The sequence below is a fragment of the Scomber japonicus genome, chromosome 14, assembly GCF_027409825.1.
Source record: "Scomber japonicus isolate fScoJap1 chromosome 14, fScoJap1.pri, whole genome shotgun sequence".
NCBI lineage: Eukaryota > Metazoa > Chordata > Actinopteri > Scombriformes > Scombridae > Scomber > Scomber japonicus.
This window is the reverse complement of record NC_070591.1, coordinates 17290662-17362750: the sequence shown is the minus strand read 5'-3', so window position 1 is coordinate 17362750 and position 72089 is coordinate 17290662. Positions and strand designations below refer to the sequence as shown.

The following is a 72089-nucleotide window of genomic DNA, read 5'->3' as shown; positions in this document are numbered from 1 at the left end:
TGCTAATGCAGGCATTTTATCTATGACAAAATGTCACACAATAATGTTATCATCAGCAAAAGAAAAGAAAACTTACTGACATATTAAAAGGCAGAAATTGCAATCTGCTGAATAAATGTGTGACCTCCATCTTAAGTTATGTCCTTCATTGGCTATTAGTCACTGAACTGTCTGACGGGACAACAAATACAATAAATGATAGCCCTGATTCCTCTTAATCTAATACATCTTTTGCGTAAAATGTACATCCACCCTTAAAATAGCTTGTCCTTCAGCCAGAGGAGGAGTTTGTTTCATCCCTTCGTATCGTTCATCATGAGTGGCTTTAAAACTGAAGTGAAAGCTTCTTTTATTAATCACAAAGAGCTCAAGTCAAGGCTTTGCACTCCGTCACTTGCATCCAATTTACAGCAGCGATAATTCATGCTATGCTACACATTTCTTGTAAAATGTCACTTTGTGTTTGTAATTAATTTCTAAATTAATAAGCAAAATCTCTGAGTTATGGCATCAGACCCTTTAAAAACCTTGGCCGCTAAACAATGCATCAAGGTGCCACCAGGAATGATCGAGATGATAAGAGGAATGTGACTCCAACAGTTGTAAGAGATGAACACTTCACAAATTTGGTGCGTTGTTTTATAGTAGAGTAACACAACAAGGGTGTGAGCAAACTGTATATGACTTGTCTTTCTCCTTTCTTGAAAACTACTCCTTCATGCTTTTACAAACTACTAACAAAACTTACCTTTACTCCTCTTCCCTGCATATTAGCACTGTCACTCACTCTCTGCTGTCTTAATCTCACTGCTGACCAGGGTGGCCTGCTCTATAGCCATGCTTCCAAGTAGGGAGCTGTGTGTTAGGTTACCTCCTATATAGGATATCATGTGTCCCTCATCTACTTCAAGTTATGGGCCCTTGATCAAAAGGAGACTAAGGAGTGGGGGGTCAAACTCAGAAGAAGAGACAGAGCCCACAGAACTCAGACATGAGGGCAAATACACCTGTCACATAGCAAACAACATCTCTACTGATACATCAGATCTATTCCATTAACTTCAAACTTAACTGCTGGGCTTTAAATATGAAACAATCAGTGGTGCTTTGGGTGAAAGGTTTGAGAGATGTTCATCAAAGGAACTATTAGAAAGTAATCTTTTAAGGCGTAAACTGTTTCATTTAGGGTTTTTCCTTCGGTACAAGTGGCCCATCTCCGCTCCTTCAGTGCCGTTGATGGCAACATCCATAACCTGTCCTCTGATATTTCATTCCCATACGGGTGCCATGAACCCAAGATGTAATCGATACACAGACACACAGGACTCCTGTGTTATTACAAGGGGGACAATGTCTGCTCAGCTTCCCGTGCCGTTACACAGTTCAGGCTTCCAATTAACCTGAGCGGATCCCCATGCCAATCACACAGGGCTTCTATCGACAAGCCGTATGAAAAGAATAATGTTGTTAGGATGATGTAGCTCACGGTAGGAGGGCTGCTTCTCCCCCCTCCCACTGCTGACAGGGATGAGTGTTGTAGTCATTTATCACCTCCTCTCTGGTCACTGAGGGGCCAAACAGGGCTGCACGCCTCTCACACCCTCCCTTTGCTACAATCTGAATAAGTCTGATTTCAATAACAAAGCCAAGAAATGTATCTGAATTTTACTGCGTGAGCAAGATCAGTCCTGAATTTTCAGTATCTAAGGCCAATTTTCAAATTGGTTTGATTACTGAATTGACTGATGGAGCCAGGTAGTGTCTCGGACAAACTCTTACTGGTTGAAGGCCCATTGTAGCTATTAGGGCCTCATTTGCACCAAATATGGAAATGTGGAAAAAACGTCAGTCCTCCCATTCATTTGAATGCACATGGCCACATTAGCAAAAAAACCCAGCGGACGTCTAGCTTTTGCTGAAATCGAACCTGATGGTGAGCTGCAGTAGCCAATCACATAAGCCGATGATCAGACCCAAGACGACCATGGGAAGAAGAGCGTTGTTTATTTGTTGACTTTGTTGTCGGGTTCCCAACGCATTTTTAAAAAGATGAGAAAGATAGGAAGAGAGAATGCGGTGAGCTGAGAGCACAAGCGAGAGTAAAGGAGTCATTAACTTCTGTTTGTTTTGAGTTCGTAAGATAGGGAACTGCGTGGCTGTACTGTATATTAAACAGGCTTAAAATGGAGTCACTGGCAGAAACAGTTTCTTGAATTGGTCCTTGTATAACAAATTAGAGGATGATTTATTGCATAATTTTGCCCTGCATTAGTCTTCATCCTTCTCATTCTTCTTGTCCTCTTACCTCATTTGTTTCCAAAATTTTGTATATTAAGAACATTTTAGTTATTGTTGTCAGTTGGTTGCAAAGTGTGAAAACTGTGTTTTCATGGTATATGAATGAAGAGCTAAAACATCATCCAGGTATGATAACAATATCATCCCAAACTTGTGAACATACTTGTTTATTTGTCAGCAGTGACATCTTTTATAAATCCTGTCTCAAAACAGATGTGCTGTAACTGTTGGACTGGGACGGGAGATCAATCCATTTATTTTTCCCATGTCTACTGAGAGACAACATACAAATTGAGACTGTATCTAAGTTAGAACAGCAGCCAAGTGTGGCCCACTAGGATTTCAGGATTGATTGAGAGTGTGTTTAGATGCTCAGGGCCAAACTCTAAAAGCATTGTTACATTGACAAGGCCGACGCAGAGAAAGAATGCCTCTCTACATTTACTATCCCTTTCTTGGGTATTGCTGCCATTGGCGACTTTGATATTGATTATTGTGAAACAAAAATCAGCTCAAGGAGCACAATCATTAAGACAGATGCAGTTGCACTCAATGCCAAACACACAAAGACCTGAAATTCAGGAGACTATGAGACATACTGTTACTGTCAGACTTTAGAAGATACAGTACCTGTCAGTTATTTATGCACTATAAGAGGAAACGATAAACAACAATTTCTTATTTCATACTACATAGAGTATCGAATACCATCCATCACTGTTATCAGCAAAAAAAATCCAAAACTGCTGATAAATTTGGAATTTCTTTTTTATTAAATAGAACACTTTAACATGTGCAAGAGACTGAATCAGTGATGGAGGATATCTTTAGATATTTTGCTTGAGTACTGTAATATCAAAAATACAGTGTTACAATAAAAAAATTAATGCATTGATCAGTAATTATGAATAAAATGTACTTACAGTTTCAAAAGTAAAAGTACTCTTGCTGCAGAAAAAGAAAACATTGGATTGTAAAGTACCTTGAGGGAAATGTGATGTTGGACTATACAAATATGAATACACTTGACTTTCATCTATAACTGTGCATCATATTCTTTTTGAACAGAAAATTACCTTAATACTGCAAATTTGTATTTCTTCAAATATAGTACTTAAGTAAAATCATCCACTGAACCAAATAGATATTACTTACATCAAAATTACAAGACAAAATGAGAAGAAGAAGAAATTTAATCACAGGAGTGATTCCAATAAACAGCAAATATGTTTTTTTTTTCACCTACAAAAATTAAAAAATTAAACAAAAAGTTTCAGATGACAGAAGATACAAAGTATATGTATACGTATAGACAACTGGTATACTGTTAATGGTTTGTCTTGTCAATAAGAACAAGATCCACCTTTGTTTGTGTTGTGTTGGACCTATTTTTATCATCTATCTTGCTGATCAACACTGTTGATCCTACAGGACAAATAATCTGTATTTGTTTTAGAATGAAGAGAACTGGAGATGAACAGTGTTCACTCACAGTGCAACTTGAATATATCTCCACCACATTACAGACAGCACTAAAATATATTATGATTTCAAAAACAGTGAGATAATACACTGGAAAGGATATTTATGATGTATATTAACGATATTTCAAATTTTACTCTAAACAGTGATCAATTTTTCTTGTTTAGCACCGACATAGCTCTGACTTGAGGATGTCATTGCAGATTTAATGTGGCCCCCATACCTTTAAAACTTTCCATTTGTTATGTTTGGTCATCCCATTAGTTGCCATTTATTATCATTAGTGTGATAGAAACCCCTTCCTCGCAGAAGCAGGAAAAAAAAGCCTCCACATTTTCACATTAGACAGAGCTTCACTGGTGCGTCAGATTAATGTTCCTTTCACAAAAACAGAAAAGGTAGGTGGAACATCAACTTCAGGAGCAGCACCATAACTATTACATTATGCTGTCTGTTTATTTGCTTATTTTGTTGATGGTTGGCTAATTCCTTTCCCTCATGATGGTTAGAAATATGGCTCCTCTTCGGCCTAAGTGCATTTTAAGAACCTGTAATTGATGCTTTGGTTGTGATAGCTTCAGTCATCAGTTAGGCTATATTTAGCCACAGGATAAATTAAGGAGCTAGTGGGCAAAAACAGATTAGAACAATTTCATGCCTCAGAATTCAGAGAATATCATCATTTTCATTTAATAAATGATTATTTATTGAGTGATTTGATTTATTTGATCAGGAATTATACAGCTTTTATTATTTGCATAATGAAAATTTTAATTTGGCCATGAATTGAAACATGTCAGGTTTACTTTGTTCTTATATTTACAGAGAGGAAATGGAAACACTAACCGAGACAATACAGAAAGAAAAAGGAAAAAAAACAACTAAATGATCAAAGTTTTTGTTTTTTTAAAAACATTTTGAAAACGTGACAACTAAACCGTATCCATCTTGTTGGAGAGGGCAGGTCTGGATATGCCTGCCTCAGGTACATGTCCCTGTCCTGCCCAGTGTGAGTGATAAGTAACAAGGCCCCCAGCGAGCAGGACAGGTGTGTCACTGATTCACTCTGTATTACACCAAACGTGATTAATGGTTTTCTTAATGTATTCATGGCAGTAATAGAAGTCCCTCACGACTAACCTTGCATAAAAATGCAAATGAATAGAGACAAACTGCGGAAAAACACAATGGGCAGGGCTAAGCCTGGAAGCCTTGGGAAGTGGGTGTGCATATTTCTTTATTTCAGGGAGAACAACTTGAAATTGTAGATTAGCCCTTGTTGTGCTGGAATAATTAAAGATCATGAGCCGTCATAGGAATAATTTGGGTTTTGTGAACAAAACCACCAGGAAAGAGAAACCTGTAGTATCAAACAACTGAATCAAACTTTTTTTTATTTATTTTTTTTTAACAAAAAACTCTATGATGCATAAAAACTGGAAAGTGGGCTATTGAGGTTATTTTGGACTAAATCGAATTCTGAATAATACTTTAAACACTTGACAAGATTGCTTGAAAAATACAACACTAAAGCATGCAGTTAATATTTAACATATTTTGATCTTTACCATGAAAAGGTCACATTGTTCCCTAAATCCACAGGAGCTGCCCAGTACAACCACAATATTCAACTGGTACCCACGGCTCTGCTGGGGCACATTGAATAATACACATTTTAAAAGTTTACTTGACTAAGTGAATCATGATTGCTGCTGCAGTCTGTTCTTCAGTAAGTTTTTTCCCCCTCTTTTATCATCATAAATAATGTTGATTAATTACCAAGTCAAAATCACTGAGGATAATCCATGTAGAATATATCACTGTCAGGAAAACTGTTGAATATTGCATTTACACCAGGAGCAATTTAATTACAGATGTCTTAACATATCAATTAGGACTCGGAGGGAACATAACAGTTAAAGGTAAGAATCTGAAAAATGACTTTCACGCTAGATTTTGAGGCTGTTTTTCCTCTTTTGTGTGTTAACTCCTTCTCACCTCTTTATTTTTGGCCTTATTTGTGTCATTAATTGTATTAAAGTACCGTCACTGCCACTGTTTGGGGTAAGGCAACTCATTACTTAAAGAATAGGCTTGATGACATTCTGTAAAGAAAAGATCCAAACTAACAATGAAACAAACACTTTTTCTTATCCAAAGTCTCATATAGCTTTTTATCTGCGTGATAGACCTCCTCTTATTGTCCAGAAACTACATCAGTAAGCCACACTGTTTCCCTGGTCAAATATAAAGCTTCTTCTACATATTCTCCCAGAATGCAAGAAACAGTTGCATCATTCCTAAAAAAATGCGTCAGTCACAGTGTCTAAAGGCTAAAACAGAGGGATTGTTTTGTAATAGGTCTGAGTTAAGCAATCTCTCTAAGCTCCAAAAAGCATGTTTTACTGCTTTATGAAACCATGACGCACTCATATCATCCTTTATGAAGCCCAACCAGCCCTCTAACATACAAGCCCATCAGAGCCAATCCCATCAGAGGGATGTGGGGCAGAGATGAAATTGGGCTCTTTAAGTCCCTGTACCGTAACATGCTAATGCAGGACAATGACTCGCTCATTGCCAGCTATTATAGGATGTACTGGAGCCCTAACATGAGGGCTGTGACAGAAATGATTGTGTGATACATGTAAGTGCAGACTGGGCCTCTTAGGAGATTGAGGATTCAACTTTTAGTGTCAGGTGTGGTGCTGTTGATGAACATCCTGAAGTTGGAAATTAAGATTGATGCCTCGCATTGCTGTTATTAATATATTGATGGTGCTGTCAAAAACATTACAAATAAGTTTTTTTTCCCTCTATATTGATACATTAGCCCAGGTAATTGATGAAAATCCTATAAAACTCCTTAATTTTTTTTCCTTACACGCTATTTGTCTACCATCTGCTCCACTTAGGGCTCCCCTGGGGACGGTCGTGATGGGTTGAAATCACTGCTGATGAGAGTCCTGAGTGCTCACCACTCACAGTGGAGTTTACTATCTTAAAGAGCATCAGAATCTGTGCAGAAAATTTTTATAATCAAACATCCAGCATAAAACAATAATTCAGTTTTAAAATCCAATACTCTCCATATATTTGGTTCTTAAATTCACATTAGCTGCAAACCAGTAGATACTCAAATCACTGCAAAGTATACATTCAATCAAAAATATGTATGCTTACAGGATGAGAGAAGAGTGCAAAGATGGAGGGGGGTGCGTTTAATCTCTCCGTCATCATGATGGGCGTTGATGTGAAATGAACTGTAGCCACTCTCCTTGACCAGTTCGCAGTGGTCAGTGGTCCACATCCAGGAGACTAGATTGGATTTATTGCTACTGGGCCAAAGGTAACAAATACATGCAATATAAAGGCGGAGATGGATGCCATTATCACTGGATGGATTTTGTGCCCATCATGAGGGGCAATCATATGGAATAGATTGATACTGCAAGCAATACCTTTATATTAGGCTTATATAATATATCTTAACTGGACAATTCACCTACAAGAAAGCAAAACAGGAAGTAGTTGAACTAAGCTATTTTGCAGACAAAGGAAGATGATATAGTCAAAAACTTCTTTTTTGTTTTTTTGTTTTCATAGTTTGCCTTTAAATGCAATAATCAAACAATCATACAGGTCAAACTCTAATTATTGTGATTATTTAAAAACCAGCCAGAGGCTTCAGTTGGCTGAAGGTGGAAATATCTTCATCTCATCAGCAGGGTCGGCAGAAGGTTCCTGGGAGTCCTCGAAGGGATGAAATGAGGTTATGAGAGGTCATGTAGAACAGCTCAGTGTGACAGTAAAGCAGAGGCCTCCACTGTGGATAAAGTCATGTGAAACAAAAGGAAACAAGGAGATGAAACACAAACACTAACCTATGTGGGCAAACTCCTGCAACACTAGTGACTTATGGCCTCATTCCACTGTCATCAATAGATAGAGAAAGAATTTGCCAAAATTGATGTTCATTAAACACTATGATGAGATACTTTCTTGATCTTTCTGGAAAGTGTGGCTCTGTGTGCTTTCTTTATTGTAGTCCTCTATTAGGAAAATAAAGAAAGCTCACATATATATTTTAAAGTGGTTGGTAATAGATTTTTAATGTTCATTTGTCTATTCCCTGAAGGCTTGGATCTTTGACATTTGAAATAATTGTTGTTCGAAGGATCATCACCAGGGGAGGGTTGTGAATAGTGTAGGGACGATTTGAGTAAATGACTCTGTCAGCCTGTTTATTTGTAACATGATTGCCTGAGGCGCTGCCGCAGGACAGCTATTAGAGGGTCTGGCCATAAAGAGATAGAAAGAAAAGCCCGGCGATCACCCAAAAGTTAGCACTTAATGTGACAACTTATCAGACAAAAGCTCCCCACAGAGAATGTAAAAATGAGAGAAACAGAGAGGTGGGGAGGGAGAAAGACAACACAGGCACAACTGCTGGATAATATAATAGTATGCTGAACAAGAAACTGTATTATAATGACAATTACCTTAAGTGGCTGCTATGTGAAAGATCAAATGTATATTCAGTGTCTCAAGCATCGGCCCATATGTTTTAGCATATTGCACAAAGCTGTCCAATCCATGTTGGCCTGAGGGGAGTCAGGGAGTAGAGGACGTCCAGCCCCGTATTTAATTAGATGACTCTAATATCTCTCGCCTGTAGCAAGGCCTCAAGTGTAAGTGGAGAGTTTTTTATGCCGTCTGCTAAATAAATACTGCAGGTCCCAGTGTGCTTGAGATCATGAGAGGATGCATGTCACTTCCAAGATGTAAACACAGCAGGAAGAAGCATAAAGAATTAGAGGCAATATGATGGAGGCAGGCAGAAGGAGGGAGATACGGTTGTGTTGTTTTAAGTATGTTTGAAGATGAACAAAGATATGACGTTTTCAATATTTGTTGCTGTAACATAATCATTATAATTTAAATGTTGTAATCAAATGAAAAAAGAAAAAAGAGAAAAAAAAGAAAGCAAGACATTGCATTTTATAATTGTGGTTGCATGAAATTATCCATATAATTATCCATAGAGAGCTAATTTGAAGAAACAACTGAAAATAAAAATTGTGATGCCACTGACAGAGAGGAAAATGAGCATTTGACCGAAAAATATAGCTAAATTAGTGTTTCTTTCTGGCAAAGAAAATGCTAAATTCCCTGTAGCCAAGAATTTTGTTGTCTGTTTGCTAGCAATAAAACATGCTGAAGCTGAATTTTGAGGCTTGTCCTTCTTCTCCAACAAATATACTTTGAGTCGCTAAATCCTATGTCCCTGCTGCCATGATCGAAACCACAACAAAATACTGCTGCATTTAAACAATTTTTTTTTTAAAGCAGCACAGGTCTCCACGACAACTGGGGTCTGACTCAAGAATGCTTGTAATCTCTTCTGGCAAGAACGGATCCTGCGGCTCAGGCCGGCTGTGGAGTGGACAGTCCTATTGTTGCTTAAAACCTCAAAGGAGAGAAGGAAGATAGGAGGGCAAGCAGGAGGCGGAAAGAAAAGACTAGGAGGAGAAGGGCTGTGGAAGCAGTTAAATATAGTGCTGGGATGGTTGGATTAGCGGTGTGGAGTTGACGGTGAGGAGCAGGTAGTGTCTTCCTTTAATCCTTCTCTTAAAACTCACCTTTTCTCCCTTATTCTGGAAAGAAAACATTATTATCCTAGCTGGTATCTGCCAACTTAAGAACATTTCCAATCCTATGATTGTTTGTTTGTTTCATTTGATTTCATCAGATACTTAATAATGAAAGAAATACTTTGATACTTTGTTCCTGTTGATTGCAGACATTAATAAGGTGTTTAAATATGAAGAGGACATGACTGTTCTTTCTGTCATTTTCCTGTGGATGAAATGGAAAGGAAGGGATAGTGTAAGTGTGTGTTTGTGTGTGTGTGTGTTTGGAGGGGGCCGAGGGGGAGGGATCAAGGTTTTTGAAGATTATGCTAAATCAGGGCCGGTTAGAAGAGGGGGTGGAGTAGAAAGCCAGACAAAGACTGAAGAGGATGCTGCCACTGGCATTTAAATGGGCAAGAGGGTGAGGAGTTGAGAAAAAGTGAAGAAAAAAACAAGAGCGAGAAAAAGCATAGAGTTTCTCTGCCATGGCAGACACTTTTTTCTGGCTCCTCAAACAGATGCTGAGGCAGATGGTGGTGAATTAACAGAAGATGGGAGAAGAAGAAATGAGAAAGCCTAAAACAGGCCCATGGAGGGAAGACATTAAAATATTGTGTGTGTTTGTGTGTACATGCGCGTTTGTCTGAGAGAGAGAGAGATAATGTGTGTGTGTGTGCCTGTGTGTGTGTGTGTGTGTGTGTGTGTGTGTGTGTGTGTGTGTGTGTGTGTGTGTGTGTGTGTGTGTGTGTGTGTGAGTGCACAGGTCCAGGCTGTTAAACAGTATCTCAGCTGGGAGGACTAAAAGAGGATGGGTGGAGGATTCCCAGTCAGAGATAGAGCTCGCGATAATAATCACAGGCGTGAAATTACAATGCTGATATTTGTTGCACCCCAGGGTGTGGTGTGGTGGGGCTACCGGAGCTCAGAGGGCCCACATATCAACAGAGGCCTGCGCCGGCTGACGGTCATCAATGATCACAAGAGCGCTCCTCCACCCACACTTCTGCCCACTGTAGATCCAAATCATGAGAGTTGCAAAAGTATTTCATGAAAACAGTTCATGAGTAAGATTGTGCTCTATTATATTAAATGTTTGGGGGGGGGGGGGGGGGTTCGATTTGCATTTACAGTAGTTGTTTTTGTTGCATTCTTGCTACATTTGTTATATTTTCCCAGTATATCATGTTTGTATTGAATAGAATAACCAAATTCATAAATTTTGCAATTTGAGATGTTGTATCAGAATTAGCATACATGTAAATGTGTCACATTTTTCATCCTGATTCATCAAACTGCTGCTCTATATGGTCAACCCTGTCTCTTAAATTATGTTTATATACTAATTTGACAGCAAATTAGTTTTGGGAGCTACACTGTAAGAAACTCACCAAGATTTTTACAGTAACTAACTGGCAACAATTAGTAATTTACTGTAAAAATAAATTACACTAAGTTTACTGTGTTTATATTTACGATAGCAATATTGTAACTGTAAAATAAAACACAGTAGTTTAATGATAATGTACTTATTTTCACAGTAAGGAAATGGTAACTGTAAAATGAAACTAATATAATGAAATTTAAATAAAATTAACAGACTGTGTGATGTCTGGAAAAGCCCACGTTTTCCATGTATAATACCGTCTGAAGACTTTACACTTAACAAAAATGGACTTTTACATGAAAACTCATAAAAAGACAATCCCTTAATGTAAGAAAAAATAATGTAAACCAAAAAGCTGTAAAATCCCAAACCAGCTGCAATGAAGTATTGTGCCACCAAGACTGACTCAACCAATCAGCTCCGGACTTCAGAGACAGTCTGTCCTAACCTCATAAACATTGAGACAAATTTAAAAACTGATAAATTACAGTCTGCAAATGAATGAAGAAACAAGGCCATCATTGCACCATGAATTTGAAGCTTTTATTTGAAAGAATTACAAAATAAGTCTTTACAAAAGGGAAAGTTGGTATCTTAATTACAGTAGTATATATGTAGTTGTGATTTTCTAAAGAACCATAATGGTTGCACTTCCTGTTGATTACTGTGTTTTTAGCACACAGCACTTTAATATATATAACTGTGTAAAAACATGCTACATTACTGTGGATTTTACAGTGCACTTTTTGTAATTGTATCAACATAATGAGGAAATATCATTACTGAATGTGTCAACCAAGTAGAAAAATGCTCATACATAACATATTTTCACTGGGGTCTGCTTGTAACAACTATTGCATAGTTTTTTATTATGTTAAGACATAGACTATGGTCTTGGTTGAATAATTAAACATTTGAAAAGGTAAAGGCTGACCTGAACATTTTCACTGTGTCAACATTTAAACAAAACCACAATGCTTTCTACAGTAAAAACCAAATGCTTTTTGAGCTAAACACACACAACTAAGGATGCAAACCCTGGTCTTTGCAACACAATGTATTTTGATGCTTTTTTGCTAACTTCTCAGAGTTCTGTGTAATGCTGAGTAAAGCAGTTTTCCTGCATGTTCACCTTGTTTAACATTTAAATCAGTAGCAAAAAGGTGGCTGGACATACTTCAGCATGAATATCTCCTTGGCTATGAGCCAAGTCCTGACAAGATATGACACCACATTTTCTTCCATCCATTCAGTGAAGTGGGGGGAGAAGCTCATTTTCATGTCCATCATCTCCTGCTCTTGCCACTGCCTCTGTGAAGGGGCCCCTCCAGCCCCCCCATTTCTGGGGTGAAAGTGAAAAGTAGATGTGTTGTCAGGGCAAAACTGATAATGGCAGTGGGACACAGACTGATCCCAATTGCCCTGCTTTCAGCCCCTGCCACCCCCATGCTCCCCAGCACTAAAGGGTCCACTGACAGATGGGACAGGGAACCGTGGGACAGAGTGCTGAGTTGGCATAAAAAAGCCCACCAAATAGGCCTTTTTCTTGGCACCGGAGGCCTGCACAAATAGTTTACTGTTGGGATCTTTACTGTCTGCATTTTGCCTTGCATTCATCATGTGAAAAGGTCCACTGAACCTAAACAACATCAAGAGTTACAAAAAAAAAAAAAAAAAACACAAACTGAAGGAAATTCCAATTTAAATTTGAGCAAGCAGATCAGATGATGCATTTCATAAAGGTTGAAAAGTTATTATATTGAAGACACTGGCAAAGAGTGGCACTGGCATTTAAGTTGACAAAAGTTCCACTGGTCATGAATTCATGTGGCTAGTTATGGCCTTTGAAATGACTCCCTTTAGCATCCATTTTTGCTCAATATGCCCCCTGATTAAAGCATCTTGTCAGCTTTGGGATACATTCAAAGCTACATTCCAAACTTTGGAGTCTGGGACCAAAGCCAGTTGGACACAGTAGCTCGACCCTACTGTGTTTATTTTCTGCCATTTGTAAGGAAGCCGAGTGGCTAAAATGCAGGGTGGTTATCACTTCACAGGCCCATTTCATTCAGATAATCTTCACCTCTCAGCAAAGGGAGAGATAACTCAAAGGATCTATCACCAGAAGGAGCAAAAAAGTGAAGGTCATTATAATGTCATCGAAAGTTATCCTGCCGACCCCGGAGTCCCAGACTGAATATTGTCCTCTGGAGAGTAGATATAGGACATAAAAGGAAGAGAGGAGGGACAGTTTTATAGAGAGAAAGAGACATGTTGACAGACAGGAAGTGAGAAGAGGAAAAAAAACCTTGGAAATAATAAAATGTTACAATAACATATTTATGCAGAACTATATTGCATTGGAACAGGTAATGTATAAGCTGCCTGTTAGATTTATACCAGAGAGAATAAGCTGGTAAAGATGCACTTTATCTTCAGACATGAAAACAGCCCTTCTGTTGTGGCACCATCCCAGCAGGGGCTGGTGGGAAATTGCTGTTTTTACATTTCTGTATCATTTTCCCATAAGGGATATGGATAACAAATGAAATATTCAGCCCCATTGTCTGATTTATTCCTTTTATTATCCACAAATATCAGCCCGGCAGTCAAAGGATGCCTAGCCTCATTCAGGGGGCTCTTCCCACTCGGTGCCTGACAGCCTATCAAGTCTCCTCGCATAAACAGGTCAGAATCATGTGAGCACTCCAATATGCTATAGGTTTTCACTATGCAGAATCACTAAACAGAAATCGAAAATTACTGAAGAGAAATTCCCTGAGGTAACGTTGCAGGCCCCTCTGCAAAAACTACATGCACATCACTTGGAATAAGAAGTCAAATAAACAACATTAAACCCACATAAGAACCAGAGATACTTAAATAATGGGATGTTTGCTTCCTCATTTCAAACATGTCCCTGCAGCATGCAATTTCTAGCCAGAAGTGTGTGACCCCCACTGCAGTAAAAGCGCCCCTGTTGTTTTGTGATGTTTGCAAAGCAGGAGAGACAGATGCCCAGTTACTGTGGCATCATAACACAATGAGCCTCATCAGATATTAGTAATTGACCATTAATGAACTCCCTGTGATAGCCCACTGAGGAATACACACAAGGGCCCTGGGGACGACGGGACAGCAGGGAAAAGGGCCCCATGGCATTAACATACTCCCAAGGCTACAAGAGGCTTTTAAATAGCCAATCAATAAAGAGCATTAGTTCATCATGCCCTTTGATGGACCCTCGAGGTGTCTGTTGTGTGTTGAGAGGCAGCACAAAAAAGCTGTAAAGTGTGCAGTCAAGAACCCCATTCTTTGTAAATGATGAATGTGAGAAACAAAACATCAGCTAAATTTGTTGCATGTGGAAGTACTTTTGTGTTATTTCTTCTATCACAGAATAAATTACTAGTGTTGTGTTTTATGGCCATGAATAAACAGATACATTTGCCCCCCAAAAAATACCCCAAAACCTTTCACTTTGTGCCGCCCACCTTCCAAAAGCCCTTGGCACATTGTGAAGGCAACATCAACATTTTAACCACTACTGTAAAACCAGGACAAGGGCATCACAAATATCATGTGACATTTACTGTACATATCCCATTAGATAGCTATGAATAAAGCTAGACCTGCTCTGCACCAAGCAGTTTTATTCTTAATTTTCTCATTTGTGTTATATGGCACAATGAAATGAATATCATTACATAGAATAGCACTATCATACAAATACCATGCTGTGTCCTTGAAGGCGGCATAATAAATGGTTCATCACTGGCAACCAAATGGCAAGACAAATTTATGGCTACTGATCTCTCTCATCATCAGAGCAAAGTACTCAGTAAAATTTCATTGTAACTTCCAGGGAAATAAATAAATTTGCCCCCTGACCTTGAGGAAAAAAAATCTCCCCCAACTCATCTAGCTGAGATGATGGACCCCTCTGCCTCCATCACTCCCCCTCTCTCTTTCAGTCACCTCCATACATCTTACCTTCCTTGGCAATGTGTCCATTCATAGACAGTAGGGTAAAGATAGGTGTCCCACCTTCACTTGCTCTATACCTAAACCCCCTGAGATTTGTTGAGCATCTCTCTGTGTCTCCTCTGTCTCTGCTGATACCTCAGCCCCCCTCTAAGGAACAAAGATAGACTGAAAGGGGAGTGAGTATAAAGGAAAAAAGCAGATCTGGAGGGAGGGAAAGCGGGAAGAAAGAGAAGGGTAGGTGGGAAAGGGCGAGAGATGACAAGAGAGGAATATGCAGAAAGTCTCAGTTTAAATCAAGATAAAAGACAGAAATAGAAAATAATAGACGGAACAAACCTCTGGACGCTGACTCTCTCTAATGGAAACACATGGGTGAGGGCTGAGGTGTTGTCAGCAGTCTGCCTGCGCACACAGTGACATTCTTGCCTGATAATCTGGCCTGCCATAAAATTAGAATAGCAAATACCCCTCTGACAGAGATGCATGTCCTCCCTCTTTTGTGCCATCATAAAAAACTCCTGCCGGTGTCTCCAAACGCCACAAACTTCAATTTAAATTTACAGCGCTGCAAAAGGAGAAGTGATATGCATTCAAAAATTTTAATAACCTATTAAGTTATGACTTCAATTTCATTTTATGAATATTTTCCTTGGGGAGTGCTGTCATCACCAGAGAAAGACAGAAATTTAAAAAAGATAGATAGTGCCATTAATCTATAACATTTCTCTCCCATTATTCTTGAAAATGAGAAGTTATTTTTGCTCAGATCGTCATATAATTAGCTCCTTATACTTGACTCACAAGCCAGAAAATGACCATGTTCGAAAGGAGTCTGAAGTCTGTCATTTGATTGGGGGTAAAATCATCATTTGTCTTATATATTGTCTATCTGACAAGCAGGATTTGAAGTTGATTAGGTTTCAGTAGCTTTATTAATAACAACTACTGGATCAGAGGGAGGTAAGCTTTCTACATTTAAGAGCGACACACTGTGAGATTGAGCTGCTGCAGAGGTCAGTAAGTCTGCTTTGCTTTGAAAGATCACTGTGCTATAAATTCTTAGATGCCGTTTATAACCCGACATTACTGCATAAACTGGTTTTAAGCCACAAAACTATTAAACAACTCATCATAACTCCACTTTGTAGAGGGTGAATGTGGGAGTGCAGCAGGGTATAATAGCTTTAATCTGTCTGTTGTTTGTCTCATGGGCATTAAACACCATCTTGATATGAGTGAGACTACAGTGCACACAGGAGGGGGTCCTCATAATATTTAATAGGTCATCAAAGGGAATGGGGGATAGACTGCTGACATTTGCCTGGATAGTTAGGAGAAACCCCAGGAGTTGTCATATGACTCATTACCAGAGCACAGTCGACTTGGTTGCATCATCGTTCAAAGAGACTAGCTGGCAGAAAAAAATCATCATCCAACAGATATAACTGTTCAAGTCACAATAGCTCCATTAACTAACATGAGATTTTGATTCTTGTTTCCACCCTGAAAGTAGAGGCTAATCAGTTAATAAAACTCTATTACTGCTACTTTAAATGAGAAAGTGGTTGCTCTTAGTGTGAAAAACCCTATGAGTACAGTGGCTTGGAAGCATAACATGTAACAGCTAAACATGCGTTTGCCACAGATAGATATAGATAGCCTATATTTTGGTTCTTTTGCTCTTAGTGCAACACTCCCTCAAGAACCTAAGAACCTGCCTCTCTACCTCTGGTCAAAGATTAAAAACTGTAGCCCCACAACCCAAAGGAGGTGATAGGACATCATTTGAAGCTGCAAGATTTTCCATAAAGAAGAAAATGAAATATGGTGACTGGGCCAGCTGCTGACCTCCTCAGGCCTGCCAGACAGCAGGTGTCAGAGGGGCACAATGAGAGTAAAAAGTCCATGTGAACTCCAATATTTGTTATATCTAACTTTACATTATATCTGAATAGTCATAAAAAATGTCTATTTATAATCAATAAAGAAAAAAAATGTCTGTGTGTTCCTTTTGCAAACCTACAAAAAGTTGACATTGCATTTTTATATGTTTTTGTCAAGCAACAATGAAATTTCCACAACACTCATTTGGTTATTTTACCACAATAAACCTGAAGTTTCCTGTTAGGCTGCCAGCAGCAGCAAGTCGATGTTTCAACAGGCTACATCGGTTGTTAGTTCTTAATCATTGCAACATAATTTAGTGAAAAGGTGATAGCTCTATTAAGTTTATGCAAGCTTTTTTAGTTAAATATTTGGTTAATGGTTATATATAAATATTCATACAGGATAGTGACAGTTGACAGATAAGGGGTTAGGGTTAGGGTTAGAGACAAGGGGACAAACAAGCTCCAGTCATGTGGCCTGTGTCTTAACTAGTGGGCTACCGAGGCAACGCCAAACTGCCCTGGTCCACACAGTCAACAACTTTTTAAACAATATTTAGATTTGTATTAATAACTATAACATTTCACATGAGATTAAGCTTCATTGTTAAAGTCTTAACAAGTGGACTTCACTCAACAACAACACAAACCGAAGGCGACCTCAAAGGCTTGATCAAACATGTTTAGCATCTAGATGTGGTGACTACAAAAACCTTTAGAGCCAACAGTATTTGTAGCTTGCTAAAAATGCCAGTATTGTTCTTCATCTTCACAAATGTAATGGACAAAAGTACACATATATTTACTTATGTTTTGAAGAAATTGATTCAAAAAACTATTCCATACTGACAAGGCAGCTACTAATATTACAGTTTAAAAGCCATAAATCAACACAACCACATTTGGAAAATAACCTTGAAAGTCTTCACATTTCAACTCAAAAAGTTGTTCTGTCTTTGTAAAGGAGCAAACAAAACGTTTCAAAAGAGAATTCAGCTGTCACATTTAAGACCCCTCAAACTTCGGACAACCCCCATGGCCCTCGACAAAACAACACTAAAGCTCTTACATGCCCCTCACACATTGATTCCCCTCCCGAGGGCCCAAACCAATTTCTCTTGTTTTCAGACACTCTCCCTGCCTGAACCTGCAGTGGCCATCAAAGACATTCATCCATCCGCCCAGGATGACTATGACTGATCTCGCCACCAAACGATCAATTTGTATCCCTCTCTCTTTCTCCTTCTTTCTACTCTCTCTATGTCTTTCTTTCTCTCCTTCTCTCCCCTCTCCCTTTGTCTCCTTCACTTCATTCTCTTGCTATTGTGTTGATGTGCAGAATATGATGAAAAAGTGAGAGTGTAGATCGCTTTGACACCACGGCGTGTGAGAGTAACAATGCAATCAGTATTTGACCTTGGAGAACAGTTAATTCATATGTTCATCTATCTATATGTTTGACACATGTAACTTTTCATTTCAGTGAAAGCCCACAAGTCATTCATGCAAAAATAAAATAATAATTCTTTACTTGCAGAATTTTATTCTGTAGGCTATTTGATCTTTGACACATTGAGCCATTGATAGACTGTCAAGAGATAGTGGATATTAATATTAAATCAGAGAGACAACCTCAAAACTACACTGTAAGTTAATTCAGAGCAGCTGCCTGATTTGTTCAGTGGTATATGTCTCTCCTTCATTCATTAAGCTATAATTGGGTGTGATTCGTATTCAGGAATGCAGCATCCTGAGATTCCTCCAAGGCATGCAAGGTGATGATGACAGTGTTAGAAAGAGCTGTTAATCCATCTTGTAATTGCACAGAGCAGACGGCAGGGTTGTGTCTGTGAAAAGGCTGTGGAGAAACATTAGTCACCAGACGTGAACAATAGGAGGCGTTATGTGTTTGGGTGCATCTGCGATGAAAGGTTTTGTATGCATTTGTGATGGCGGTGCTGTGAGTGATAAATGAAAGCGAATGGTACATTTGTGTATATGTGATGCAGGTCTGTGCATTAGTATATGGCTGTGTTTGTCCATGTATGTTGATGCTAATGTTGTTTGTGTGTGCATGGTGGGTTGTGTGCATGTGGGGGTCCCTTTTCCTTTGCTATTCAGAGACAATTTGTACGGCCGGCTGTTGAAGACAGGCCTAAGCCCGTGGAACAGCTGGAGCCCCTCCATGATTGATAAACGTGGCGGCGAGAACTTCATCTCCCCCTGAATGAAGACAAAAGCCCCACAATGCTCAGGCAGTGTGTTACGCCTGCCTGTCGTTAAGTGTGGACTGCGGACCTGCCCTGGTCCTCAGCTGGGGGAGTCGAGGTGCCAAGAGGGAGGTCAGGACCCAAACTAATTACCATTTTATGACAAAACGGTTCTTTTGTCGTTGTTATATAATTGATTTACCTTTCAGTGGGAGATCATTATGAAGTGGCTTTGGGAGGGTGGGATTAAAAGGGGATCAGTTTCAGTTGTACATGTTTTCAATGACATGAAGGTGAGAATAGTCATACATGTCAACAAATACAAATAAAATTGTTAAATATCATCTAAATGGTAAGAAAATGAATAATCTTATGTTAAGTATTTGTCAGACATACTACACATAAGACAATATATAAGACTGTTTAGATAAGCACAATATCAATGCTTGTGAGTAAAAATGGTGGAAGAAAAAAAACAAACATTTATTGAAACAGTAGAAATCACTGACCCCATGAGTGGACCTGTGCTATGAGCAGCTATGTGCATCCAAAATGACTGTCAAATCTACATCAATTGCACATGATTAAAAAGACATTACCATGTTGTATTGATCCTAGCACATATCAACACAAAAAGAGACAGATTTTAACAGAGACACATTAAGAGGTCCGTCGCCTCAGTGTCGTAAACTTTTGCTTAGTTTGTGACCCATGCAGGACCAGGTCAGTGAGTCAGATCAGGGCCTGCTCTGTCAAAGTCACCACGTGCTGATAATCATTATATTGGGCTGTGAAGAATCCCACCCAGTGATCTGACTACACATTGTTCTGGAGAAGCTTTTAGAGATGAATCCTAATGCAGTGGCTTTTGGGTTTCCATTTTTAGGCCTCTTTCCAGTCAAAGCTTTGAAATGAGCTAGCTGCTACAATACTCTTGCAGTGTTTATTGTTGCTTTATGAATCCCTAACTTACACATCAGTTCAGTGTATTGCTTTATGTGTATAACCTTTTAGTTGCAAGTATTTCTCTTTCTGTGAAACAAATGATGTTTTGCAAATGTGCTCCCAACTTTACTCTGTTTGACTCAGAGAGCAATGTAGCCTGGGTACATCCATCCTTGACCTATTTAATGGCTGGGTTCTGTTGAAGACCCGCTGCACAAATTGAAAAGTTTTCAGTCGCTAAGTGAAATGTATGGCTCTGCATTCGGTCCAGAAAAATTGGGGATTGTTCTATTTTAATTCCAAACTCAATTTCAGACATCCTCCTCGCTGCAACAAAGTGGATTTCAGGCCCATCCATTGCAGTGCTTGTCAAGATTTCATCTGCCAGGACAGACGATGAATGAGTGAATATTGATGAACACAAAAGATGTACCCAGGCCATTTTTTCCTGTTATTGTTGGCGTGGAGGTGGGGGAAAAGAGGAGAGAAGAGGCGCCCTTTGGATCCCCAGGGAGTAAGGAACCCCTCTCCATATTCCGAATATTCCCTGTGAAGTTCAGAAAGAGATATCAATCTCACTTTGAGACTCTAGGCCTTCATTTGTTTGTGAGAGATGCGGAGCGCTGCTCAGATGACTGTGCCAATTCTTCAAATCCCACTTACAGTAGGAGTCCACACAAACATGCACAAGCACACACACACACACACACACACACACACACACACACACACACATACACACACACACACACACACACACAGAGAGTACAGCATCTGCCACTTTCCCCTGCCTCTGTGTCCCAGGCATCAGTGTCTTCAGCAGTGGAGTCTGCACTGTGGCACTCTCAGGTCTTGATTGAGGAAGCAGTCGCAGCTCTGTCGGTAGCTGAGAGTTAAGAATAAAAAATACACCATGGTTGTTTGGGCAGAAGCAACACAAGTGTATATTGGATAAATGGGTTACTTTTTCTATGTCACATTCATTGGAGAAAAAAGGTGTGCACATGTGTGTGTGTGTGTTTCTTTGTGAGAAAGTGAGTGAAAAAGAGTTGTTAAGCTGTTGCCACTGACCATCTTTAGTATTTTTATTCTTTATTGTAGACAGTAGGAAAATGGATTAAGTATTTCTTACATAGACATACGGATGTAGATGAAATCAAAGCATACAAGATATTAAATAATGAAGAAAATAATCTGTAATTGATGTTTTCATGTGTTTTTTTAAAGTCAGTTGTTGAATGTTGGGTATTATTTATTATTATTATTATTATCTTAGTGTTTTCTTCATTAAAATTGCCATTTCCACATTTTTTTTTTCATTTACAATTTGTCTTGTTGCCTGTTTGTGTAAGATGAAGGAGCTCCTTGCCCTTATTTGGAGCTCTGGTTGGATAATCATGATCAGAGAGCAATTTGAGGGAAACACATGTTAGATTGCCACAGTGGAACATTACACTGGTGCTGTGCGTGTAGACGTAAGGTTCTTAGCCGCTGACAGTACCGCAAGCAGGGCCAATAATGACTCTAAGAAGTGAAATAATTACACACATCCCCACAAATACAGCCATTCTTCACCTCAATGAACACCCTCTCTCACTAGGTCTTTCTCACTTGTGGTGTGCTTGGTGTGTCCTCATATAGCCCACTGCAACAAATAAACCTTCACTGTTACCAGCTAGTGACATTTAAAAAGAGTGTGGTCGATTGTTTACAGGGTATTTTGTCTTTGATTTTATTGTTTTTCACCATTTATATATATTTTTTCATTATCGGTTTAAAACCACACTCTTTTCTTTCTGTCTCAGTCTAATCTTTTCACCGTTTTCTAAAGACACCAGTTTGTCAGGTGTCCAACCTGGCTATGGTTTGGTTTTAGTAAGGCAATGGGCCATGCAGGCCTTTTTTCCCACTGTGGGCTCCTGAGTGGAGTCTTTGCCCTCACATGTGTCCAGTTGGGCCTGCTTTACCCACACTATTGATTGCAGGTGATGTTCTGGACTCAGTCCAGCTGACCTTGAAGGGGAGTCAGATACATCATTTTCCGGAGAGGAACACTCTGGAGACCAGACAGAAGTAGCACACGTGTTAAGCGGTCTGACTTTGTCCAGCAGCTGCATCTGTCAAAAAACACTTTGGACACACCAGTGCTCATTCAGTTATTTCAACAGTGAGCAAAGAAATTGATGCGCCACAGACAAACATTCATGCTTCAGCTGCCGTGCTTCTTGAATGACCATCCATGCACCGCACATTCCTCAGCCACTTCACCTTTTCCTTCTGCTTGCTAATTAGAATTTTTAATATGCAATCATGTTAACATTGGGTCTAATTTGTGCTCCGTGCATCTTTGTTTCTTACACACCTCACAGCAATTGATGGATATCCAATGAGACGCAGAGTCACTGCCAAAGGGAGTAGCTCTGCAGCTTGTGACACATCGCTGAGGCTGGGGGGAAGTACGCCTTAAATTAATTAACATCGGACCTCTTGTAGCTGCTCACTTCTGTAAACAAACATTTTAATATGCAGTAATTAATTAAATCTGCCAAGCTACTCTGCCCCTCCCATAGATCTTCCTTCACTCTTACTTTCCCCATCTTGTTAAAGAGTTTATTATGTTCTGTGTGAGATGAGGAGTAAATTCAAAACTTTGTCCAGCATCATCTCTCCAAGTAACACATTTCTGTATTTCTAACTGTGATGTATTGTGTCATATTGTAATTATTGTCCCTCTATTCCATCCAGGGTTCACATTTCATGTAAGGTGAAAGATATAAGGGGCAAATGTAAGTTGGCACTCGTGAGGAATGGACCAATAAATCTTATGTTGCAACAATCCTGCCCTCTTTAATAGCTTCTGGGTTCTGGCTGTGAGAACAAAAAGGTACCAGAGCCTCCTGGGCTACTTTGACCAACGTCAATGAATAATGTTTGGTCTGACAAATGTGTGTTTTTGACATCCAATATACTGTACTTGTCCACTACATGTGTTTCTTACTTCATGGTTCCACGAGATCTTTTGAAGAGACACATTTAAGAGACAAAGCAGGTTTTGTGGTCCAAAATGATTAAAGTCTTCTACTTTTCAGTGATGAAAACATGAATATACAAACAACTGAATGGACTTTTCTGTAACTATACAATCCCTTCAAATAGATGCTAATATTATGCTGATTCTATAAATGTGCAAACAGCCATTCATTGAGTAGACACTGCAAGCCGACTACATTAGAACACAAGTGTGCCAAAAATCTATGGATTAAGATTTGTTTGGCAAGATTTCTTATTAAAGATAAATAAATTCAAACACCAATAAATCCCTCAAATTATCTACAGTGGATAGTTTTGCATTTATCAGAGATGGTTAAAAAAGGGTTGCATGTGTTTATGGAAATCCACATCAGAAGGGAATGGATGCGGACTCAAGGGGCATCACTGCACAGGTAAGCTGCTTTTGGAGGGTTCATGTAAATCCTAAAGTCCAAAAAGTCAATTACTGGGGCATCTCATGCGTGTGTTACTGAAAGACTCTGATGTTTTATTGAAGAGAGGCTTTAATTCATCAGGCTTCTCAGCTCCCTTTCATGCGGCTTGGAGAGGGAGAGCGAGGCACCTCCTTCAGATGGCCAGTGTCATATATCACACACACACACACATACAGAGAGGGAGAGAGAGAGAGAACACACACTAATGCCCAAAAACAACTCTCAGGTGGTCTGCTTCACTCCACTGACCAGACCATTACCCCCTACACACACACACACACATGCACACACACACATACACACACACACACACACACACACATACACAGCCTTCTCATTGCAGACCACACAGACTAAACAAGAAATTCTAACTCATGCATGCAGTGTCTTGTGCGTTTTCTACATGCAATAATCAGCATTTCAAACAAGCCATTGACACATTTTAATTACAAAAATATATATATTCCATATTCTAACCACCCACAGTTTGACTGTCATTTGACTTGCTATGTGCCTTGGACTATGAGGACATCTACAATTAACATTTGCCACATTTTTCATCAGTATCTGACTTGGATTGCTTCCTCGTCATGTCATTCAAGCAGTGTCTCTGTAGCCTCTACCAGAACAAGCTCATTTCCTCACAGCTGGTTTCAAGGTGGGAGTTACTGTGTTACACTGCCATTCCTATCTGCTGATCGCAGCGTCTCTCTACGCTTTATTCCCACTGGAACATTAATAAACAAATACTCATCTCAGGCTGACGTTGTCCCATCACAACAGAACGAGTCCTCTGTCTCTAATGTCCCCACAGCTGGAATTAAGGCTCATGGTGGCATTGCCCACAGTGAGGGAGGGAGACAGCTTATTTTTACACTGTGATTAGCCAAACTGTGCTGCTCATATACAAATGGAAATGGGATGTGCATGAGTGTCCCCCTCTCCTTACCCTCTCTTTCCCTCTCCCTCCCATCTGTCAAGACAATAGATTTTAATCTTTAATCCATGAGCAGCCATTGAATACTAGAGAATTACAAATTACAGATGTTTTACTGTGTCGTTTTTTTTGCTTTGTTTTTTTTCTCTTTCTCAACACCTCCTGCCTGCTGTCTGTCTTCCTGTTCAGGCCCTTCAGCTACCAACACTATTGTGATGTTAACACACAAAGGTGTTAACATCACAAACAAATGTGTACAACAGAGATGGAGAGAGAGAGAGACACACACACACGTACACACATTAAACACACTCATTCTGTGCCATCATGGTACCATATGACACTGTCATCATTTGGTAATTAAACCCTTGCTGGCTTTAAATATGAAAAGCTGGCAAGAGTTGATGATGATGATACTGGCTGTCGCTCAGCCCAGATTTCCAACACACCATCCAGACACAAGGCAGGAAACATATTGTCCCATTGTTGCTTTAGTTTGGCCATCCATATCCCTCCAGAGGAAAAGAAATGATACAAACAATATATTTGACAATTCATAAAGAGTTTAGCAATATAATAATAATGCAATGATATAGATAACATTAAGAAATGTATCTGAAAATAACCCCAAATACACACACACACACACATCTGGTATACAGCGTGATAAATGATGGGCACAGCCTGGTGCATAGAGTTACAGTGGCCTCCAAGTGAGGAGAAGGAGCTGGTGCCAGGGAGAGATGTGGGGGGGACATGAAGGGTGAAGGAGGGAGGTTTATTTAATGTTCAGCCCATGAGCAAGTGGGACACTATTTTTTTAAAAATTGAGAGGAGGTGTGTGGATGTGGAGGTGGCAGCAGTGTTGTGGTGGGAGTTTGAAGATGAAGGGTGGAAGTTCAGGTGAGATCTTTGTCTGTCCATAGAGAGGAGACAGGAAAAGAGGGTTTGCAGATACCTTAGCATACATTAACCTGCCTACCCCATGCATACACACACACACACACACACACACACACACACACACACACACACACACACACACACTCTCTCTCTCTCTCTCTCTCTCTCTCTCTCTCTCTCACGCTCTCTCTCTGTCCCCCTCTCTCTCTCTCACACACACACACACACACACACACACACACACACACACACAACCACTCACTCTCTCTCTCTCTCACACACACACACAGACACACACGCTGCCCTCCCTACCTTTCCTTTCAGCCCTCTGGCAGTCTTGGACAGAGTAGATACCATTGACCAGTCTAATGGACTATGCCATAAGATCTCCCCCCACCCCTCTTCCTCACCCCACACACACAACATAGTCCAACCAAAATCACTCCTCTCCCTCAATTTTCAATCTGCCTCTCCTGCAGACTCCGGTCATAACCCGTAAATGTGGTGTGTGGCTCAGAGAAGAGCTTAGGTTCCATTACTGACAGCCCACACAGCTTTATGGCCATTTAAGCACCTCGACTTTGGGTTCCTCCCATTCGGATGTTCCTGCAGACCCCCAGTGTGTCGCCTCGACAGATAGAGGAGAAAACACTTATTAAGATCATTAATGTTGGGATTACTAAGGCAGACTCAGCTCTTATTGCTGCTGCAGCAATAGGCAATAATATGATAGTATGTCAGTGTGTGTGTATCTGCCCGTCTGTATATAGTCTGTCTGTAAATTAGCATAAATTAACATGTTGGCTGTTTCTAGTGGGTTAGATTATTATGGGAGGCTTTACACATAAATCAACTTTCTAAAAAAATTATATAGTGCTCCACATACTTAGGACATTTTTTTGTGATAATATTTAGTAAATAATATAATAGTAATTAACTACTCACAAGCCATTTTTTTGTATAAAATGGACAAAAAGAAAAAAATAAGACATGTTCACACATTTATTCTAATTTTGATATTACATTCAAATATATTTATTTTGCAACAAATTTAGAGGAAATCAGATTATATCTAAATTACCAAAATGAATAATAACGTGAACATGTCTGATGTTTCAAAAGCAGACAGCGCCTGAAATGACATTTTAAGTAAGGAACAGATGTTTTTAAGCTCAGTATCTTAGATATAAAGTGTGCCATAATATCCATTACTGGTCCTTGGTCCAGTGGCAGCCTTATTGCCATTTCTGAACTTCAAGCACTGTAAAGAGTCTTATAATACAAAATGTTTGTTAAATAGCCATAGAGAAGCCATAATCTTTTAATGTTGTATTTTATAGCTTTACCACGCTCTGTCGTTCTTGTGGATATTGTAATATTGCATTTTTACTGGTTATTCATCTGTTAATGTTCCAGTTACTAAGTTTTATACTCTCCCCTTATACTTTTTGTATTCCCTCACACTGTTAAACACACAGAGAAAGTTTCCCTCTGTGAAGTTTATGTATCTGTGTGATGTCTGACTGGATGAAATCTCTGGAGATGAGCACTTTGAGATGACTGTTTCTAGAGTTAAGATATCCAAACTGTGGTTGATAAGAAGAATAAATAAATATCTGAAGCAATGAATCAGTAAAACGTGCAAAGTAAACTTTTGATTGGAATGTGAAAAATACATTTGTGTGTTCTATTGAACAAACTTTTGACAAAATTAATTGATGGAAATTAAGATGTATTCATTGAATCCACATCATTTGTATGGCGTGTGTGTGTGTGTGTGTGTGTGTGTGTGTGTGTGTGTGTGTGTGTGTGTGTGTGTGTGTGTGTGTGTGTGTGTGTGTGTGTGTGTGTGTGTGTGTGTGAGAGAGAGAGAGACAGAGAGAGAGAGAGAGAGAGAGAGAGAGAGAGAGAGAGACAGAGAGAGAGAGAGAGAGAGAGAGAGAATTAGTGTATAGGTACCAACGTTGTGTTATTATAAACATGGATGAAATAGTCTCAGCCTAGTTAACTACACAATTACACTTAGATTATCACAATTTTATTAAATAATTTTATAGATTTTCGGTGTTACATTTATTAGGGTTTGGGACATTTTTGTGCATCTAAACTACATGACGTCTGCCTTGTATTCGTATTATTTCTGTGGTATTGGAAAGAGTGTATACGTTGCTTAACGAACCCACTGTAGGCTAAATAAACTTCAACGAAAATGTGAAAGACATGAAGTTTAAAATATGAAATGAAATACTTATCAGCGCATGTTAAATCCATGAGTCAAACAGTCCAGCTGTTTGAATACGAAAATCCTTTTTTGTGTGTTTTTGTTTTTGGTTAAACAGAATATAGGCACATTTTCACAGTTCATTTTTAATGCAATACCTGGAACGCTCTGTGTTCTTTGATTTCTATTTTTTACCCCCAGCTTTATCAATTCCTAGTTCATTGGAGCAGGGTTGCTTCCTCTTTTTGTTGTCGCCTAAACCGTTTAGTTTTGGATGATCGGTCAAAGATTCTGACAACCAGCGGGGAGAAGCACGACGCCCAGCCGGGGAGGGAGCGCAGGAGGCCGGACAGATCTACTGGGCTGCATCGGGGAGACGCACCATTAGACAAGGGGAGAGCCATGCCTCACAGCGCTGGTCGATCAGGTAAGGATTTCTCCCTCTACCTCATACTAATGTCAATGTTTGTTTGCAGGTATGCTGCCGGCACTGTGTGGGACAAAACTGTGTGGAGGTTGTAGCTCTCTGCTTATATGAAATTGTATTTTATTATATCTTATTTCTAACATTAAACAAAGCATGGTGCGCTTTTTGTTCCAGATTGTGCGGTGACTTCATATATTTTTATTGTATAATGTCAGAAATGAAGGTCAGGAAATTATTATTATTATTATTATTGTTATTATTATTATTATTATTATTGTCATTATTATTATTATTATTATTATTATTATTATTATTATTATTATTTATGAAATTCACCTTTATGCTTGGCGCTTTAATTGAAAACATAGATCACAATCTAATTCATCTCTCAATTTTGGGTGTAGATGGGAAGATCAATGGAAAACAGTTGTAATGATCTAATTAATTACGGCAAAATTAAAAGCAAGTACAAAATCAATCTGTGATGGTGTCGAAGATGGAGTCAAATTGATATCCATCTGCTCCCGTTATAAAGCACATGAATAAGCAATCTAAGGACACAGCTGATATCCTGCAGTTTGGCATAGCCTACCCATATGGCTTTTTGGGTGCCAGGAGACACCAAATCATTGTGGGGTATCGCAAGAATCTCCCGATATGATGCTGATGTTTTCACTAATAGGGAAAAAATGGGGACATGTACGCAGAAGTATCGTTTTTTTCTACGTCTGACGTGTCACATAATGAAATTAGCTTTTAAATATAGGCTGTCTAATGCAAGAGTGGAGAGTGAAAGTATTAGGTGTCAGTATTTAGGCCTGCCTGACTCACACATGGATGTCCTCGTTGGGATGATAACTGTTTACTTCTAGATGACGTTTATACTTTTAAAAAGTGAAAAACTGAGAGTGTTTACACTTTTAAATAGCTCATATTCATTTATCATTAAATATTTGCTTTATAACGCTCGGTTTATGCGGAACTTCTTGTGCAAGATGAAAATTAAGTTAATTTGATTTACCCTAAACTATGGTCATGAGACATCATTGGCCCTGAAATATATTCCAAGTTTCACACACACACACACACACACACACACACACACACACACACACACACGCACACACACACACACACCTCGAAGATGGAAAAACAACAATATCGATTGTTGACGTGAACGCGCGCAGGCCACATGTCTAAAAAAAAAAAAAGGATTTGTTTTATCCTCCGTGGAAATTTCACATCCTCCTCTCCCTTTTTTTCCTTTTTTTTGCCTGTCTTTACAACAGATGTATCATTGAGATTATATTAACAGTAATTATTATTATTACATGACATAGAAGACATGGGCATAATATATATTTAGCCTATTGAGGACACATTAAACTCAGTTTTAATCAATAAAGCAGTAATAGAAAGCAGGAAGTTTTTTTTTAATAATTGTTTAAAGTGTATGAAATGTATTGTATATTATCAACAGTTATCACTGTGTGTGACAACTGTGCCGACTCTCTTTAATGTATAATGCAAGCCACAAAACAAAAATCGAAGACAATAATCGCATTAGGTCCTTGGTGGCTGTGATTTTCAAAGAGGTGAAGTCGGGACTAACAGTTTCTTAATTATCACGCCATTTGTTTTTCTGTACTGTGACACGGGGACGTCATCACGGCAGCGCAGAGAGGTACGGGGGGCAAATCGGGGTGTTGTGGGGGGAAATAGCAGCAGCTTTAGGGCAAAAGTGCACTGACGTGTGAAATTACAGCCCATGGTGCTACATATTGTACCAGAAGCTCCCTCCCCAAAAAAAAAAAAAAAAAAAAAAAAAGAGAAAAAAAAGAGGGGGGGAGAGAAAGCAGAAACAAAAAGAGGAATCGTCCTCAAACTTGTCCAGAGGGCAGCTGGACGAAACACGAAGTCCATGAAGTCTACAAAGCCTCTAAATAACAGCTACACAATTATCAATATTATTATTATCATTATTGTTATTATTATACTGTTGTGTCTTTTAACAATAACTAAATACATTTAAGTAAATAATAGGAGCGTAATTATTTTATTTTTGGATAACTACCACAGTGAAACACTCCACTCTGCTAATAATATAGAAATATTTTTCAGACTGTCATGCTGGAAAACTGCAGCTACTTCAACTAAATAGACATACAGAAGTTAATGTAACGTCATGTTAGAAAGATTTAAAATCTATAAATCTTTGATGGAGTGCCTTTTCTTTCTGTTTTCTTTTGGATTGAGTTCTACCGGAAGAGATTAAGAGTGCATTCGGCCACAGTAGGTTTACCCCCCAACCTTTGACCCGGCCAACCCTCAGCAGCAGCAGCAGCAGCAACCTACCTGCCTGCCTCCATGAGCACAGCGGGCTGTGTAACCTACTGTAAGAGCGCCATCTACAGAGCGATGCCGCACACAGACGGGTGAGTGGATGATGATGATGATGATGATGGTGATGATGATGGCCTGCTGACTGACTGACTCTCCCTCTGCAGGCTGCGAGCTCACCTTGCACACCTCCTCCCTGACCACCCACATGCTAACTTGAATGTCAAAGCATGGAGCATATAGAGGCTTTTTAATACTGCTGGTAATTATCCAGAAATGAGATTCATTCTGAAAACATGGCCTTCTCTTCGTTAAGAGGTGTTTTTATGTTCATTTAAAGAACGGGAAGCTATAATATGAATTACACTGGAAGTTTAGGGCGCATGCTGTTAAAAAACAACATATATGTTTAAAAAGCAGAAAGGATTTTAGTGCAAAACTGTTTCATATTTGGTGAAATAACTTATCTGTGATATTGAGATTCTACACTTTGAACCAGAGGCTCACAAAACAGGTTACTGAAGAAAAGTTGATTTGTATCATTATTTCAGTCAAAATGAAATGATTTTTCGAATAACTTGTCCCAGGCTGATAATAGAAATTCAGTCCCATCTTCTTATGTGTACATCTCAGTCCTTGTGTGTTTGTGTGTGGAGTCCTTCATATGAAAAGAATCATGCTTTAAACAACATACACCAGCCTGACAGTGCTTTACCTCTCTTCTACCCCCCTGCCTTTAATTTCCTTGATTCTTCACCCCAAAGTCTCATCATTTCCCATTTCGTCTCCCTCCCCTTCCTGGCTGTCGGATGCAGGGTCCTCCTCATTTGAGCTGCAGGTTTTTACGTGGGCGAATCACAAAGTGTTGGAATCTATTGCCTTTGTCTGACAAGTCATCCATCTCTATGCGAGGGGATCTGTGGGATGGAGGTGGGAGGAGGAGGAGGGGTGGGGTGTGGGGGGGTGATCTGTGGGACTACAGCTTTTAGAAACAGACACACAAGGAGAGGGGTTTCATTCTCAGCCCAAAGCTTCGCTCAGGCACAGCCCATTCCGGAGGAGAGGGGGACACACTGCTCTGTACTTCGCCGTGTCCATGTTGTTGTCATCTCCGCCCCTATCTGATTAAACCACACAGTCCTCCATCCACGCCGTCAGAGGAGAGGGATTTTTTTCGGCCGCAGCGGACCCGTGGAAACTCAGCTATCCTTTTTGGTTGTTTTCCCTCATGATGTCCTTTAAAAACAAACTGTGACCCGGTTTGAGCCGATGTTGCCGAGACTGGTGCGCTCTGCACACGCTTGGGTCATGCGCTGCACCTGACAGCCCTTCTGCAGACTTTTGAGTTTAGACTTTAAACAGGAGGAAAACTTAACATCGCCGCAGATAAAGCAGCCTCGGGACTCTTCCCACACGGACTGTTTTACACCAAAATATAATTGTTTTAATTTTTTTTAAACTGCTTTTAAGCTTCACTACCGAGGCGAAACGGCGACCTCAGTCGATTACCTTTCTTTCCTTTGCTATCCAATGGATATTCACTGCAAAGCAGACCCCTTCTCCGCGATGCACCGTGAGTATACTCAATAAGTTTGTAGACAACAAACAGCTGTGTTGTGACTTTAATTCATGCTGTCTGATTCACACAGAAACCAGCAGTAATATATTTTAAATCTTAAACATTAAATACATACGTTATATAGAAGTTCATCAAGTCTTGTTATTTTCCAACGTGAAACACAGCTATCAATCATTAAATATGTCAGTAGTCATTTTTATTTAACTATCAAAAAACACTGGCAAAGTTTTCCCAGAAAAGCCATTAATATAGATTCATTAATGTTAATTCTGATTATAGAAATTAAAATAAGACGAGGAGAGACTATTCAATGTAATGATACATGTTTTAAACAAACAATTATCTGGTTATTCTTAAAAGCACATTTAGTGTTTTGTTTTCAGTGCTGATTCTGTTGTGTGAAGCTTTGTTGTTTTACAGATAAACTGACATGTGAGCTGTTTTCAGTTATATTTAGCCTACTGTTAAGTGAGAAAATGCAAACTCCTCAATTTAAATACAAAGCTTTTTATTACCTGTGACATTACTGCAGAAACAAGAGCACGTTGTGTGTAAATTGACGTGTTACTTTATTTAACATATCTCACTTTAAACTCAGGTAGTAAAAGTTTTTTTTTTTTTAAATAAAGCTGAGAGCAAAAAAATGAAGCAGTTGCTTTAAAGTGTGTTACTGTTTTTTTCCTCATATGTTCTCCTCCATATGATATGGGTAAAGAAGACCCGGACTGTGCGTAAATTATTTATTCCTCCTCTCATTCGCACCATCCGCGTTTGTAATATGAGTTATCAAAGCTCATTTTAATTATTTACAATAATTGTGCAAGGAAAATTAAACAGGTTGAAACGTAATATGTGCGACATGTGTTAGGCTGCAGTGGCAGAGGTGATCTTGGAAAATATTACCTAACCAGGCCAATAAACAGGGAGAGAGGAGATGATGTTATTGTTCCAAAAGCTCCTAAAGAGGATTTACTTACACATTTAGATGCAACAAAAAATACAAGAATTTTATTATTGTTTTATTATTTGGCTGCTTTAATTCCTATTATATTTTAACCAACTATTATTATTATATTGTTATTATTAATAATAATATTATTATTATTATTATTATTATCATTATTTAAAAATTCTGCTAAAGGTAAAATATATTTCATAAATCTGGAGTTTAAAATGTGTGTGTGTGTGTGTGTGTTTCTATTTGTGTGTGTAAGTGTAGGTGTGTGTGAGTGTATGTGTGTGTGTGTGTGTGTGTGTGTGTTAACACTAATGTGATTTAACCTTTACACAGAAAATAAGAACACAAAACACACACACTGTGCATCCCTCCCAGACAATAACAGAAAGCAAAAAGTGAGTAGTGAGGTCGTGTCTTCTGCAGGTATGTAATGTTATGCTCCCCCCTTGTGCTGCTGTTGTATCCCACGCAGGGCACGGCGGTGTGAACCAGCTCGGCGGGGTGTTTGTGAACGGCAGACCCCTCCCGGACGTGGTGAGGCAGCGGATCGTGGAGTTGGCCCACCAGGGCGTCCGGCCCTGCGACATCTCCAGACAGCTACGGGTCAGTCACGGCTGTGTCAGCAAAATCCTCGGCAGGTAAAAGGGGGGAAAACCACTACCAACAGAGCCCTATATGTGTCAAACATCAATCTTCTAGCTCGTATATGCGCACCCAGCTTTATTTCAGCCTCAGTCATCGGTTATATAGGCAGGTCATTTTTTCTTTCTTTCTTTCTTTTTTGTTTTGCTTGAACACAGCAGTTCTGCGTCCGAGATTTTCTATCCATCACCTACAGCCTTGCAAAAAGAAAAGCATCATAATCACGAAATAAATCTTAGGAGGAGAGTTTACAGCTAAACATTAAGGATAATAAATACCCCAGAGGAATATGAGGCTGTATTAAAATGATAGGAGACACAGGTGATAAAGAAAATACCAAAGTAACATGAGGTCACTTGAAAAACGACTTTTCAGTAAAAAAAAGAAATACCGTAAATACACGCTATGCACGCTTCTATATTTTTCTCATCAGTGCGAAGTCTACTTTAAACCTGACAAATTAGTTCTACACAATTTTTACTTAAGAGCACAAATGCTGTGAGATAATATTTTGAAATATATTTTTTTCAGCTATCAGAAGGCATTTCAGAGGTATTTTCATTTCACACACACTGAATGTCTGTCACCAACATTTACCAGCAGGTCATGGTGGCATGTCGTGCATGCTACTCTAAGCTCATGGAGACTAGAAATTAGGTCTAAACTGTGCTCTTACAGCTAAAACTGTCCTTTTGTTCTGTCCGTCTCACTGCTTATTGTGTGATTTTAATTACACTGCTTCTTTTTGTTGTTGTTGTTGAAAATCCGCTCTGTTCACCTTCCAGCTGACACTCAATTAGGGCCATATAACAGCACACTTCCAGACTAATTAATAGATTAAAGCCGCCATCAAATTTGTAGGTAATATTTTGCCCTACATGTAACTGCAAAAGGTCGGCGCAAACCCACACAAACGATTTCAGGCCACCTTTCCCATCAATCAGACGAATGACTGGATGTTGAATTGAGGAGGGATCCATTCAAGGAACACTCGCTCTGTCCCCATGCAGGTACTATGAAACCGGCAGTATTAAACCCGGAGTCATTGGTGGCTCCAAACCAAAGGTTGCAACCCCGAAAGTGGTGGATAAAATTGCTGATTATAAACGCCAGAATCCAACCATGTTCGCTTGGGAGATAAGGGACCGACTACTGGCTGAGGGCGTCTGCGACAACGACACTGTCCCCAGCGTTTCATCTATCAACAGGTAGGTCTAGAAAACATATCTTTTATTTTATCTTATTGGAGAAAGCATGCAGATTTTTTTTATTCGAGAAAAAAAAACAATATTTCTTTCTAAATGTGTGTTTGTATGTAAGAGTTAAGTTAGTGTGTCAAATACAAATGGAAAAAAAAGAAGCAAGAGCGGGAAAAAAAATTAATTCATCATGCGTGCGTGTTTAAAATCGAGCAATATATAATAACTAGAAATAAGCAGAGTGTCATTGAACTATATAGTCAATTCAGCCGAGCCTATCCGGGGTGGTCTCACATGTGCAATTCAATCCCCTTTGTGGCCCTCCACAACACAGCATGCACGGGAGCGGATTCTAGGGCCACGGAGAAAAAAAATCACATCTGTCTCGATAAAAACCGATCAATACCGCGTAACCAGATCCAGAGGCAGAGGGAAATGCCCAACAAAGTCGTTCAATACGCGGACCACACTGCGACAGAGACGGCACACTCTTTATTGCCAACCAATTGCTCTGTTTTCCAACACAGAGGTGCATGTGGAGCAACAGCAGACCACACATTACTTTGGTTGGACAATTGTTAATTAACCACACATTATAATAATTATTAATATTATTATTATTGTTGTTTTTATTAATGCCAGAATGATTTGAAGAAATGTAGAATAATACAAAGGATGGCAAAATTCCTAAAACAGAGCTGATCTAGGAGTAAATGTACTATAACAGAGTTTCTGTTTCACTGAAGCAGCTAAAGCAGCAGACACCCTACACCTTCACCTTTCCACATGAAGTGGGACGAGCAGTGGACAAAGTATCTTTAGACAACAGGACAGTGAAAAGCCCCAGTGCATGTGTGCAAAGTGAAAAAAAAGCCCCATAGTGCTTGGCGAGTGAAGAACTTTGGTTAGGAGGCACTGTTCCAGAGAGCTGGTCATCAGCATTACATTTTAATGAGCTAAAGAGAGTCTCATAACACATCCAGTTAAATGCAGGAGATGGAGGAATGTCCTAAAAAAAAAGAACGAAATCTTAGACAAATTAGGTTGGCATGGAAATTGTGGTTTCAACAGGTCTTTCTGTAGCTGTTGTGTTGCTCTGATTTCACCTGTTGTTCCTAAAACTGAGGACATTTTTTAAGGGTGTATGGTGGAATACTTTAGAAAAGATTTATGATAATCATGCTCGGTTTGAGTTGTGTGGAACAGCACTATTAGCAAAAATGGTGTCCTTTGAAAATAAGTAGGCCTTTACATTAATAATTAACACAAGATCTTGGGTAATGTTTTTTCTTTAAGGCCTTACAGATTACAACACGCTGTAACAATCAGAGGGTCTCAGGCTTTCATTTTTATTTTATTCCACAAATTGTGTGTCACCATTTAGGATGTTAATTGATATTTATTTCAAAGCATGAAAATTGCAGACATTGTTTATAAAAGCAAAACTTTTAACCCTGTTAATTTTCACTACGTGCACACTTTTAAATGTTGAATTTTTCTTGCTAACTGTTGTTGTGGTAAGGAGGGTTGGGAAAGATGTGGGGGAGGAAGAAAATTAAGTGGAGAAGTAAAAGGAGGCAGACAGAAGGAGAGAAAGAGACAGTGGACCCCTGGTGGTCTTTGTGGTTAAGGTGGCTGACCTCTGCTCTGTTGACTAAAGAGGATGTCCTGGCTTTAAACACATTTTTCCTGCATGAATTATTAAAGATTACACAGAGACAGGGTTGCACTTTGTTTTGTTGCCGCAGAGAGGAGTTTCCACCCGCTGCACCATGACCAGTGGACAGAGGCGTACCCATGAGGTCCCGAGCGGCTATCAATCATATTGATCCACATTTTAATATTTCTTTGGGGATGTTGTTTCTTTTTTTTTTCCTACAACAGCCAAATGCCCAAAGTCATTAATTCACCCATCCAAATTGCTAATTCAATATCAACAACATAGACTCGAAACAAATTCCTTGAATTTATTAGGCTCCCTCGAGTCATGAGGTCAGATAACTGTTGTGGTGAGATGTTAGAAATTCAAATAAAATATTGATGTGTGTTTTTCTGGAGGAGGCTGGGAGCCGTTGTTGCCCTGCCTGAAGGAGAGAGTATGGAGGACATATAAGATAGTGAGGGGAATGAAAAGAGTCTGATGTACATTTTGCCCCTGAGGAAGTTAACCCCCATAGCTGCCGGATTCAGAATTGATAGCTTATTGCTCAGTTCTGCATGCACACATGAACGTCATCTGCCTCATCTGCAGTCTGTAAAAATGTGTTTTTTTGTCACACCTCTCAAGTGAGAGGGCTTCCAGGTGGGATTTCTGTCTGTAGACAACGCTGATTGTTATTCAATGATCTCACGTTCGTCTGTCAATCAAAAGATTACCATGGTCATGGCTTAATGTAATACGATCATGTCCCAAGAGCTAAAGCCGAGCTTGTGTAAATCCCACTGTACTGTGATTTTTACTAAAAGAATTACAACAATCCTCAAATTTACAAATGTAAAAATGATCTCTTAGGCCTTTAGTTTTTTTCATCCATGCAACTGTTTTATAAGATGCACTACTCTCAAGTTTTAAGATTTTAGTGTCTCCTGCTATTTTTATTTTATTTTTTACATATGGTACAGATGTGGCAGTGGTCTCACGTTGGGTCAATAAGACACTATTGCTTTCCTGTCACATATTATTTATAGATCACCATTTGCATTTGCTGTTCCTCTCTGCCATTCGTCGACAACTTTTCTATCCCGGAGTCCAAATCAATAGGCTGTGATCCTCAGTGAGCCTTGAGGATTCCTGTGTGCAACAAAAAACCAAAAAACTACAACAGACACCAGAGAGGTGACACAAAGGGAAAGAAAAAAAAATTGGAGAGGAGTAAAGAGAGAAAGAAGGAAAAGAAAAAGATGAGGGGGTGTGAGACAGACAGTGTGAAGTACAGACGGTAAAACAGTGAGCACATTGGACAGTAGGGAGAATTAGAAAAGAAATGAGGGTGGGAGTGAGAGGAGTGAAAGATCAGGTTTGAGAGATGGAGAGAGAAAGAGAGCGAGAAGAAAAGAGGGAGTGGGGAGCAGGAGAGGGAGATTATTAGAGTTGGCCAGGTAGAGTCAGTGAAGCTGATCATTGAGGTGAATTGATGTGATTTCATGCTTTGTTTGCAAGATCATTCAGACCAAAGTGCAATGAAGACTTTCCCGCCACATCACATCTTACTGGTATGGGGACTTTATCATATTTCGAACCTCAGAATCCAGCTAGATTGAATCCACAATCTCAGGGGGCAGCTCTTATTCAGCCTCACACAGGAGCACAGAGATTGCCCCTAAAGCCTAGAGATTGGCTATTTGTGACGGGGCCCCGAATATGAGGATAAAAGTGCCCCAAACGATGGACCACTTGTACATGCACAGGTGTAAGTGGACGTGATGTGCCGTGTTTAAATGTCCCGGGGTAGCTGGGCCGGTGTGAAATCTCCATGCTCTGAAAGCAGTAGTGATTGATCCGTGTCTGTTGTTCACTTTACCAGGATTATCCGCACCAAAGTCCAGCAGCAATTCCACCCTTCCCCTGACGGATCTGTCACGCCACTCTCCACGCCCGGTCACACCATAGGTGAGCATGAATGAGGCTACACACAGATTACAGCATAGTCAAATGAGCTACTCAGGGCGGCTGGATGAAACTAGAAAGAAAAGACATCAGCATTTACACACATTAAGCCACATACACACCAAAACACACACTTAAATGACCCACTCACACACACATGCTTTGCACACCCACTAACTCAGCTTTCTCCATCAGTGCCCAGCACAGCCTCCCCCACTGTGACCAGCGCCTCAAACGATCCCGTAGGATCCTACTCCATCAACGGCATTCTGGGTATCCCCCGCTCCAACGGCGAGAAGAGGAAACGAGACGATGGTAAGAAAGACACAAGATCCCTTTTGTTTCCATCCTTTTAATTCTCTCCATCACCCGTCTCCTAGTTTTTTGTTTTTTATCCTGTGTGTGAAGAAGATGGCATTTATGACAGCGCTGCAGCCAAGTGTGTTTCTGTGTGCTGTCTCCAGTGACTTGTTATGTTGTATATCAGGCAGGGCGAGTGTTGAGAGTGCGTTGCGATTCAATCAGCTTTCTGATGCCCTACACTTTACCATACGCCTACAGAGCTGCATCTCAATTTTATACCAGACGCACTGTAGATATCCCATATAGCTGTCATACAACTCTAATCCCCCTTGGCAAGGCATCAGTGCTGCTGCTTCTTGCTATCATTTTTACAATGTTAGAAAATGCAGAAAAAGTGTGATCCTTTGCCCTGATAGTATCAGTTAAATACCACTCACTTAATTAATATTTTTTATATTGTATTTTATGTCACTGAACAGCAAGAAGACATTCAATATGAAGTATTTTTGTAAGACTTATTACTAAACTATACACTACCAGGGGGCTGGCAAGCAAACAGACCTAGATACGCTCAAAGATTAAGTGGAAGCCTATCCAGTCCAATCCAGAATTTCTCATTCCTAGGCAAGGCAAGAGAGTGGACACACACTGCCTGAGGGCTAATAGATTATCGGTTGTGCAAACAATTGGCTTTTTTAATGCCTATGAATTAACATGTCCCTAGTGGAGGCCTGAACAGGTGTAGGAACAGACCGGTGGAGGCAGGGAGGGGGCTGCGTGTGCGTGTGTGTGTGTGTGTGTGTGTGTGTGTGTTCGTGTGCATGTTTGATTCTGTGGTGCTGCTTTAAAGGTGGCTGATGGTGAGATGACATGGTTGAAAATGATCTCAAAGAACATTCATCAAAACAGGCCACTTCCTTCTTTTATGTTTCTGTCTCTTTAGTTCTCTGGAGTGGCAACCACTTGGATGGGAGGAAAATAGGACATTGTAAGTTGAAGTTAGACAACCTTTTCTTTTGCTTTGGTCAATCAGATCACAATACTCTCTTCTCAATTGCTGTTTTTTGCTTTTTCGGGTTTGTGAGCTTATGAGGAAAGAGGCGGGGAATGATTTTTTTCTCCCAATAAACAATCTCCCAGAGAAATTAAAATAAATTAAGCTAAAGTGACTGTGGAAAATCCTATTTTACATGTAATGGCATGCAGTTCAATATAGTAATGCAGCGTGTAGCTCATTTAGAATTATAACTGTGGATTTCAGAGTAAATTATGAGAAATAAAAATCTACTTTTTAATGATTCCTCTAAATGTGGCCTGTGATGTCAAGAAAGCTACTGCAGTTCTTGTTTTAAGTTAATCATAGGGATTTTAAATTGCCCAAAAATGTTTTATAATTCCAGCATTAATAAAGCAAAAAGAACTTCCTGAGCTGGCTAAGCCCAACTGTCACAGCAGTTTACCTACTATAATATTAACATGTTACTTTGTCAGACACCTCTTTGTAAATATACAAATTAGTAAAAAATAAAAAAATAAAAAACGAGGTAAATTAAAAACTAGTGCAGTGAATAGTTTTCATATTGTTTAGAATATTCCACAAAAGACACGCTGGACTCTGTTGCATGTCTGTAAACCAGTCAAATAATTGTGCTTGTTTTATGGTAATTTCACCATGATGAATCTGAAAAACATGTTGTACATTCCTCACACCAGTGGTGTCGTGATGCTGCTGGTGTGTGTGATCCCGGTGTGGCTGAAGTCAGTGGTTGCCCTTTGAGGGAGAAAAAGGTCCCTGTGACTGGAGGGCTGTAGAGATAATGTAGTGTGACACGCGTTATGTACACTGGGTCCCCGTAAGACGAGCTTCAGGGACATAGGTGCCATAAGAGCCATTAATCTGTCCTTGTCATGTGTTATTGCAAATTAAAAGTAGCATGTTACACCAGACGGCTTCGAGTGAAGACGGGAGGAGGGAAAAAAAGAGAGACAGAGGAGCAGGGGGGTTGGGGACGGAGGGGGGTTATGAGGGGAGGAGATCCTGGCAGCCTCAATGAGAGTTGAGGAAGGATCAGTTTTTGGATTTGTTCATCCATACATGCACACATCTATGCATGGAAATGTGTGTGTGTCTGTAACTCTGTGGCTTCAGATGCTCCTCGCACAGTGAACATAGTGACATTTGAAAGAATTTGCAATTCTGCAGAGAAAAGCTATTAATTCACAAATTAACATCTCCCCCTCACCTCCCTCCCTCTATCTTGGATGTGCAAGCTATCGAAAAGACAAAAGAAATAGCCTTAAGGGGGGAAAAGAGAGAGTCTCAGCCCTATCTGTGGAGAGATTGGTTTGCATGTCTGCAAGCAGCGATACCAATTATGCCAGTGCTGGGAGAATGCGTCTCAATGCGCCCCCTCCTTTGCCCCCACAACCCCCCCATCTCCCTCCCCTCCCTCCTCCCTTCCTACCACCATCACCACCACCACCCCGAATCTATCCATAGCCAGATTTATTTGTGTATCTCATTACGGGAAATGGAATGTTGTTCCTGCCAAATGCATTAATAGTGAAGTGGGGAAATTAGCCTGTTGTACAGCATGCTCTCACTCAGTCATTTAAACCTATGGAGGAAGTGGAAGCCAAGTCAAGCCAGAGAGAGAGAGGATTGGATGACAACTGCTGTGTGATTGACAAATGTGTATTATACTGCAAAGTCCGTTTAAAAAGTTTGGTCCCTTCATGGTTTTTGAGCTAGGTGAGACATACTTGCTCTAGTTTGTTCTCTTTTTAAGCAAAATGCTCTTTCATCAACTGCTCTATTCAAATTCACTGTTTTCCCAGTCTGGACAGGTTACTCTTGACCTTGCTGCTGTACGCAGGCAGGTTGATGTGACATAAGAGTTTCTCTAATAGCTAGCTTACCCAATCTTGGATGGAGCCCAGTGGAGTTCTGGGGAGGACAGGCAGTATAGGAAGCTACAGTGATAAATTAGATGGAGAAAGCAAAGGTCATAACTTGTGATTGTAGCGTGGGTGTGGGATGAGTGTAGAAGGAGCTGATGAGTGTGTGAGCAGGGAGAGGAAAATATGACCTAGCAGGTTGTTCATTCATGATATAAAAGAACAATTGTACGCAGCAGCCAGAGTCACATCAACCTTGTTCAATAGTTTGAAGAAAAAAATGAATACAGTCGCTGTTTTGATTTGTTCAATTTTGATACTTGGCCCTTTTGGAAATTGTCCGTTGTGTATCTTTTAACACATATGACCCACTGGCGGAGTTTAAATCAGTTAGTGTATAGATTTTAACCTGGGCCTACATTGGTTGGCTAGTCAAGCCAGTCCATGACAATGAGTCAATAGCGGATCACTTTAGAAAATAAATGCATCCAGAGCGAAGCAGAAATAAATGAAATCATGAGCACCATGATGGCCCTGATGGGGTGTGTATGAGAGAGAAAAGCCCAGGTTTGAGAGGGGCCACAGAGCGTAACATAGAGACAAGAAGCTGTTAGGGCCCCGAAAGCAGAGGAGGACACAAAAGGGTCCACACTGCGTTTCTCCCCCCTCCTCCTTCTCTGGTCTGTCTCTGCCGCTCTTTCTCTTCAGCATTCAATCTCTTCCTCTTATCACTATCCTCTTCTTTCTGAATCTTGTGGGTTAACCATTTGCATTCAGCGACACGACTTCTTGCGTACAGTTGTAAACAATATACAATGAGATCCGTCACAAAAATATAAGGAGAGGGAATTCATTCAATGGAGAGGAATCATGTCAGAGAAAAGTCAATTACGAGCAGCGATGCCGAGAATTAATGGAGCGATGCATTACTCAGCTTGAGGAGGGAGAAAAGGCAAGAGAAAATAAAGGATACATTAATTGCACTTCCACAAATACTTGCCACACAGGGTGGCAACTGCTAAATGACAGACCGGTCCAGAGGAGGGTAGAGCAGGAGGACAAAGAACAATAAAAGATGGGAAATAGGGACACGGTACACTATAAAAAAAAAGTCTGTAATTGAGTGTTAGATGCACAAAAAACAAAAATGGCCGTGCAGTAAATATATTTCCTGTGTAAACCAATATATTTTTCTAAAATAACATTTTCTTGATTGTCTCACACCGATCCTTTCTTGTTTTAAGAATTTTTGATTTTGTTGATTGGCACTGGAAATAGATGAAAATGACAAATTATTATTATTTTTAGGATTGAATTATGACTAGAAACATGGAGATTTCTGCAGTATAGTCCAGATTTTTTGGCAGATGCCTTTATCCATATGGACTTACATTTCCCCCCCACAAACACACACCAGGAGCAGGTCAGTGTCTTGCTCAAAGACTCTTCAATATGTGGACAGGAGGGACCAGAAATCAAACCACCAATCTTACAATTACTGGCCAATATGGTCTACCACCAGAGAGACCCTTTTATTAATGTTACTGAGTCACAAACTGCTTCCAAATAGTTGTTTAATCATTTACTTACTATAAACTTTCTGCATTGGCCTAGTTCTCATAATTTAAATCTGAGTAAATAAAATGTGCTTCAAAATACTGTTGATGGAGCCTGAGTGATGGCGGTGAGTGCAAATAAGCATCACTATGCCTGCTGACAGTCAGTACACTGGTTGGTGGTGCTAAATCGAATTAATAAAGCTCTTAAACACGCTGCAACATAACAGGATCTTAACAGCCATGGCAGTGTTGCTGCCTCTCTCTCTCCCTCTCTCTCTCCTCCCCACCCCACCCACCTCTCTCCTTTCCGCTTCAAAGGTTTCATAAATATAGCTAGCTTACAGGGAAGGAGTGTTCACCCACTGGGTATACCAGTTTGTTTGTGCTCTTTTTTTTCAAGCTCAACTGCATTTTTAAAAACATCAACAAATGATCCACAATTTGCAATAGCATCATTCCAGCTATCAGCAGAGGACGGATAACTAAACGGTCGACTTGCAGCCTCTGATCTAGGAAACCCCATGTCATTGATTTACGGAGAGGGCCAGGCAGTGTGTAGGAATTCATTTGCCTTTCAAACGAGCCCCCACCTCTCTCTCTCTTCTGAGTTATCTTATCACTGGAACAGGGAGATGAAAGAAGGACATAAAGTGCCACCATGCCACCACAGGACGTTAACATCCCCCTTACACACAAAGCAAAACAGAACAGCTTTTGATACCATTGTAGTCTGTTTAACAGTAGCTATTGACATTGGTTAACTCTGTCCGTGTGTGTGTGTGTGTGTGTGTGTGTGTGTGTGTGTGTGTGTGTGTGTGTGTGTAAATGGTTGAAAGTGCATGAGTGAGTGTATTAGTTTTCTAATGGCATGCAACAAGAACAAAAGGGAGTAGTTGCAGATTCATGTATGTTGGTTGTGTTTCTTCTGGTGAGTTAGTACACAGCATTTCAGTCCACTTGACTTGCAGCAGGCTAAAATGTTTAAACACACTATGATGAAATATGTTACTTCTGGACACAGTAAAGTTAAAACAGCATCCATCTGTTCAAGCTGATCAAAGAAAGAATTTACCAGAAAGTAGATTGCTTTAGGGATGATACGTGTGAATGTCACTGTTGGAGAGTCTAGTTTTTATCTAGGTTTGTCTCCTCACACTTTGGTGTTAAAACGAAGAGATGCAGTCAGCTGGTGCTGTGGGAGTGATAAGAGAATACCTGCTGAGACACCCAAAGGGGTTGAAGAAACACTGAGAAAATGAAACAAGCCAGTCAATGAGCCACACACACACATATACACTGACAATGGGGCTTCACACTCCACTTGACACGCTGACTGTCAAAGGATGAATCTGATTTATTGCAGCTATCTTGTGATATATGTCAAACATAAACCTCTAATGACGAATTCTGAAAATAAATGGTTTACTTTTATTTCTATTTAAAGGCCAAATCAGTAATTTTTGACCATATGAATTTAAAATGTATTCACATGCATAACTGAGGAGTTTGAGTTAGAAAAATAGAGAAACTTAGAAAATTAGACATCCAATTTTTTAAACATTTCTGGTGTAAAAAAACTCTTTTAGTGTCATGAAGTGCTGTTAACAAGGCCATGTGGCCCATTGAGGGTTCTGGAGTGCCACTCCGCCTGCAATTTTAGATATGAAATACACATTTAAATGAAAAAAAAACATTTTTGTTGTGTGTGTGTGTATATACATAAATTTGGCATATAAATCATACATAATGTGTGAAATATGTTTGGCTTTTCCTGGTGGGCCCTGATTGGTTAATATTGTATGCCAAAAATAACTACATCTGGGATCGAAAATTTTACACCAGAAAAAAAAAAGAAAAAAAGATTTTCCATTAGTGACATTCACCTCTTGAAGGCACACACAATGTAAATGGTTTGTTGTGATACTATGGTGATAATTGTAAAGTGGAAGCAGTTGCGAAGTGGCCACTTTTAGAAACTACAGGCCTAGCCGCTAACCACAAGCTAGCAGCTAGCTCTCTGCTACATTGTATGGCGCGCATGATTACAGCCAGAATACACAGAGCTACCTATTGCCATAGCCCCACCTAGTGGAACAGTCAAGTCATGCTACCAAGTGCTAATATATTTCGTATTTGTTTATTGTCAATCCTTTTGTTAAAATGCCTGGCTATCAATTACGAGCAATAGCAGGTTCCAAACATGTTTTTAATTTTGGCCGTGGATATTTTATAGCATTTGGATCACAGAAAGTGCACCAAAGGAATTCCTTTGATGTGAAATTGTGTCCTTTTGTAGCCAGTTAAGAAAGCCTGATTAAGTGGGATGGTGGGTGCTGAGTATGGTAAGCATGCTCCTCCATAGTGAATGACAAACACTTGCTATTGATCGCGGTTGCCTCTTTTCTCAGACCAGCTGATACGAGGTAATTAATGACTCCATTTTCTTCTGTACCACAGACTACGACTGAGTTCCATACAGCAGCACTAATGCTGCCCGACTATCAGGAACCATCAATCCTTCACCCAAGGGAGCTGTTTCAAAAAGAAAAAAGGCTGTGCTAAAATATTCTGTTAAACTGATTGTAGGAAAAACACATCTGGCAGGAGACAAAAAAAAAACAGATTCCTTCATAAATATTACACAAAGCTGAAGTCAATATACTGTATTTTACCAGTGAAACACACATATACACAAACCCTCCCATCTACACATACACACACTCATACCCAATTACAATCCTCTATTCCATTCTCTCCATGGATCTATTTCTTGGTGCGAGTCGGGTTCATCCTCTGGCCTCAGCCATTGAAAAAAGGTCAAGCAGCCGAGCAGAATGGCAATAACGCCCCTGAAATGGTACCATCAGTGGAACATGATTGATCAATTGAATTCCATAGCACAGAAAAATGTGGGATTAAGTAGAGTATTATACGCACAATGAGTTGAGGCATGATGTTCATTCCAAGTTCATTTCGCCTCCCTCCTCTGCTGGCGGATCAGGCAATCAATAGTGGCCTTGCATATCATATATCACCGCTGGCTCGCCCAGGAGAGAACATAATCTGCTGCAAATTTAGAATGACAGATTTGTACGGGAGCTAAAGCCCTCATCCGCTGTTGGCATGGGGTATAGGGAGGAAGGGAGGGTGGCGGGAGTCAGGCAGTAGAGTTCCTGGGATGCTGGCTGGAGGTTTTAGCTGCTGATTTTTTTTTCCTTTCAGTGTTCAGGACTTGATGAGTGAGCAGAGGGAGAGCTGCAGCGGTGGTGGCGGGCTCCGTGGCCAAGTTGATAGGGTCAGAGATCAGGAGAACGAGGGAAGCATAGGCTCATTTGTTTATATAGAGTGTGACCGAGTGGGAAAATGCATACGCTTGCCCTCGACGCCCCGTCCTCATTGGGCCCTGAGTACAGTCCCCACTCCATTCTGCTTTCCAGAAGACAGGCAATATGTGGGGGATGGAGAGAGAGAAAGAGAGACAGAGGGAGGGAAGGGTAATATGTTCAGGAGGAAATAGTACAGTTAAATAATGGCTCTCCATTTCCCGCTGGCAGAATGAGAGGCTCTGTATGTAATCGCCAGCCCTACTTTCTCCTCCTGAAACACACACACTCTCCCTTACAAGTATATATTTGCACCGAAGGTAATCCATCAATTACCATAGACCTATCACATGATGACCATGCTGATGGTGGCCGCGAGGAGAGGTGGGGGGAGGCAGAGAGCAGCCTGAGTGAGTGCATGTGTGAGAGGAAGAGAGGTGCCAGAGAAAAATAGAAAGAGAGGTAGATAAAAAGGCAGACATGCTGGTTGTTCTCTCTGAATTTACAACATCTCCGTATGTCATCACTCTCATACACGTTGAGCTCAAAAACATTTTTTTCCTCTCATGCTTATTTCATGTTGCTATAATAATATCAAGTAAAAAGACTGCAACCATCCCCTGATGAAAAATGTTGTCGCCCTCCCTTCCCTTCCTCCTCACCCTCTTTCTCTAGATGGCTCTGATGGCTCAGGCCCCGGTAGCGACTCTCAGGGCAGTGTGGAGAGTTTAAGGAAGCACCTGCGAGCAGACGCCTTCACCCAGCAGCAGTTGGAAGCTCTGGACCGTGTGTTTGAACGCCCCTCTTACCCCGATGTCTTCCCCACTTCAGAGCACATCAAACCCGAGCAGGTTGGCCACACAGATATTTTTTTCTACACTCTGACATTTGCAGGGCCCGACTGTTTTCGTGCTGATTCTGCTTCTTTTTTACATTGATCTCTGATGTTACAAAATGAATTAAGTGATATAAATTCTGACACAGGTGACAAAAATCTCTGCACTACTTGCTCAAAGCGGTCTACATGCCTATACCTTGTTACAACGGATAACCTTTATTTACATTCATTAGACTGTTAAACAACAAGAGACTGTTAATTTTTCTATTGGAACTCTATGTGGGTGCCCATGCAGCCTTAGCAGTGCCCTAATTGAGTTCATTTTCATCTCTGCGCGATCGCGGGGAATTACAGCGGCGATAAATCAGAGGGACAGCCCCTCAGCCTGCTATACAGGCCCTAATGCAGCTAATTACCAAAGTGATTTCTACGGCAAGATCAATACCAAAACGAATTGGAAATGACTTGCAATCACAAAGAGTGGAGGAGAAGGTATTAAAAAGGCGAGAATAAGGTGGAGGAGGGGGGGGGAGTAAACGGTGTCAGAATGGTCCAGAAAAATCAGTTTTAATTTAATGTAATATTAATCAGGCTGCTTTCCACTCTTTCTATGCGCCTCCTTTTTTCTCCCTGTTTCCAACACCCCCCCTTTTCTTAAACTGGTGAAAAGGTGGGATATTAGGCTATTAGGGGCTTGTCTGGTGTCTGCGTCAGGGTATTAAAAAGCCATTTTGAAGAGGCCCGGCTGAATAGGCCTCATCCCTCCCACACTTCTGGCAGCCATGTGGTCAGGTCATTCAGGCCCCACTGTGCTTGCCACTCGCCCTCCGCCCAGCCCTGCCCAGCCCAGCCCACAGCCCATCTGCATGACAAAATGGCTCTTGTGCTGCGGAGGCCCAGCGGAATAGAGAGGAACATCCAGCCTAGTGCCAGGGAACAGTTGTAAACAGACAATTAGAGTTTATCTGGGATAGAGGCAGACAAGACTGGGGTCACCAGCTCGCCCCTGTGGGACCCCGTCCCATTGAGACAAACAGATTCACACACGCACTCTGGTACAAACACTCACAGACACAAACATGTGCACACACACTTATCCTTTCAAAGAAGACGCAGGTCAGGAAATGTCATCTCATTAACAAATAGGATTCATCACAGCTGCTAGCGAAGTCTTAACCTGAGATTAAACTGATCAAATACTTAACAATCTAGGTGGCAGCTCATCCTCACATTATGTGTACAAAGTGCAGTACAGCAGATGAGTGCAAATGGACAACATCAAAGATGGCTTCTTGCAAGAAAGTAACTACAAAGTTCATTTTATCACAGTTGAAAAGAAATGCAATGTAAACCCCCAATATATAGTAAAAAAAAATGTAATAAAAGTATAAAAGGCATAAAACAATACACACTATTTTATCATTTTATTAACCCGTTTTTATGTGTTCATCCTGGAGGTGAAGAACAAAGGTTGATTTTGAGGTTGTACTCTCCTTTAAAAACCCCACCACATGTCTCTCCTGTAACAAAGCCCTGAATGTCTCCTCCCTTGACTGGTCACAGGGATGACTGCAGTGGAGCACAAAGAGCCAGCTGACACCCCGTCCTTTCACTCCTCTCCCAATCCCTCTCTCATCCCTCTCTCCCTTTCTGCCTTCTCCTCAGACAAGCCCTAATGCATGCATACATCACGGGTCTTGGTGAAGAAGCACAGGGAGCGGAGACTGGTTGGGTTAGGGGGGGAATTCACAGGAAATATTCAAAAGGAAACACAGTGAGAGGATCACAGTCAGGTTTCAGATGCAGCAGACATATATCATCTCCTGAACTTAGATATCTGCTTCAAATCTTGCACCCTAAGTAGGCTTGCATGTTGTACAGCAATGATGTTAACCAGATCATGACACATCCTGTAAATTACATGTATTTTATATAAAAAGTGTGACTAGCTCTTTTTGATTGCCACCTACTCACATGTGCATCCCTCAGCTGACATATTTTCACATGCGTTGTTAATTTGTCTACAGGCGAATGAATACTCACTCCCGTCCCTCAACTCTGGCCTGGAAGATGTGAAGCCGAGCCTTTCCAGCAGCGGCAGCTCCGATCTCGCCTCCAGTGTCTCCCAGAGCTACTCTGTTGTGACAGGTACAATCTGACTCATGCTAGATTGATCCTTAGAATAGCACACACAGCTGCAGCAGGCCAAAGACATCTGTAACAAGGTGAAATAAGTCAGTGCTAAGAACACAAAATAGAGTATTGATGAACTGTGCGTCTGTTGCTACGTCTTTCTGTATTGTTTCACTGCATTTCCCCAACTGGTCAAGTTTCGTTTTAAGAAGAGTTCAGCAAAAGTTTTTTTTTAGTTAAAATCAAATCAAACATTGAAGCAGAGAATGTTAACTGAGAACTATATCACTTTCGCCTCCCGCTCAGTCAGATGTACAGAGGCCTGATGTGATCTGGCAGCTGGTAAAGATCACAAAATTCAATGAAGGCACTTTTTTGACCCAATCTTTCTGAAAATACAATGTTTGCTGTAATTTTACTCCCACTTCATTGCACTCAGTAATACTGATGATCGCTGATAATCAGTCAGATTTTTCTGGCTATACTTTTATATCGTTATTACATACCAAAACTTTAAAACTCTGCTCATTTAAAATAAGCCAAACATTTTGATTTTAGCTTTTAACAGGTATTGGAGAAATCATCATCTACTACTGCTATTTCTTACTTCTTATATTTCATCATCATTACCTCACCAAGATTTTGACAACCACTTCCTTATGGCATACACATTTTCCAAATATATAAAATTCTTATTACCAGACGAAAAAAGCTTTTTCAAGGCACTTTTGAGGCACTCTGTGTGTTTATTACTAAGGGACAGAGTGAGGCAATATATCATCTGAGCCCATTAAATCCAACAGGCCTTTCACACGCTGATCCTAACTGGCTATTGTGTTAGACTGGATTGGCCCGCTAACAGATTGACTGGGAGCAATTCTCATAAGAGACAGCTGCTGTTCTCGCCACGACATGACGTTGTCGTCAAAGGCTATGATAGCCTGTTGATTGACAGCGGCTGGAACAGCGCAGTGGCTGGCTGGCTGCCTCACACTGTGGAACGAGAGAGACTCAGATACAGATGAGACACAGTGAAAGAACCATTGAAATTACAGGTGTTTTCCAACTCATGAGCTGGCTGCTGTTTTCAATAGTTACTTCTACTAAGAGCCAGCAGGTAATAGCAGGTGCAGTGTATTATATATCTTGTAGTATTAACTATCTGTATCATATAACCCACACCAACCCACCCTAGATTGCACTACCGCTTCTTTTGCTCTGCTGTCGTAGTTGATGGCTGCCTGGTTAATTGAAATATTGTTTCATTGCTGCTGAGGCTCTTTCCCATGGAGAGGTTAGGTTTACTGATGGCCACACTGACTCGAGAATAATATGCCAGCCTTTTAATAAAACTCCCATAATTATGCAGTGGGCATCAAAGTCAATGAGTCCACTGTGTGTGTGTGTGTGTGGTGTATGTGAGTGAGTGAAGAGAGAGAGAGGGTAACTAAAGAGGAGGACAGCATGATTGAAAACTGCAGTGGCCCTTCTCAAATGATCCCTATAGTCCAGACCCTGACCCAGGCACAGTGCTATGGGAAAAGAAAGACCCCTTTTTTATTCCTGAATATGTGGGAGGTGGATTTGCCCCAGAAAGTTGGGCCTCAGGAGAAGAAAGGTGTGTTTTTGTCTTTTATGCTGGACTCCTCATATGAAAGCGGTCTTGCTCCAGGGAACACACTCATAGCAGGTGGCCTCCAAGCCACCTGGGGGCCTGGGGCCTCCTAACGCGATACATGTGAGGGCCACAGATTGCATAATAAGGGGGTGAACGAACAAAACTTTTCTTAAAAATGTAATATGACAACACACTTTGGTACAGCCATTTGGGGAAAAATAGCCTGAGAATTATGAGCACCAAATTAAACTCAGAAGTAATATCCAGTAAACTTTTATGACTTCATTTTCACCACTATGTAAAGTAATGCATGAGGCATTTGATTGGATGTAGGTTGTTAGTGCACAACATTATTTTTTCTGCCATTAACAAACCCTGTAAATAGGAATGTATGCCAAGGTTGAAAAAAATGCTAAATTAGCTTCCTCACTTAGGCTGGGATCCAATTATCAATAAATTATGCTCTCATGCTGGATGGAGCTACGAGATTATTTTCATTCTTTAAATGTTTTCTGCTCCCAATTAAAATTCATGCAGTTATTGATCTTGTTGATTTTTATGTCCTGAAATTTGCATAATCTATTAAAGATGAATGATTAATGAAGTACTTACTTTTGCGTTCCAAGGGCGCTAACAAAAGCAACATTGGGCCATCTTTTGTGTCCTCTGCTTACCCTGATGTGTCAAAGAGGACGTTACCTAGCAAGAAGGGTGGCAGAGAGAGATTTAGGGCTCTGAAATGCACTACCGCATTTACAAATAAGAGATTTAGGCTTATGAAATGCACCAATCATTTACAAATAATTTCCACTCCAGCACAATGGCTATCTTTAGAATTTCAACATATAAAAGATGATCCATTATAATGTAACCATCTAAGTGAAAATAAGGAAAATACTCTCTTATTCTTCCTAAATAGGAACGTAATGAAACTAGCCTCTTGGTAATATTGGAAAGTACATAATATAAAATTTAATGGCATCATATATTATTATACTTATTACTTGGTTGTATTATACTTATTATCTTGTTTATGCTACTATGCTGTATATCCAAGTAGGGAATAAGTAAATGGGGCACATTGTTTCCGGTATATACAAACTGTAGAGAAGCTGTTGTAGTTGTTTGTGTCTATCTTCCGTAGATGAACACTGTGAACAGTTCAGTGCATCCACCGATAGAACAACATGTCACAACTCACCCCTGGTCGCTGGCCCCGAGCCAGCATGTGAGTGGCTGCACAGTTTTCTGTTGATACCTAAACTAACAAAGACATACGGTATCTAGCAGATCATGTGCATCTTGATTTTAGCTATTCTAATCCTGATGTGAGGTTTACATTTGGAACAGATGACAGTATAATTTTGTAGCTACTTATCACTAGTTAAATAGGGTTATGCCCAATGAGAGTTCAGTAGTCTCTGTGCAGGCTGGGTGTTAGATAATCACTTTCAGCAGAGCCTGTGGGGAGGCTAGGTGTAAATGGGCACCCCTCTGACCTACTACAACTCCAGCAGATGTGAATATCCTGTGTTATTCCATCTCTATATATCTTTCTACCTTTGTACTTAGCTATTTATTTCCCTGTTTAAGTAAAAAACACAAAACTGTACTAATGAGAGAGCAGTGATGAAAACACATGCTGTATTTGAAACTTAGATCACACTCTGAGATCATTTTATACCTTGGCAGTACCAGTCTCTGCTGGGTGGCAAACAACAAGCAGCCACCTTACCTGCGGTGCCTGGTGTGTGGCCTGGTGACAAACGGCTTGTCTCAGCTCAGTTAACGCCCGCAGCCCCAAGCTCGGAAATTAATGTTTATATCACCCCCTACAATGGCACACTAACCTTTGAGCACACATTTGATAATGAATGACTTTAACCCTGTGGACGGGAAAGTTATTTTACCCTGCAAATATTCTCTATTTACTCACTCACAATTGGATGAGTTTGTTATTTAATTCCTTTCTAATGTAAGTGGTAATAAATTACCACGTCTAAATAAATTAGCACAAAGGAGAGGCTAAACTGGCTATACTTGAAGCAAACATAAACGTGTCCCTGTTGAGTTAAATATAACATTTAATTCTCAGTAGACTCCTCTCCAGTTGACTTTGCCCTACCTACACAAGAGGGAAGTTTCGCTTTGATCTTGAACATACTGTAAAAATCAAAAAGTTGTCTGTAGATTAAATGTCAGCCTTTGAAAACAAGAGTTCTGCCAGTAAATGGTTCACACGCAAGTTCCTTGGTGCACATTTAAAAAATGAAATGCTCACTTGAGAGAAGGCTGTTGTAGCTATATCTGAACTCAGCACTCAGAGGGCTGTTGTAGGTTCTTAACGGTCCATTTCTATGGTTGATGGGGTCTGTAGACATGGTATCAGAGGTGGAGCAGAGACAGATGTTGGAGAACTCTATAGCATCTCTACTCTCTCAGAGATGTGTTTGCTGGGGAGAAGAGTCCCCAAGGACCCTGAGTTTATCTTCCATCTCCATCATCAGGGCATGTGATTTGACAGGCTCCCTTTACCCAAGCTCTGCCTCATCTCCAGGACAATAAGCAACACCATGTCTGATTAGTTTCAGAGTTCAGTGGTCTTGAACGCAGCGTTTGTATCGGTTGTTGTTGCGTTGTAACCCCTGTCTGTTTGACAACGGTTGCTCAGGGGCTGAGAAAACAGAAGCCTGCATACAGTATGCAGGGAGTCTCAGATACAGTAAACAGACTTGGCTTGGCTTTCATGTTTGGCAGCCTCAGTTTCATCCAGAAGTTCAGGTTCATGTCCTAAAGTTTAGGCGGCCAAGTGTTAATTTGATAGTGAAATAAGTCCAATGATGTACTGTGCCTGTGTGAACGAGATTCACTTAACAATCTAAGCTGTAATACATAGTTATTGGATTATGCTTTAATAAGACCTCTCTTGTTGAGAATGCCCTTTTTTATCTGGTAAGACTGTTCTACAATGTAGTATCTCAAGTTTAGGCTTGCTGGGATGGTGAACACAGGTAAAAACACTAATCTAGCTGATTAAGGTGTATGTTAGAGTGCTTTTATGGTGTTTCTGACAGAAGCTAACTGTATTGTCTGTATCAATGAATGCCTGTTTTCTCAGAGGGGAAATGGTTTATATATAACTTGAGAGAATTGAACAGACCACATGTTAGATGTAATTAACTTATGAGCAGAAGTGAGCATGAGCCGTTTCAAATGGTTTCTTTAAGCAAACTCTGTTTTCCGATGAATGTATGCCATACTTCTACAGTACATGTGAAAAACTTAAGGCTCACCCAATTAAATGCACAGCACACTTGTTATAACATTCCTGCTGGTACCAGAGATTCATGGCAAGTGTGCTCTTTAATGATTTGATCATCCTGCAAGTCTTGCGCACTTGTTAAAAACCTACATTATTAAGAACTGTGCCATTCCCATAACAATGGTATTTGTCTCAGTGAAATGAAGGCACTCTGTGTAATTGCTGTACCTCCGTCTAAATCCACATTTACAGCTGTCACATAGAAACAGAGGGAGAAAGATATTTGGAGAACCTGCTATAGGTTTCTATGGGAAAGCAGTTACGTTTCCTGACTCTCTGGCATTAGGCTCATAGAGCTGATGGGGCTGCATCCCCCTTCCATAGAGCAACCCTTATCTTAATGAGGAATCGCAACACACAGTCCTGTTGTAAAACAACAATGATGGGGGAAGCAGCTAATGAGGCTATCATGGTGTCGGGAAAGAGCCATCTCTCCCTACAGGCCCCAGCAAACAGAGCGGGCTCTGCGGCAGACGCAGAGAGGCCAGAGACAGAGCTCACATTGATTACATAGGTTTCGAGAGGCAAAGCCGGTGAAATGAAAGATGCCAAGCCTCATCAGCCAAATTAGATCAAAGTGTTGAGTTTTGAGCTGTCTACGAGCCGATTGTTTGGTTATTTGTGGGAGTGATTTTGTTGTGAGAAAGCAGCCATGAGATTATGCTGTTTGTTTTCCCAAAACCTTGGGGAAATTTTTACGCATTTGAGCTTGATTGATCAGGCGCGATGTGTTGTTGCAACATTTCACTGGTGTATGTTTCCACTTAGTTGAATGAATTACTGCTGGGTGTATATGAGATTATTATTATAAGCTATGTAAATGAACAAATCGACCACTAAAGACTGCTTTTCTATTTAGAATCAATAGGAAATGTCTGGTCTTAAAAATTATACAACAATAAGTTGTTATAACTATGTTCCTCATATGAAAGATAGTCCAAAGGCTAAGCTTTCTTGTAATTAATACCAACATTCTGCTAAACATTTGGAGCACTTTCTCTGTGTGATTTAATAGCCTGTGGTAATGTTTGGTTATGTGATAAACAAATCTAAAAACTTTCTTTTGCTCCACTGCTGTGCCATATTTGTCAATGCTGTATTTGGCTTGGTACAGCAGTTTTACTTTCAGTTATTTGGTCACTTGGAAAGCTAAATATCCATCCTATCATACATCTGTGTGAGTGAAATGAATGCATGTATGTGTGGAGTTGAATGTCTACATTATATTTAGCTATTTTTTCTTTTTTTCCCACCCAGCAGACTCTCACCCATCATATCCACCTTCCATGTGTGTAAAGCGGGAGCCCCATGAGGCATCCTTTGCCCCCTTCACCCCCTCCTCTGTTGGGGACTCTGTTCTAGCTGACATCTTGTCCCACCAGTCCAGCCTCTCTGTAGATGCCTCTACTCCCAGCTACCGTACCCATGCCCATGTCTCCTGCTACAGCCAGTATGCCAGCCAGCCTTTTATAGCAGGTACAGCTTTACTAAAGGCTCCAAAACAAGATCAAAATTAAATCAAGCTCACTCTGTTCCGTTGATTTTTTTCTAATAATTTAGTAATTCTCAAATATACACTAAACGGAAGCAGCTGCCTCTCACGTTGCAAAAGCAAAAACCCCATCACGCTTTTTTTTCACTCTACTGTTGTGTATACACAAGCAAAACTGATTGCGTGGCCCTCATTAACAGCAACTGCCCTCACCCCCTTTCCACCCTGCTTTTCTCCAGCTCTGACCCCTCACTTGTCTCCCGGGTTAACAATAGACCTGCAGGTCCTTCCAGCCTCGTGACAGGCCCAAGGTCTGAGGGGCCAGAGGAGGCGAAAAGTGGGTGGTGGGAGGGTGTGTGTGGGGGTGCAGAGGCAGAGACTTAAAGCTGATGCTGGGGGCTGCTTTGGACCCGTAGCTTTCTGTCCTGTGTGCCCCCTCATCAAGCCAGACCCAATGCTGTCAGTGTTAATTACAGAGCTGAATGTGGAGCAGAGAGCAGAGGCTGCTCTCATTGGTCTGATGCTCCTGACAGTTTTAAAGCCGTTTATAACTTTAGTATATTAAAGTTACAGCAGTTTCAGTCTTTCATGAGATAATTTCATAATAAATAATTTGAATAACTGGTGATTGACTAGTGACCTATCCAGTGCATGCTTGGATAGACTCCAGCCCTCTGCAACCCCAGGCAGGATGAACGGCTCAGAGACCAGATAGACAACATGCAGCTTCATGAGACATATTGTGGTCACGTCTGTCGAGATGAATAATCTGTGGTTATTTTTAGCATTTTTTAACTACTTCTCTTCAGACTATTATAAATTTATCTTGATTAATAAATTAACTAGTATGATGTGTTGTGTGTGACAGTGTCATCATTAATTTTTTAACTGAATATACAGTAGGCTATGCATCACGTCACTTCATGTCATAACTGCACCATGTTTTTTTTCATCAGTAAAATGAGGATATGTTAATAAACATATCTGGCAATTTGAAATATGTATTGATGGTATGTGCGAAAAATTTAACACAATTATTTTAGCTTTTATGGTTATTTTATGGCACTTAGGGAAACTTCATGGTCATGTTTAAAACAGAAAAATCTGCAGTGTCTTTACGCGCTATACATCCTGTTTACTTTACTGACACTGAATCAAAAAGATGAACTTTCACTAATCTTAACCAAAGTGCTATTGTTGCCTAAACTTAGCCACACGTGGGACTCACAGGATGTGAATCACAATCTCCAGTGTCAAACCAACCACTTCCATTTGACTTCTGGACGTAAAAAAAAGATCTTCATTTAAAAAAACATTGCCTGTGAACATAATCTTGGCTGTGATTACATTTTTTTAATCAAATTTAATTTGGATATAAACATAATTTCAATTGTGGTAGGGTTAAAATAATAAATATGTTTCACCACACAACTCTCTGGAATAGTAATAGAAACCATTAATTCATACTCCACTTTTCTGTATTTGAGCCTCCTTGTGACTGTTTTCCTTTTGTGTGTCCGCAGGTCGAGACATGGCCAGCACCACCCTACCTGGCTACCCGCCTCATGTCCCCCCCACGGGACAAGGCAGCTACCCCACCTCCACACTCGCTGGAATGGTTCCTGGTAGGTGACACTACACCCTTTTTTATGATGCCATTAATTTTAGTTTACAGTACCCTTCAGTTGATCTTCATTTTTTTTTTAAAGTGAGGTCAGTCTAAGCTAAACAAGAGGTAATGCCTTTCTGTGATGTAATGTATAGTACATGAATACTTGTGACTACTAGTGAGAGATTGAAGAACCCTATAAGCGTTGCTCCTGACTCAAAGGAGTGAAGCAAGCTTGTTATAGCTGTGTTAGACTGCGGTTAGCGTGTGGTTAGCATCTGCGGACGAGGCATTAGATGAACTCAATAGGCGATCACCACAATCAGTGGCCGTGAGATAGGACAGTTCCTCTCAGTTACACTCCAGCTCCCAGCGCTCATTACCCTCACCGTGTCCACACAGCGCACTCTCACCAGCTCCGTCGATAAACACTGCTTTTGCTCCTCTCCTCGCCTCCCCGGACACCCAGGGCTGCAGAGCGTATCTCTTTCCCCTCTACTTAACCTGCAGTTCAGGTTCACAGCAAACAGTTAAGGGTCAAAACACAGAGGCGTGGAGGGCCTGTAAATATTTAAATCACTATCTCTCTTAGGGATGAGCTCGAGTTACGGGACCAGCGGTGTGGATGCTATAGCTGCCAGCATGTGTAGATCTCTCCTCCAAACAACTGAAAACACAATTCCCTTTATTGCCCGGAGACATGTACTTGTCACACTGACCAATAATCAAAGCAAGTCCAAGTATTTACAAGTGAGCTCAATGTGCATGAGGGAAACAATTCTAGATGTACACGGGGCTAAAAGCTGATAACTCAAATCAAATTAAGAAAATTACATTTGATGTATTGGATTATACACCACTGGAAAGAGCTTATGGACATATGAAGCACAAACAATCCCACATAGAAACACAAAAGCATGAAGGCCTTCTTAATCCAGGGGTTGTAGGTTTTTTTTTCCATCTAGTAGCGAATGGCTAAGATTTAGTGTCTGGCCCCAAACAATGTTAAAGCAAGGGCCATTCTTCAGCAGCTTCATATAAAACCCAGCCTTTATAGTCTCGTAAAAGAAAGAAACCTGTGGACCCACAGCATCGCTCTCTGGCATCCTCTCAGCCTCCTGTCCTTCCCACTATGACCCACACAGGGAGGACAAAGAGAGAATGAGAGTCTAAGAGAACCTATTAGGGAGTTTTGAAGCAAAGCATCATAGCTTAAAAGCAGTGAAGTCCTCACTTAAGTAGAAAATAGAGGAAATCCTAAAGATTAACACAGGATTATTAAAACGATCAATTCACCTAAAGGGACTGTGGAGGAAAGCTATAGAAGAAGTCAGGGCAGAAATGCATCAAAAACATTGTTGTGGGACAAGATTGCGATGTAACTGCAATGTAACTTGGTAAAAAGGCGTCTTTTTACAGCTTTATATCTAACAAAAGGCTGTCAGTGTTTGTTAACTCTTTGCTAACGTTTGTTTTTCTTAATTTGTTTTCTAGGAGGGGACTTTTCTGGAAACCCTTATTCTCATCCACAGTACACCACTTACAACGAAGCATGGCGGTTCAGCAATCCAGCATTATTAAGTAAGTGATTTCTATGATAAAAACTACCAAACGTAGATACTGAACTTTATTTATCATATTTGGAAAATCCATTTAAAAAATCTCCAGGCTCCATATTCTCTGTCCTTGGAGATATGTCACATGTGTTTTACATGATATTTGACCACGTGGTTTCCAACGGCTCGTTCTTCTGTTAACTTTCAGGTTCCCCTTATTATTATAGTGCCGCATCCCGTGGCTCCGCACCTCCCACTGCTGCCACTGCCTATGACCGCCACTAGTTACCATGGAGACCAGTTCAAACTGCAGGGCCAGGGCTTCGGCCTCCATATTGTCCCCGTCTGAGAAACCACTGAGGTCAAAGGGAAGCGAGGAGGAATCCTTAAGGAACCCCCACCCCACCACCCCGAGGAAGGATTGGCGAGGTCGAAGCCGATGCACCTAGCCCAGCTTCAGCGTTACACTCTTTGGGCCAAAAGGGCCCGCAGGCGTTCAGAACTCAACCATCATGCCCTCACTTTCTCACAGGCCTGAACATTTCCAGAATGACTTTAAGAGATTATATAAATATATATATTATAAAATATAAATTGAAGAAAAACAGTGTGAAGAATACCATGTGGAAACAATGTTGTGGGTTTTTATTTTTGTTTCTTTGTTGCTGTTGTTGTTGTTGTTATTTTATTCATGGATCCTCACATTCCTTTACATAATGAACTGCAGTATTTTTCTGCTCTAAAGAGAGAAGTCCTGGGGAGATGAGAGTGGTTCCATAGCTTGATGCAGAGACCTGAGCTAGTGTTGCAGGGCCTGTCTGACACTTCATGAGATCCTGGCTCCACATTGTAGGACGGGCTTTACTCTGGTGCTTTGACAAAGTCTTTTGCTCCTATTTCTTCAGTCCCACCTGCATTATAAGCATGTCCTACAACATTTACTGACACTATAGACCAGTGGCAACTTCACCCTCCCTGTGGCAAACAATCAGATGTAAAAAATGTAAATCGTTTTTCAAAGTATTAAAAAACACGATGACCTTATACGTAAAATGGTCTCGACAGAATTTTTAATACTTTAAATTATTTTTTCTGTCACTATTTTTAATGTAAGAAAAAAAAGGTATCAAAGATTTTTCAGAATAGTTGTTTTGTCACATTTCCCTCATCTTCCAGTCATGTCCATGTCCATGCATGATCGTCCTTTTGCTCTTTTTTTGCACTATAACCTCAGCTTATTTGATTTATGTGGCACATTCTCTTAAAGTTAAGTTTAATTAACCTACCGAGTTAGAGCATAAGTCGAACATATTTACGTTGCATAGTTGTAAAAACAAAAGCAGACAGACAGACAGTTGTGTTTTTAAGTAAACATCTTTTTCGAAGTAAAAGTTTCAATTTTCTGAGGAGTTTGTAAGCCATAGCTCTTTGGCTACATGAACAAATATTTCAGTTCTCCTGGGTTATACTTCATTCAGCTACTTAGTCACACCACTAGATGCCTACACAGTTTAGAAAGCTGTCTGCAGTTGAGCAAACCAACTGTAAATTAACTTCAACAATTGCCTTACAAACCTGTTTTTCCAACCTAAATTCATGCCTCTTTAATGAAATTGATTGCCTTTACAAACATGTATTCACCACCCTCCTCAATTTATGTTCAACTCTCCACAAGGACTGAAAGAAAATACTTGTTAAGTTTGCGTTTTGGAAAATATTTTGTGAATGTACTTTTAACTACATTTGCCAAAGACTTAGTTTGATATTTAATATTTTATTTACAGTATATGTATGCATAAATAAATCAGTATTATCTTTTAAATAAGTAGTCAACACTGAACATGTATGTCGTGACTTTTCAAAAGGCAAAACCACATGACGATGCATATGACTGTAATGAAAAAAGGTGACATTCAGTGACTCAATATTCCACCGGTTGCAACAAATGCTGCTTTGTAGAATGATTTGTGAATAATGTGAAGACAATTCTTCTCTGTAAATATGATCACACACACCATTGCAGTATCATACTAATGTACTGGCTCCCTTTGTAGATATACAGACTGAAAAAAAAACATGCATTACATTTGTGTCTTAATGTAATGTTGTGCTCTAGAGAAAGGCACAACTCCCGTGTAACCTGTGGCTACATAAGTAGCAGGTTTCAGATGCTAACATCACATACAGTAGGTTGTCTTTGTCATTTTATTTTATTTTCATGATAATGTCATGATGATGTTTTATGTCACTATGCAATGAGTTAAATGGCTTTCTGTATCATCTTTTGTTGTTGGGCTTAGACTAAGTAACCCCCCAAGGTCTTCTGGAAATGGAAAACAGCATAAAAGTCCAAAAGACCTCCAGTGTGAAATGGTTTCTCTCTAGTTTCACTTTTTTCCTTTAATTGAGGATGTGATCAAACTGAAGTCCTTGGCAACAATCAAAGATAGTGTCCTGTTTGCTGTTAGTAGATGTTGTGATCATTATGTTAATCCAAATTACAGTCATCTGTGCCTCCATGTATAGAAACGCATCCAAACTTATTCCCACTCACCCATCTCTCCCCCCTCACCGCCACCTGTCTCCTCTCTTTCTCACTCCCTCACACTCTCTCAGCCCAGCTACCAGTACAGCTATTTAGTGTAAGGCATCCAAGATGAAGTTTACTTTAATTCCACGCAAGCAAACACATCGTCTGGTACCAGGGTTTAGCGTCATTGCTGAGGGCACCAGATAACAGAGAAACAAGACTTCGGTCCTGCTCTAAGGAAGAAGCTATCCTCTACAAATTGCACTTGGGATTTGCCTATTTCTGTCTACATGTATCCTGACATATCTGAAAATGAGAGTGCACGCCACCGTCATTCAGGCGAAGTCTTTGCTTTAGTAAGTGGAGCACCTCTGAAGGAATGGGTCTTCTGCTGTTGTAAAGATGATACAGGAGATGTGTCATGGACATAAAAAGGATTTCTGATGAAAATCTATACGGAAAGCCTTGTGGCCTCAATCATTGTTCTGTTTCAGTTCTGTTCCAATTCTTTTTGTGCACATGAGAAATAAATTCTTTTATATGTCAGTCGTTGACTTGGTGTCCCCTCATTATTAACCCCATAAGAAAATGATTCAGAGTTCAAGGTTCCCAGGGAAAGAGCCTGCTGCTGGCGTATTGATGTTTGGTTTTATGAATGTGACTACAGAAGGCACTCGTACTGGTTACAGCTCTCAAATGTGAAATAGGTTACATGATGGCTGCACGGCACATTGTTTGTGTGTGTTTGCCTCGTGTGTGGATATTTTGTAGAAATCAGATATATTATGATTTCGGTTTAAAGCAGCCTATAATAAAAAGGAACAACTGCAGTTATGTTAGTGCACGTGTTTGTGTGCAGGACAGACAGAGATGGAGAGTGAGGACAGGACAGTTGGGAAGGCAGGAGACCGTTGTACCAGCTTTTGGACTCCAGTATATTTAATGATGAATTGGTCTCATCCATACCACACTGCTACTACTGCAGCTACATATCCTCTCCACACTCTCTACTCTGAAACACACAAACCCAGCCAGTTGTAATTCAATGTCTCTGCTTCCTCTGCCTATTGTTTATTTCATGGATCCCCTGTGAAGCATCAAAAGCTGCTGTATCTGTCAGCCCCTAACTGTCCTATGTATTTGTCATTCAGGCCTTGTTAAAAGATAAAAAAATACACACACACACACACACACACACACACACACACACTAACACCCCCTCTTCTCCCAGCTGAGAATTCCCAGTGGTAAAATTATTCCATTTAGATGGGAACTTTTTTGTCACTACCCTGTCTAAATTGGCATATCTGGCTCTCTCGTAGAAACCAATAAACTGTGAACCCGGATGCATCTGTCAGTCAAGCTCATCTTTACTTTAGCGGGCCAGATGACAACAACAGGAGAAGAGACACGCCGCAGCAGAATGGGGTGCACTGATTGGCTCTCATCAGTTAGGCATTACAAAAAGCACCTGTCATCCTCGTGGGCTTCTCAAACCCGCACAGAGAGGCCCTGCCACAGGGGCCAATGGGCCTCACGCAAGATATACTGAAACACTTCACCCTCATTGTCAACTTGGCTTGGTGATGCCCTGCAGCTCGGCCTCTTTGGCATGATTCATGTCTGTCACTGCTAATATATACAGTTAGATAAGCCAATTTTAAAGGGCTGGTCTGAGGAAATTCCTTGCAATTCTAAAGTTTTATTCAGACACAAACATATTGCATTACATAATATTTTTATACTGCACTTGTTAATAATATTTGCTACTTCTTCTTCCAATCCTAAGCATCTTAAATAAGACTGACAGGCAACAGGGTAACCAGAATAAACACTGCCACCTACAGTGTAAACACCTAAGAATCAAATACATTTCTCTTTGTGTAAACATCCACAAGATAACCAGAGAGCAAGTCTCGAAGAATCGCAAGGTGCATTATGAGCACGTATTGTTCAGAGAGACGAAGAGTGGTGGTGGTCTAGCAGTGATGTCCTGTCATCTGCCTTTATGGGAACCTGTCATCAGCCTCATCATGTGCCTGTCATAGTTGATGCTGGCGAGGGGAGAGGCCAACCCTGCTGTGTCAATCAACGAGCCCTCATTAGAAGCGGCTTTAATTAGTGGCTGCATGGGTGCAATATTGTTCACAACTTCGTTAAGCCTGTTAATCCCAAATGGATTGGGTTGGAAAGAGGCTGCAGCACAGTGATCCAGTGGTATAATGTGAAAGTGACTTTATGTATCTCTGGTTGAAAAAGCTCTTTTTCCATGTTGTTCGCATCTTCAAAGTCTGCACCTGAAGTATCTGTATGTGTGTTTATCATCCTCATACATGGACAGTCCAAAGGAAAATTTAAGTGTAAATAAAGTTTTGTGGAAATGTTCTTGTTAAAATAAATCATAATAACCCATCCCACAGTAAGATTATTTCAGTGTGGCTGGGGAGTCAGAGAGTTCAAGCCCAGTCTCTGATGATCCTGATCCTGACAGAACAATGATTATGAGGTTATTTTCACTGTCGGCGGGTGAGACCATCCAGGCGACAAGAACATGACTTTGTGATGTTTGTAATGAGTGAGCATTGATTGACTCAACACAGCCTAAAGAGCTCTCCACGTTCAAGCTCAGAGGATGCTCGGGCTCTGTGTGCATCCTATACTGTAGCATAGTTCGCAGTTAGAATAATGAGCAGTCGGGGAGCTGTCTGGAGAAAAGCAATTGCTGTGTTTCTAAACCAGGCCTCATCTGCCAACTATATGCTATTATACCATTCCGATCCCTGTTAGATCAGTCAGCAGTGCAGGGCAATTTCCCTTCAGGAGCTAAATTATCGTTTTGAATGGCCATTGTGCGACACATTGTGTAATTAAGCACTAAATATGCCTCGCTACCTGATTATGTCACTCTCCAAAAGGGCTGAGGAGCTGTGGGGTGAGGAATGGTGTTTCTGTGTTTGTGTGTGCACATCAAGCGGTGGGGAGGTATTTGAGGCTGGGGAGGAAGTGTGCAGGGTTATAACAAAAGACCAAAGTGTGTAAAATAGGGTAGCACTGACCTGCGTGCCCCCTTCAACCTCCTTCTGTCTGACAGAAGCCCAGCCTGGGGGGTGGAGGGGGGGGATTTGATTTGAATGAGTCCCAACTGTTTGGGTAAAACTGTGCAACAAGAGCATCCAGCCCTCTGCAGCCTGAGCAGGATAGAAGAAGAAGACACAACGAGGCAAAGAGGGGAGAAAAAGAAGTGGGAGGCCACAATCACCAACCCCCACCACCTCTGACTGCCTCCACACCCCGCTTCACCCCCCCCACCCCCAACCCTAACACGCACGCACACACTCACACACACTCCCCGACGCCTCCACCCCTCCCCTACCCAACACCCAGTCACTGTCAGGCCAAACACATGATGAATTGCCCTGTCAACAGAATTCATTCAGGGACCAATTAATTCAGCAGAAATGAACTAGAGCCATCAGTCGCTGAAAAACTCAGTGCAAAGAGAGCAAAGTAGCCCCACTTCAGAAAACGAGGAAGCAAGGGAGGGAGAGAGGGAGAGAGGGATAGGGGTGAGACAGGCTGGAGAGTGTAGTGGAGACGAGAGGGCAAGCAAAAGAGAGAGGGAGAGAGAGCGTGGTGGAAGTTAGTCTGACAGAAATTGGTCATTTAATGCTTTAGCGCACTGGAGACAGCCCCTGTCATAGAAGAAGGCATGGCAGGGGCTCCCCTGGTATTTTATTTATTAATTATCCTATGCAGCGAGGGGCCTTTAACTGTCTCAGTCCAGCCCCGTCAGCCCGACTCCCTGTCATTTTCTCTCCACAAACAGATCCTTTAACACCGTGCTCCAGGTTAATGGAGACAAAGCCAATATCCAACCAACCTTGCCTTCTCCCCCAAATACAGTATTCATCTGTACCTTATCCAGGTAATTATGTCCCAGACGATCTCCTGAATATGTCGTTCAGTTGCTAATAAACCACTTTAGAGCTGGCGTGCAGAACACATCTGACCTTTTCAACTCACTGCTTCATGGTGGCAACACCTCCTGAGGAGGGCAGCAATTATTTACACCTTATTGGGAGCTCCATGTCATTGGGAATAAACACAGTTCCAAAAAATTTAATGATGGCTGCATATATTATTCAGGAAATAAGCAAGACAAACTCATGCTTATGCCCTCATAATTGACTGCTGATATGTGACAGGATTCAATGTGAAATCTTTGTTGGTAACAGAAATGCTTTGCCGAGGAGAGCTACCTGTCAGAGGGGATTTTACTCACATAATTCATATATTCGTCACCTGAAATGCTCTATCTCTGTTTCCTTAACAGTGTTGACAAAATTCAACAGAAGCATGCTTGCCAGAGGCTGTTTTGTTGGCGGTGACAAATTAGTGCTGTGAAGGGCGATATCAACACCGGCTAATTAAGGTGTCGTGTGATTTTGGGCTCAAGATCAAGAATCTGCTGATTCATCCCATGGGTGATTATGATGTCCATATGGTCAACGTACAGCAAGCTACGCTGGGAAACACTATCGGCCCACTGCAGTGCCGGCTTTGCCAAAAGTTTGATCTTGTCTTTTGTGGCGGTGTTGGGTGGTGTTCATCAAGGCTCTGAATTATTAAAGGCATCTTTTCTTCAAGCCTAGGATCCTCTAGTGGAAAACACGGGATGAGGGGCAGCTGGGAGGCTGCCTGCGACTAGCTGCTCTTCAACATCAGGAAGTGAAATTCAACGCCGTTTCCACTGTCGTTCATTGATGGACTTGTGTACCTTGGATGCCCCCTTCTTAGCGTCACTTGGTTTTAAGGAATTATCACACTAGACAAGAGAATGGTGACTTTAGGTATGGTGTTTGGTGGTTTCTTTGTTACCTGGCTGCATTGTATGTTGTGTATATGTGTATTTACTATCTTTTATCAATAAACTCAAGGCAAAACAACCGGACATATTTCTCACTACTTACTTTTTGTGGCCAAAAGATGGGTTATTACTCTGGGGAGTCAAGTAAACTGACTTCTTTTCCTTTCTCTCATTCCTCTCCTTTCAGTCCTTTACTGTAGTGCTAAGCACAGTGAAAATACACCTAAAAGACAACACTGGCATACAACCCAAGTGAACTTGACAAATGGAACAGAAAAGCTAACAGAGAAGAAAGAGGTGCTTAGACCAACTGTCACAGGTAAAGTGCTTTCCTGATTTCGGTTTACTCACCATGCTTGAGACTTGTCTTGTTTTCCTGCAGCTTACTGAAGAGATTCTGTCTGTGAGTCAGCTGGTTGTCAGCGTGTCTCGCAGCAAAAATGCTCATTTAGTGCTAAATTTAGAGGGTGGAAAAAGTTATCTAGAGCAGCTTCTGAGGGTATAATAACGTGGTCAACAAGAGGAAGATTTTTTTTTTCATTTCATACGTTTAATTTAAGTAAAAAGCCTGTCATGTTTTGTATTTAAAGACCGCTTGATTCAACCAGAGGACAGCTTATTAACGGCCACTGTAGCTCGAACACAACTCCCATAATACCGCTGAGATACACAACATGGCAAGGCTTCTCATTTATACTGTAAAGAATTAGAGTTAGTGGAAGGATGAGAGTGAAACCTACAGAAAGAAAATTGTATATGAACAGAGAAGAGATGTGCTGTAGAATATAATTAATTAAATGAGACTAATTAGGAACATGAGAGCAGGTGCCAGGCTATGAACTGACAGGGAAGACAGCGAGACAACATGCCAGCACAAAAAACACACACACACATGCAACTGCACAACCAAACACACACAAACACACAGCTGCGGTTATGAGGGTGTATCGTGACAGGCACAGGGACAAAACAACTTTCTGCGTTTTGTCATGTGAAACCCCGCAGGAATACTCATGACAGGAAGCAGAGACCCAGGCACCATGGGGGTCTCTTGCCTTTGTCTCACACACATTCTCTTTATTATTTTGTTCTGCAATGGTGGAAGGAAGTTTGCACCAGCCAAAGATTTCTCTCTCCTAATTATTTCAGCACTTGCTCAAGACTGCAAGCTGTGTAAATTCACAGTTCTTCTCCTCCACTCAGACCTCTTAAAAAACGCTCCTCATTCTGGAGTTGCTTCAACAGGTTACACTTAATATGATGAATATATATTTGACAACGCAGAAACTAATGGTAAAAGTCCAGATTGCATGTTGGAATAAATACTCTTCAACCGGAATACACTGAATCATTTTCTATAGAGAAGAAGTATATGTTATCCAACTGTTTTGCTAATCAAAAGTTACGTAACGACCAACGGAAATAAATAGAACCTGAGACCTGAAAATAACTACATTATATCACAAAGTGCATGGATTACCAAAACTGAAACCCAACCTTACCCAGTTTTTAATCCTAACCTTAACCCCTGGCAAAAAAAAACAGAAACATTATGTGGCAGTAATGGCATTGTTGTTTGCCAAAACTGTACCCTGAGCGAGCTCTTTATTAGGAACCAACCCACTCAAGACAGTTAGACTGAAATAGTGGATTTTGTTTCCTAACCTAAGTAGACCTTAACCACAGCATTTTCAGACCATAAAACATTATTATGTTTTAACCGGTACCAAGTCACGACTGGCAGGGGGGAAAAAAGAGATGCAGATACAAAAGATATTTCCAATTAAAATGAAAAAAATGGCACATTTGTGTAAATGTACACAAATCTATAGAGACTCTGTCATAGGAATACTTGTGCAATCTAATGCAAATCAATAACAACAGCTCCGCCATAAATTCTACTATTACGAAGCTTGCATTTTCTTTTTTGACATTGTCAGAAATATCTTAATTCTACTTTGGGTTTATTACTATGGTCATAGTGAGTGGTGCTAGTGTACTGAAGTTCATTACATTGAAAAGTGTTCCTAATATTTTGCCACTCTCAGGTATGTTAATGGCGTGTACAAGATGTGCATGTTGCTATAATGAATTCACTTTTCATAGGATGTGATACAATAGTTTGTGATTATCGATAAAATAGGGCTCAAATTATTAGTTAACTGATAAAAATAAATAAATAATAAATCTCCTAAAATGGGAGGAGTTGCTTTTTTAAATATAATTGTAAATTGAACATCACAGATTTTTGAACCCCGGGATATTGTGTCTACATAGACTAAATGATTTATTATTATATTAAAATTACAAAGCATGTGAGATCCTGCACTCTTTCAAACAAGATCACCTTATTTCTTCTCAGACAGTAATGAAGCTTTTGTGGAAATATCCCACCTAACTACTCAGGTGGGATATTTTTATTGATTTATTCAGCTGGAGTCAAAGAGTTTGAAAGCTTGTATTAAGGGGATTTAATAAAAACACGTTTTCTTAAAGAGCATAAACTGAAGAGGAAAGTTTATTTATTTTTCATGTTGTTCAGTTGTATTAGCATGAGTGAAACAAAGGGAGACCTATTCTAACATGGAGAACTTGAAGAAACCTCAGACTTTTCTGCCGTCAGTTGCACGCAAACACCTAGGATCTATATCTAACTTTCCTCCAGAGAGCACACACCATAGTCGCATTTAGAAGGCTACGTGGTCCTGCAGCCAAGACTCTGCGAAGCGGACAGCTCAATATCTAGCCTTAGTGCGGCTTGTCAATGTAACACCAAACTCAAGACAGAGAGAGATGGGGGTGTAGGTGTGGGAAAGGCTTTTTTAATTATCTGTGGTTGGGTCGGACTGTGCATCATCATTAGAGAGACTAAATAGCAGTGGTCACTGACTCAAGTAGTGGTAAACGGCACAATTAACAAGCTGAGGAGGGAGAACTGTATTCAATTTGAAAGCCTTCTCTCCTAATCCATCTCCAGTGATCAGCAGTGCTGCTGAGCTACGCCCTTTTACATTCAATTACATTAATCAGGTTATTACCCAGCAAAAAGTCAACATTTTAATCAAGAACTGGCAAAGTAGGGCAGGACATTATACCTAGACATAGATAAGTGACAGTCAGAGGAGTGGAGTGATGATATTCTACTGAAGATAATATTTTACTCATGAAAAAAGGCCCAGCAATGGAAATGGCTTGTAAATCCTGGGTGCATATATTTAGATTTTCTACTAATTTCAAAGTACCAGACTTAATCTTTGATGTCTACATTTCTACAAGTCTGAATTAATCTCAATCTTTAGTGGGAACTTCATGAATCTTTACAGCTCAGGTCAAGAATTCAGGCACTTTCTTTTGTTTTTTACACCCCTATATAGGCTGCAAATCCTCTTGGATTTAATCCTTGCAGGGGTGTTGTTAACACAGAAGGTGTGTAAGAAATGTAGCACAGCTACAGGGTTCACATCCCAATAACTATCCTGGGACTCTGACATCTTTTGATGTGCTCTTTATGGAAACATTGCTGAAATAGGTTCTCTAGCAGGAGCCATTATTCATGTATGGATGGAAACAACTTGTCTAAATGTATGTAGAGCTATCCACTGTAGTCAGGTGGGGGATTATTTCATTCACAGCAGAAAAAAGCCAATTTGTATGAATATGTGCTTACTTCACAACCAGTTCAAGTTGACTTTGCTGACTGATTGCTGACTGCACACACCAAGTGAATCTAATTTAGTAGAACCTCTGGCTAAGCAGTAGTTTCTCGCCCATTTTCTCCCACTAACAGGGAAGAAATCAATTCTTGGTCATCTATGACATTCAGGAGATGCTCATCTTGGTTTTTTTTTTGTTTTTCTTTATCTCCCAGCTTCTTTTTGCATCTTGGCTTGTTAGGAGTCTGTGATGGCTGACCTGAGGACTCGGTTCTGTTTAATGGAGGGAAATTCTTGTTGTCCACCCCATAATGAGAGAAGACAGAGGTGAGAACAGCTCAATAGGAGAGATAACCACTCTTTGATCCAAACGGTCATGCAGAACCTAGAAAGTGCACTGTCAAGCTCCTCGCTTTTAAATCCCCCCTTCATAAACTTTGAAAGGAAAGGATGTGCTTTAGCAATAGGACAAGTATGTTTTTAACATTTATAATAAAAAGTTTGTCTATTGTTAATAACAAAGTTTGCAAAAATGATAGTAAACTGTCTGTCCTCTGAGCATATTGTTTCCAGATCAAGAATATTGCAATATAATAATTGACTTCTTACACTCTGTTATGCACAAAGAGCAGCCCAGTGATACGGCATCTTCACGTATTTTCAAAATATTAAACTGTCTAAGTGCCATTTCTGGATCCCCACTAACAAGACCCATCTCAACTTAAGATGTCTTGTTAAATTGAGACCTTGTTCCCCAGTGGACTTAAATGTAAAACATATCTCTACCCTTGACAAGCAATGTTAATCCATTTAGTGTAACGAACTAACATGTCCCTAATTAAAATATGCCTTTTAATGATACATACTGACATCCTGGAAAACACTGTCACGCTTCCCTCCTTTAATACAGGAATATGCTAATTGCTTTTAGTAACACTGGTGTTCAAATCCCAAGACTACCGCCACATCCGGAGGGAGTTGGTGTTGGGGGCTTGAAACCTTGGTTCAAAAAAAAAAAAGGCCCTTTAACGGCTGTTTCCTGAACATCATTTTGCCCGGCAGAAAATGTTTGATATCTTCAGGGACTGACACTGTTTATTTCTATTCATTTACAGACACTACATTTTCCATTCAGGATTCCCCCCTCCTCCTAGCCTCATTCACACCCCTTCAGTCCACTGCCTCACCTATAGGTGCAGTAGGGCAGAAGGGCAGAAGGACAGAATCAGCAGTCCAGCCCATCGCATGGCAGCTCATTTAAAACAAATCAGGCTGATTGCTGAGTTGCTGCGCTCACAAGGCCCAGGTGATAAAGCAATTAAAGCCTTCTAATTCTTCGGATCGTAAAGGGCCAGTAGGTAATTAACTATATATAATGAAATCCTTTTGTTACCTCTTTGTTTCTCCGCGTTTGATTTCGGTTTCCCGGTGAGTGTGACTGTTCATTTGATGGGCAGTACGGAGACAGGTCTGTGTGGGTGGGGTCTGCAGTCCTCTGTGGCAGGGACCCTGGATGATAGTAGGGCTTTAGTTAATAGGCTCTCTCTGGACAGATGAGGTCCATTAGGAGGTTAATTTAAAAATGAATAGAGGACATAGAAAGAGAGAAAGTGAGATGGAGGCAGAGAGAGGGCTGAGCACATCCACATCACACAGTTCATGAAAAAGAGCAAAATATTCAATCAAATATTTATTTTTCTGTGAAGCAACATTGCCAATTAAGCGTGCGGTAATTAAATAGCTATAGATCCAGAGCAGCCATTTAAGCAGTCTTGTAAATGACCAAATGATAAAAGGAAGCCCACTGCAGAACCAAACACAACTGAACCCTATCACTTCCCATCCATGAGGCCATTTTTTAAACATTGAGGCATTGTTCAGATGCATGGACTGCAGCCCCTGCCTCCCAATTTCCATTTCTTTCTCTCCTGCAGAAAGGCTGAATCTGATCCGGACTCATTGGTGTGTGGATAATGAAGGGGTTACCAGGAGCTGGGAGAGGCCCAGTAATTCCCCACACCGGGGGACTGGGTTTTTGGGTGGGGTTTGGATGAGTACCCCTGCTCCGTGATGCATGCGCTCATGTGAGCTTGTGACAGCCTTACCCAAATCCAAGGCCAGACATAGACGCTGCATGTATTATACCAAGATACAGTACAGAACCCAGCTTCAAACATTCTGTTGCTGCAGAAATGCTTTTCTCCCATACAAATGGAGCTGATGCTGTATACATTAGTATTGTATCACTTTGATCTCTAGAATATA

General features: G+C 40.5%; 1 protein-coding gene across 6 annotated transcripts; it reads left to right on the top strand.

Annotated features, from left to right (window-relative positions):
* Window positions 1-31662: 31662 nt before the first annotated feature.
* On the top strand, window positions 31663-59123 carry pax2a (paired box 2a). 6 transcript variants are annotated; one of them, XM_053332531.1, is made up of 11 exons: window positions 31669-31711; window positions 33148-33313; window positions 34328-34525; window positions 38041-38126; window positions 38319-38438; window positions 39370-39414; window positions 46882-47057; window positions 49072-49192; window positions 57133-57234; window positions 58713-58799; window positions 58983-59059. In XM_053332531.1, the coding sequence occupies exons 1-11, from the start codon at window positions 31669-31671 to the stop codon at window positions 59057-59059; spliced, it is 1221 nt and encodes a 406-aa protein (XP_053188506.1). The 6 variants fall into 6 exon arrangements, with proteins under 6 accessions (XP_053188509.1, XP_053188506.1, XP_053188505.1 ...); XM_053332530.1 differs by having other exon boundaries at window positions 33136-33313; XM_053332534.1 differs by lacking the exon at window positions 39370-39414 and having other exon boundaries at window positions 31663-31711; window positions 33145-33313.
* The last annotated feature ends 12966 nt before the right edge of the window (window positions 59124-72089 follow it).

Bases quoted from the DNA above. Each gene is read 5' to 3' on its own strand.
- pax2a (XM_053332530.1), top strand. From the start codon at position 31,669: ATGGATATTCACTGCAAAGCAGACCCCTTCTCCGCGATGCACC. The intron at 47,058-49,071 runs GTTGGCCACACA...ATTTGTCTACAG, and splicing joins AGCACATCAAACCCGAGCAG to GCGAATGAATACTCACTCCC. The intron at 58,800-58,982 runs GTAAGTGATTTC...GTTAACTTTCAG, and splicing joins CAGCAATCCAGCATTATTAA to GTTCCCCTTATTATTATAGT.